Genomic DNA, 70,884 nt, shown 5'->3' on the forward strand with positions numbered 1-70,884 from the left:
CAATGAGTACATGGGTAGAGAAACAGCATGTGTTATGTGGAGGAGGGGGAGGTACTTTTAATCAAGTGGAGAGCACCTTAAAACAACACAAATAAAGTAATAGGTACTGTAGCAACCAAGGAGTATACCATACCTGGGTATGGTATACTAGCTGTCAAAAACATGCCATTTAAAAATGAGCCCAGAACAAAAGACAACAAAAACTACAAACAGAGCTAAACTTCCAGTCCGACTATGTATTATATACACGTTTCAGTCTTACACTAATGCTCTAGGGCCATTGCAGCAAACACCAAGGGTGTCCCACTGAAAGCGAACTTGTAATGGGTCCAGCTCTTCTACATTCGACCACAGTTCCACAGTCATGACTTTATGGCTCATTCCAGGTTCCCTTGACACCAAATTTACAAAGTCCACTGTTGTTTTCTCTCATGTCCATCTGTGTCTGCCCTGCTGAGTGTCCCCTGCTCAGTTTTCCTTTGTTATGTCTGCTGCACTCCATTCCCTCAGTCCTTTTTCCCTCTGCTGTGTGGCTTCCATCGTTTATATAAAGGTGACCAAGCAGGTGTTGCTTATTCCATTGATTGTGTGGTAGAAAGTAAGAAGTTTACAAAAATAAAAGCATGTAACAAATACATTTAAAAAAACATGCTACTATAAAAACAAATAAAAACACAGAACATTAAAATTACTTCCACCACATGACATATGCAATAATGTTCAATTATTTTTATTATTATAACCTTTATTTAACCAGGTTTGTCCCATTGAGATCCTAGATCTCTTTTGCAAGAGAGACCTGGCCAAGAAGGGCAGCACATAAAGTTTCAACACAAAAATTACACAAATATACACAAAGAATAAAAATACAAATAATTGAATTTTCAAAATTAGTTAAAAAGAGTTTGCAAGACTTAATCAAACATTTGCACTCATATTAAAAACGTTTGCACTCTGGAGCCTGTTTGTAATGGAATTTATCATGGATTTGAATACATTCAGTGATACAAGACTTTAAGCTCTGATTGTAAAAAGTTCCTTGTACTTGGAGCAGAAAATCTAAAAGCTTTCTTCCTCATTTCTGTTCCGACCTTAGGAACAGTAAAATTATAAAAGTAATGGAGACTGTATGTCCTATTATTATGTAGGTCCTATGCAGAAAGCAAAACTAAAATCAAGGGAGGCGAGCCACCCAGCAACTGAGCTCTGAGGGTTTTGATAGAGCGCTGGCACAATGGATCCAGGTGCTGCCGGTGTCACTAATTGGAAACTAGCCTCTCTGATCATTTTATCCATTTCTGTTTTAATTCATTTGAGGATGCAGTTCCTAAACTTTCAGTTACGTGACTGAATCAGTGATTTGTTTAAGCTATGTGCTGTAGAACTTTTTTATAAGTAAGCATTTTCTCAAACAGTTTCTACTTTTGCAGAAACTCACTGCAAACAGTAACTGAATGAGGTTTTTTATAACTTTGTATCACTGTGTACACAGACCTGCCAACACTGTTATATCTGTTAAAAGGACAGACACACTCAGCATCATTCATTACATGATCAGGCTCCATGAAATTATTTACTTTGTTTCAGAAATGGACTTACATTTATAAAGTGCTTACCTATGCTTACTGATCACTCAAAGCACTTTAGATTACAACTTGTATTTTAACCATTCATGTTCATACAGCTCTCTATGTGATACTCTCAGTTAGTTTATCTACCTCATGTTGACTTCAGAAGCACCAATTTAACTTCAGTAGAAACCTGGAGGAAACTCATGCAGGCACAGGGAGGACATGTAAACTCCACACAAAAAGGACCTCGCTGGGGTCCAAACCAGGAACGTCCTTGTTGTGCAGTAACAGAGCTTCTCACTCCACCACCATGCTGCTTTCTATCATTTTATTTCTTGCTGTTTATTTATTGCTTGCTGTTATAAATTATGTTAAAAACTGTTTGGTCTGTTATTATATTGTGGAAGTGGCGAGTTAATGACTAATACTAATACTGAAAACATCTCTTTTTAAATTTGTAATAAAGGTGGCAAAATACATTATTGAACAAAATGAATAGTTTTTGTTTAATATAATTGTCAATGTGAATGGGATGTAAAGGGAAATTTATATTTAGCAAAACAAATATAATTTGTTCATATCTAAAAAGTCAAGTTTTGTTTTGATTATTGTCATATTAACAGAGCTTGACTTACAGTAATCAGAATTCTTCTAAAATCCCTTTTCCAAAATTCCCCAAACAGACTTAATTTAATGTAGATCACTATTTCATGCTTGGTGAGGTTACTGTCAGCTTAGTGTTCAGAGGTCTGTGTCAGAGTCTCTTCCTCTTCAGCAGCTGCAGTCAGTTCCTGCTGTAACAGCTCAGTGTCTCTGCAGTCTGACTGAGGGAGGTTTTTGTACAGCTACAAATCACTGTGTGAACACCCAAGCACTGTTTATTTCATGGATACTCTGACAGTAGTAAACTGCAGCATCTTCATTCTGAGCTCCACTGATGGTCATAGAGAAGTCAGAGCTGCTTCCACTACCACTAAATCGAGCAGGTGTTCCTGACTGAAGTGTTGTTGCATATTTTATTAGGAGCTTTGGAGTCTGTCCAGGTTTCTGCTGATACCAGTACATAGCGTCATCACCATCAGAATCTCTGTAAACAGCCTGGTTGGTCCTACAGGTCAGAGTGACAGTGGATCCAGGAGTAAATGTCACTACTGGAGGTTGAGTCACAGTCACCTGACTGCTGCATCCTGCACACAAAAACAAATCATTCATTTATCAGCAAAAATAAATGAGAGGAAAAAGCAGCACATCATGTTTGAAATGTTGCTGACTCAATGGACCTGTGAAACAGCAGCAGGTCAGAGTCCAGATGAGGATGGTGATGAGAGTCATGGTGATTTCTGCTGTGTTGACTGACAGATCTGAGTCCTGCAGAGTTGAACTCACAGGACTATAAACCTTCTCAGTTCACTGGAGGATCAGCTGATGATGCAAAGCCTCCTCTTTATGGAAATGATTTCTCTGCTCTCAGCACACTGAAGGCAACATGGGTCACAAAATCCAAAGAACTATGGTTTGGATTTACACTAAATTAATGGAACTGATGAAAAAGTTAATAATAGATTTGCAGGGGATGATTGAGTTAAAAAAAGTGCTTCAGCTAAAGAAAGAATAAGGAACAAGTTACCCTTTTTCTATTTTTGTGATGAGCATATTTCCACAGCTAATCTTAAACCTGTTAAGCTTTAAAATTATTGCTTTAAAAATATTAATAAAAATAAGCTAAAATCATGAAAACTACAGTCTCTGAAAAATCCCTTCAATTTGAGCTATTTTAATATTAACATTATTAAATATCAGTAAGTTTGATTAGATTATTATTAGATGATTATTAGATAGTAAACAGTTATAAACATTTGTTTCTATCAGTGGATCTAATAACAGATTAGTTCATGAGGAAAATAGCATTTCATGACATTTAAGTTAAATCTGTTTATTTAAAGCTGTAAGTTTCTTCAGTTTTATTTAGATTTATTGTGTTTATGCTTGATGACATAAAAAAAGTGCAGAGAAAACTTCACCAGACATTCCCCTTATTTAAAAAAAAAGTCTCTCACCCTGACTCAGAAAGCCTAACAAAAGAATCACCAACACTGGAAACATCATCCTGATTCAGTTTTCAGTGGAAGTGCAGGAGAGCATGTGTGACAGGAGAACTGAAACTCTGAAGAGCAGTGAAAGTGTGCAAAACACATTTTAGGAGGAAATCACCCACCTCTCCCAATGAAACCAAAAACACAGAGGTCATGCGAGGGGGGCGGGTCATTCAACCTTTTATTTATATTTGTCTCACTAACAGATGCATGGCGCCCCTGCTGGTGAGTGGACCCACATTAATCGGTATCTGCAGACATTATTTGATTTATTTTTATCATTATGACAAACATTTATTTGGGGAAAATTGAACATCTGAATAGTGATTAAAAGAAAGAAATAGTAACCTGAGCTAATATTAGTTTGTTATATACTCTGAAAGCAGTTCAGTCCTGCACAGCCCTCAATGACATATATCTGTAAAAGCCTCTGAAGAAGCCAAACTATACTCCACATTTAAAAAACATACACCAGGTATTTGGTATATTAAACCATTCCCAGGAGAATTGGCTCTTTTCTGTTGAAAATAACTGCATTGTTATACTGAGCACATTAGCATGCTGCTGTTAGCATTAAGCTCAGACCATACAGCCTCACAGAGTTGTCTGTCACCATGGATGTAACTCTTGTGCTGATTATTAATGAAGATTAAAAAAAAAACAAAGCCTCACACTGAGAGCTCCAACATGTTTTGCTTAAACATACAAAATACTAATCTAATAAGCTGTATATATTACTGTGCATCATGATAAGTCAGTTCTCTCTGTCTGTGGCATGAAATTAGTTTAATCAAAAATTAATTTGCATTCTGCATTTTGTGTTACTTCCTGTGTGGAGCCTTTTGATTTTGTGCACAGCCTTTGTTCTGGAGGTAAACTGTAAACTGAACATCTGGAGCTGAAAAATGGAGTAAAAATCTAAATTTCACTTCCCCTTTAATGAACATCAGGAAGTTTCTGTAAGGCAGTGCAACGTTTAAGAGAGCAGTGGTGCATATGAATCTCCCTTAACAGGTAATGACTGCAATCCCTAACCAGTTTAATTTGATGGAGATTTTGGTATAACTATACAGAAGTGCTTTGCTCATACATATATTCTCAGATAGTATTCTGGTAACTTAAAGAATAGTTCACACTATCGGAGGCACAGCAGATATTCAAATTACACCATGGGTCAGTGTAAACCTGCACCTGTGGAGTCTTGGTGGAAATTGGTCAGCTTTATTATGTAATAATGAATTTTGACCTCTTGTGTCAAAATAAGAGAATAAACATTGAATTAAATCAGTTACATCAATCCAGAAAGCAAAATAATTTAAGTACTGTGGTTGAAAGAAAGAAATGTTCCAGTATTTTTTAAGTGTTATTTATTTATAATTTCATGAACATTAAAACAAGTTGTATGAAGAAATCGCATGTGACCACTAAAACAACATTTTAACAAATAACTTCTCTTAGTCTTTTTGGATAAACTGCATTCTGCACACCTAATAGTGATCTAAAGCTGGGTTGTTACACAATGTGGCACTAACAAGGATCATGTGCGGTATGGTAGAGGGCTGAAAGAGACAGAAATGTAGTTAGAATTGTGGAAGGTGAGTTATACTTAGTGCTGTCAGAAGATGAGGTGGATGAGGCCAGACAATAGATCAGGAAGATCAAAGCTCAGAATAGGACATACCAGCTTTCAAGAAGCTTAGGCAGAGGAAAAATTATGAAATCCAAAGTCGATTATTTACTCATTAGCCTGCATTCCTGGCTGTTGAGCAGCAAGTCTGTTCTTTACATCACATGTTGTGAAATTTCATTCTGTTATTACTCAGATCCTGTCATATCGCACTGTGCGGCGGGAGCAGGGAGACCCCAAAATGCAGGACTCACAGGCTGAATTTAACTAAAAAGGTGTTTATTGAGGACAAAGAAAAGGTCAGGGCTATGCTGGGATAGAGGGGTGCCAGAACTAAATGTGTGAAAATAAACACAGGGATACACACAGCAGCAGGAGTCACAGACGACATGACAAAGAACAGAAGAAAACTGAGGGCTTAAATACACATTAGGTAATCAGAGCAAGAGGAAACACCAGGGCACAGCAGGTGAAGCAAATGAAACTAATAACGGAGGAAGCAAAACTAAACACAAAGCATGGGGGACACAAGACTGTCAAAATAAAACAGGAAGTGATTAAACAAGGTACACGCAGACTTGACACAGGGAACTGGCACACACACACTGGACAGAGACGCAGACCTGACACAAGGAAACACAAGGGACTACAAATAAACAGGAATACAAAACAGAACTAATAAACATAAGAGAAATAACTGAAACAGAATCAAGAGAACACAAAACACTGGGCCACCGGCCCAGGACCATACAGATCCAATAATTTGCTTCAGTCTGGGATTCATGTGCTTTAAATCTCAGTGCTTTTCTGACCATTTTGCCTTTGATACTCTCATTTGTGCAATTCACCTCTTTCCCCATCATCACCTCATTCTGGCCATCCAAATCTCCACCTATCTCTATCTATCTCTGCCATGACCAGCATCTAGACTCGGGTCCTGTCTTACTTCCAACCATCGCTGGACTCCATTCTGTTATGAAGCTTTAACAAAGTCTAATAGCTTATTACTCAACTCTACATTTCAATAAATCATGTTCAGTTCCTTCAAATGATGTCTCAGCAATGAGTGTGACATCCAGTATACCCAGTACTAGAACCCTGAGTAGTATACCGGTAAGCCAATAACTGGCCTGTGAATATGCAGAATCTGTAGGCAAGGACAAGATTTCTGGTATGAAAACTGTCCTGGTCCCTGGGTCTTGGACCCAGGGTTTTGAGTTTTGGTGGGTTGAAGATTTCCTTTTGGTTCTGAGAAAGGAATTATATTCAAGCTCTATAGTCTTCTGTTTCCTATAATTACATACTTTGCCCAGTATGTAATTATTTTCTGTCTTCTTTTGTTCTTTGTGCTCTTGCTGTGGCACGCCAAACTGTCTGCTTTGAAAAAATGTATACTTTCTCTCTCACTGTCTGATGTATTTCATGTAGACTGAGAACCCAAATCAAGACTCGAAGGCAGGTTCTGAATGAGAGCAACCTTTTATTTAAGGCAAAACAGAAAACTCCAACAAGAGCAGGAACATGGGGAAAAACACTGGGAACTAGGAAAACTACAGGAGCACTACTAGCTGGGCTGTAAACTAATAGAAACAGGCTGCAGGGTGATGCAACAAAGGGCGAGAGGAGACTCAGACAATTAATATACAAGGTAATAATACAGGTAATAAAACAGGAAATAACTAAACAGAGGAACATCACAGACAGAGACTTGACAATACACGAGGAACACGGGGGAGGCAGGATAAACTGAAAGAAGGAAAATTATAAGCATAATGGTGACTGGAGCAAAAGCACAAAGCAGGAAAAAAAACACAACAACTAAGAAACAAACTGAAGATAACAAATAATCAACAGAACTTAGCAGTCCAAAACTCAAAGCTGTGGGTCAAAGACCCGGGGACCATGATGGAGCCAGAGTGCTGGGTAGAGGTGCTGCTAAAGCCCAAGTCAGGAGCTCAGTGTGGGGGAGCAGGAGGAACATCACTGCTGCGCTGATCGAGAGGAGTTTTAGTGTTTGTGTGTCAGAGAACAACACTGCTGTAAAGTGCTGAGTATCACACTGATTAATCGACCAATGTTGAAAACATCTTTTTAAATTTGTAATAAAAGTGATATAACACATTAGTAAAGAAAATTCAAAGACATTTTTATCATGCTCAACTTTCTGAATGGGAGTTAATGTGAATTTCATGTTTAGAAAAGCAAATATAATTATATAAACACATAACTTTTTATTTGATTACTGCCAGGCAATGTGAACAGAACATGACTTACAGTAATCAGAATTCCTCTAAAATCCTTTTCCAAAATTCCCCCAAAGTGAATTAATGTATCAGTATAATTCTATATTTCGTGCTTGGTGAGGTTACTGTCAGCTCTGTGTTCAGAGGTCTGTGTCAGAGTCTCTTCCTCTTCAGCAGCTGCAGTCAGTTCCTGCTGTAACAGCTCAGTGTCTCTGCAGTCTGACTGAGGGAGGTTTTTGTACAGCTACAAATCACTGTGTGAACACCCAAGCACTGTTTACTTCATGGAGACTCTGACAGTAGTAAATTGCAGCATCTTCAGTCTGAACTCCACTGATGGTCATAGAGAAATCAGAGCTTCTTCCACTGCCACTAAATCGAGCTGGTGTTCCTGACTGAAGTGTTTTTGCATATCTTATTAGGAGCTTTGGAGTCTGACCAGGTTTCTGCTGATACCAGTACATACCCTCATCACCATCACTCCATCTATAAACAGCTTGGCTTGTCCTACAGGTCAGAGTGACAGAGGATCCAGGAGTAAATGTCACTACTGGAGGTTGAGTCACAGTGATCTGACTGCTGCATCCTGCAGATAAAAACAAATCATTCATTTATCAGCAGAAATAAATGAGAGAAAAAGCAGCACATCATGTTTGAAATGTTGCTGAGTCAATGAACCTGTGAAACAGCAGCAGGTCAGAGTCCAGATGAGGATGGTGATGAGAGTCATGGTGGTTTCTGCTGTGTTGACTGACAGATCTGAGTCCTGCAGAGTTGAACTCACAGGACTATAAACCTTCTCAGTTCACTGGAGGATCAGCTGATGATGCAAAGCCTCCTCTCTATGGAAATGATTTCTCTGCTCTCAGAACACTGAAGGCAACATGGGACACAAAGTCAGGAGGAATACGTTTGGATTTATACCATTAATGATTTTCATGGAAGAGAGGAAAATATATGAGAAATATAATTAAGCATATGTAACATCTGGTTTAAAATGGCACTCTGGTTTGTATCAACAAACACATTATACCTTTATTGTTGTTTTTTTAAGTACATTGTCATAGTCTCATAATGATAAAACTTGTGATTTTGGAAGTTTTTTTTTTTGCATTGTTTCAGTGCTTCCAAGTTATATATGTGTGTGTGTATTTATATATGTATATTTATATGTTGCAATATTTTATGTGAAAATCAACTTTTGTTTCAATTTTGTGTTTCAATTCTTAATAGATAAAATAAGATGATGATAATGATTTAAATCAATAAACTGCTTTGAGCCATACTAATTAAATCATCTTCAGCATTTTAACTTGACAAAAAGTTCAATTTCAGTGTTTAGATGCTCGTTCAAGGTGCAGGAGGTTTTTGTACGGCCATGTAATGAGTTTGTATCACTGTGGAGCACTTTTGGTGGAGGAACCAAACTCATCGTTGACTGTAAGTACCAGAAATTTAAACTTTGCACAACTTGTAGCATTTATTCTGCATTTTATAAAATATTTAACAGAACTTTGATCAAGTTTAGTGGTTGTTGATCAGTTTTACTGTTTATCAGACAAAATTGATCTCAGAGAAGAAAGTTCACTGGCATCAATACTCATGTCTGAATTTACTGGGAAAAATATGCAAATTCTTTATTTTTATTTCTCTTAAAAGTAAATTTTTAAGAGAAAAAAATTTACTCTTAAGTAATTGAAGTAATTTTTAAGCTGTAATTCTCAAAGTACAAGATTTGAAGATTCATTTTATTTTTAAATTTCAACTTTGAAAATAACTGTCTATTGAAAACTTTGTTTATGATTTCTGCTAAAATATAAACTGAATTTAGATCAGATCAGCTTTCTGTTCATGGTTAACTGATTTTAAATGTAGTTTAAAGGAAGTGAAAGAAACAGATGCCAAAGTTAAACTGTATTCACGAATGTCTCAGCTCTGTCAGTTTAACTTAAGAAAATCATTCTCAAAGCATAACATTTGTAGATTCTTTTTTTTTTAATTTTGACTTTGAAAATAACTGTTTATTGAAAACTTTGTTGATGGATTGCTGCTAAAAATATTAAAAGAATTTATCACTAAATGCAGATCATTCCTCCCACAGTCAGAGACATGCAGTTACCCGGGTTAGGTTAACTGGTGAATCTAAAGTTGCCCATAGGTGTGAATGTGAATGTGAATGGTTGTCTGTCTCTCTGTGTTGGCCCTGCGACAGGCTGGCAACCTGTATAGGGTGTATCCTGCCCCCCACCCACGACCCTGAACAGGATAAGTGGAAGAGAATGGATGGATGGAACTTTCATGTAATTGTCTTTAGCAGCCGTCATTTCAACTTTTTGTCTTCTCACCTCTCCATCTCTCTTCCCCAGTGGGTGTGGTGCAACCCACCTTGACCGTCCTCCCTCCCTCCAAAGAGGAGGAGAAGCAGAGCAGTGCCACTGTGGTATGCCTGGCCAGTGGGGGCTTCCCCTCAAATTGGAAGCTGGGCTGGAAGGTGGGGGGCACCAGCACATCCTCAGGGGTGTCACAAAGCCTGGAGCTCCAGGGGACAAACGGCCACTACAGCTGGAGCAGCACCCTGAGCCTCTCTGCAGACCAGTGGAGGAAGGCGGGCTCAGTGACCTGTGAGGCCAGTCTGAGTGGACAGAGCCCTGTCACTCAAACACTGAACCCTGACCGTTGCTCAGAGTAGAGCCTCAGCAACACTTCCTGTCTGCAAATTATGTGTTTTATAGTTTGATGAAGCCACACATTTCCTCTGTTCTCATATTCTTGCAAACATTTGACTCTTTTCATGTGCATGCAGATTTCATCAGCTAATCTTTTCCACCTGTGCTTTAAAACCATGCTGTAAAAAAGTCAACATCACAAAATAAAATCACAGCTTATGAAAAATCACTTTTGTTTTATCCTTTTCATACATTTCACAGAAATGTATAATTATTTTTACATATTAAATATATATTTCTGATATTTGATATTCCATTTTTATAGTTTGCATCAAAATTGTATGGTTCATAACATTTTTAATTATTAAATCATTAGAATCTATACCAGTTTATTTTCTTATGCAGGTCAATTTAAAACTATGGAGATGAGTGAATAAATATTTTAATTTCCAGGTCTTAAAATGGACTCAGTCATTGTGTGAACACTGGGCCTTTATATACGCCCATACAGTAGTAATCTCCTGCATCATCAGCCTGGGCTCCACTGATGGTCATAGAGAATCAGAGCTTCTTCCTGAATGTATTATGTTCACATGTCACATGTCTTTGAGACTTTCCAGATACCAGAACATACACTGACCGTCACAACAGTTGGAATATACAACAAGGTTAGTGCTACAGGTCAGGCCAGGAGAAAAGGTCACTACTGGAGGTTGAGTCACAGTCACCTGACTGCTGCATCCTGCACGCAAAAATAAATCATTCATTTATCACCAGAAATAAATGAGAGAAAAAGCAGCACATCATGTTTGAAATGTTGCTGAGTGAATAAATGTATAAAACAGCAGCAGGTCAGCGTCCAGACGATGAGCGTCATGGTGGAAGATGCAAAACTTAATGGCACTTCATTTTGCAGTTTATATTAGAACTGCAGGTGATGATTGGCATAATTTTTTTAGTATTTATGTTAAAAGCATCGTGTACAATTACTACCATTCAGTTAACTGAAAATGAGGGATAAGTTACTTTTTTTATGAGCAGATTTCCACAATTGATCTTGTCCATATTATGCTTTAAAATTATTGCTGTAGATAAATTAAGTCAGCATGCTGATAACTAAATGTGAAACTTTGACTAAACTATTACAAAGCAACCAGTGAAGTTTGTAACCCATTATTAATTGTGCCAATAGCATCATTATCATGGGATGTTTTTATTCTATTATTCATCACAGTCTATATTAGATTATTATTAGATGATTATTTTACAGTAAACAGAAGCATTTGTTTATATCTGTGAATTTATTCTAATAACAAATTGGTTCATGAGGAAAATGTGATGTTTATTTCAGTTAAATCTGTATATGTAAAGCTTTTAGTTTTTTTAGTTTTATTTAGATTCATTCTGCTTGTGCTTGATAACTCTTGTTGTGTTCACCAGACCAGTAACTCTCATCACAGTCTCTTCATCAATGCTCTGCACCTGCAGCCTTCAGCCAAACTGAAGGAGGTTTTTGTACAGCTATGAATCACTGTGTGAACACTCCACCACCATGATCACCCAGACAGTAATAATCTCCAGCGTCTTCAGCCTGAAACCCACTGATGGTTAAAGTGTACTGAGAACCAGATCTACTGCCACTGAATCGAGACGGAGTTCCTGAGAAGCGACTTGAAACTCTGTATATAAGAAGTTTGGTAGGCTGTTCAGGTTTCTGAAGGTACCAACTGAGATCAGCACCAATATTTGAACTCCCCGTGGCGCTGATGGTCACAGTCCCTCTGAGACTGACAGACATGGCTTTATCACTCTGGGTCAGAAAATTGTTGGCAAATGACTCTGAAATAAGAAATAAAGTGAAAAGGTTATGGTATATTTAAAACAACAAAAACAAGCATCAGTGAGACAGTTTAAACTTTCAGACTGAATGTACAAATAAAAAGAGCAGAGAAAACTTCACCAAATATTCTCCTTAAATGGAAGAATTTGTTTACAAAAAAAATTTCTCACCCTGACTCAGAAAGCCTAACAATAGAATCACCAACATTGGAAACATCATCCTGATTCAGTTTTCAGTGGAAGTGCAGGAGAGCATGTGTGACAGGAGAACTTAAACTCTGAGGAGCAGTGATGCATGAAAGTGTGCAAAACACATTTTAGGAGGAAACCACCCACCTCTCCCAATGAAACTGAAAACACAGAGCTCGTGTGTGTGTGTGTGTGTGGGGGGGGGGGGGAATCATTCAACCTTTTATTTATATTTCTCTCACTAACAGATGCATGGTGCCCCTGCTGGTGAGTGGACCCACATTACTCAGTATCTGCAGACATTATTTGATTTATTTTGATCATTATGACAAACTGGATCTACATTATTGGGAAAAAAAAGGAACATGAATAGTGACAACATAGTAAACTGACCTAATATTAGTTTGTTCTATACTCTAAAGCAGTTTAGTCCCACACGGCTACTGATGGCAAATATCTGTAAAAGCCTCTGAAGAAGCCAAACTATACTCCATATTAAAAAGCACACACCAGGTATTTGGTATTTTAAGCCATGTACAGGATATTTTCTAAAATAAAAAATAAATTCCTTTTTGTTTAGATCATTTGTTGTTTGCTCTTTAGCATATTGTTCTGTATGGATTTCAGAAAGTCTGTCTCCTGGATTGCTTTGACAATAGTGTGGAGCAAACATGTAGAGTGCCCTGTTACCTTAAACTTCACTGAGAACACTCCCTTCACTTACAGATGCACTCCTCTGCGTGGTACAGCATGTTTTGCTTCAACATACTAAATACTAATCTAACAAGCTGTATATATTACTGTGCATCATGGTAAAGTCAGTTCTCTGACTGTGGCATGAAATTAGTTTAATCAAAAATGAATCTGCATTCTGCATTTTGTGTTATTTCCTGTTTGGGTCCTATAGATACAAGGTCTTTGTTTTGGAGGTAAATAGTTTGCATAACTGAACATCTGGAGCTGAAAAATTGAGCAAAAATCTGAATTTCACTTCCCCTTTGATGAACATCTGGAGGTTTCTGTAAGGCAGTGCAACATTTAAGAGAGCAGTCATGTATATCAATCTCCTGTAACAGGTCATAACTGCAACACATCAATCCCTAACCAGTTTAACTTGATGGTGATTTGGTATAACTATACTGAAGTGCTTGTGCTCACACATATGTTCCAACATAGTATTCTCCTAGATACTCAGAGCCTGAACTCCAGATATCCTTGTAGACTTTGACAATGGTCACAGCTGCATTAGCTGTCAATCACAGAAAAATGCCATTGTACTGTATAAGGCACCTGAAGGACAAACATTTCAGTGTGGCAAGGATGAAAACCAAACATTACTACTTTGCATGTGAGACCTTAAAAAAAGTTCACATTATCAGATGCACAACAGACATTCAAATTACAACATGGGTCAGTGAGCACACCTGCACCTGTGGGGTTTTGGTGGAATTGCTGTTATATTATAATAAATTTTGCCCTCTTGTGTCAAAATAAGAGAATACACATCAAATTGAATCAGTCACATGGACATCAGGGTAGGACAGAAAACTACAGGATTCATACATAATCCATCCTCTGTCTCTTTCTGGTATTGGATAATTACTTTAGGCTTTTTCCATCATTATTTGTTGCCTATTAGCATCTCTTTATATTGTTTTACATCATTGTGCAGCTTTGGGATTTTTTTTTACGTTTTTCTTTTTGTGGTTATTTCACACCTATTTGGTTATAGTTTTTTTGTAGTCCTCTTTTCCTGCTTCACACCTCATTTTATTGCCTTTGCACTTACGTTGCAAACCATCCTATTGTAGTCATATTACATCTAATAGTCATAACAGAAATTGCCAAAAGTCACTTCAGACGGTAGTTCATTCATGAGTCACATTAACTGAGACTCAAATATTTTAGGACCAACTTTAATTATAATTTACATGAATTTTATTCAATACCAGAAATTGTTCTGTGACAAAAAGACATAATGGAGTACAGTACGGCGTCCTCGGGATTTGTCAACTTGTTACATCAAGCATCTGCTAAAAGCACATTTTCAATGTTTCCAGTGATTGTCTAAACTTTCTGATAAACGAGGTACGAGCCAATCTCATCTGTTACTCCAATCAGGCTAAAACAAAACACTCATTTCCAAATACTGCTTAACCCAAGTCTGAGCATCTCAGGGTCATCAATACATTACATGATTTTTGAGTTCATAATTGCACAGTTCAGGAAACCAATGACAAGTTGGTAAACACGAAAACAATTTGGAGGAAAAAACAACCTTTGAAATGCTCTTCTATCATGTTAGTTACAAGTATAAAACAATGGTGTACATACTAAAAGCTGTTCAAAATACAGGACATTACATAATATACAAAACATGTCAAAACAAATCCTCCAGTTTAACATATTCAAACAACTGCATACAGTATTTATGTTGGACTGATACCAACTTAAAAACAATAAGGCATCCATTAGAAAAGTCAGAGACAAACAGGGAAACACCACTGAGAAAAGGGTGGTTAAGACAGTAAGCTAAAAAGGCATTGTTCCTGCAGTAACAAATGTTGAGATCCAGAGTCAATAGGAGAAACAGCACAGATGTTTTCATGGCATAGATGTATGAATTGCATAAATGTGTGGTTTGCTGCCTGCAACACCCCCCAGCTGCCACCAGAGGGCCAAAACTGGACATTTTAGCTTTCAATTTAAAATAATTACAAATTTTATGCTCAAAAACAGACTACAAACAAAAAATATATAACAAAGATCTGACTTTTTATTGGAATGGTTAGATTTTCACTGAGGTACAGTACACTGGCCTTGCTTTTCTGCTGCATAAAGACTGCATTGTCCCATCCTCTGCCACAGTACAGCACAGTTTAGTACACTATAATTTATACATGTGTAACTACAGCAGAAATAACCACAGAAACCAGCTGCAAAGGCCACATGGCAGGATCACTGGAGAGAATGTTAAACAAGACCAGTGTCATGAAACACCTAAAAAATTACAGTTGTTTCTGCTCAAACTTTAAACTCCTGGCATTTCTTTCCAGCTTAATTAAAACGTGTCACTTTGCTGACAGAGCACTCACACATAAACCAATCAATGTAAAGACGGTGAATTAATTAAGTATAAAAGTCATCTGTTCTGTATCTTTAGACTCTTATTAGAAGTAGCAAGATAAGATTCTTTATGAATATGGCCCTTGGTGTCTAAATTAACAATGGTAATGCCGTGATAATGCATTGCTTATGCACAGGCTACCAGTTTCAACATAAAAACACACAAACACAAAACACATGGTGAAAATATTATGGCTATATGCAACTTTGGAACAAGGCACAAAGGTAAGATAAATATCAGTGTGGAAACACCGGGAAGAGTGGAGCAGCATTTTATGCCCTTTAGAAAAAACATTAACACTAACAGGCTGTGAATAGTCGCCTTTGGACCAGCAGGAGATGCTGGCTGGTTTGGCTTTCACTGGCGTTCACTCTTGGAGTCTTTACAGACCAGGATTTAGCGGTTGCTCTTGATGGCTTCCTTGGCCGCCAGGATGAGCGGGGTCAGGCTGGATAGAGGCTTCGCCAGCTTCAGGAATGGATGCTAAATGGGCATATAAAGAAGCGGACACATGAAGTATTAGGAGTTAAGAGCTGAACTGCATTTTCTAGGATCAACCTCAGGCAACAGTGCACATAATTTACTAACATGTACAAGAGAAACCTAACTGTATTGCATTAAACATTCTCCAGCTTCAACATTCACAGACATCACATTGAATTTGGCAGTATGCGTGTATAAGCCTGTTTTACCTGCAGCAGTTGTCTGCCTGATCCGCGTTTCTCCACATCCATCTCCAGACAGAGGTTAAGGAAGGATTTGAAGACAGGAGACAGTTTCTCTGGGTTCTGCAGCTCAGGAGTCCCATTGGTGGCAATTAAATACAACGCCTAAAACCAGAATAATAGAAATGGTAAGAAAAGCTGGGCCAAATATTATTTAAGCACAAGAGTCTAAACACAAAATTAATTTCTTCACAGCACTAATATTTGTAGATATATGGATTGCATTGGGGCTTTCAAAACACTAGATTTTACTTTCACAAATGTAGTAAAAAAAAAAAAAAAAAAAAAAAATCCAATTCATCCATATCATTGTTTATTATATGTTGCCTTTTATGGAAAATTAATGAAACTCAAACTATACGTGCATAAACATGGCAATATAGTCCATAACTGTACAAAAGTGAACATAAAGAACAATTACAGAGCGGTTTAATTAAAAAAATAAAAAAATCAATAAAATCAATATTTCATTCATACACATCATATCATGACTACATGGTTATCATATTGACAGAAGTCAGACTGAAGCCACGCAGTCATTACAGCCATACTATGAGCTCTGCAATGTTTGTAACATTTGACAAAACCGGAAACAATAAAATGTGGTGTTAAAAAGGTGTAATGTTTCCCATGTTCATCATCATCGTTTAGCAGGGTTTTTTTTTTTTACCATAAATTAAAGTACTGTGCAAACTGAATGTTGCTGCTAGAGGAAATAAAGAGAATCAAAGACATTTTAACATAAACCACAAATGACAACCTCAAGGTGGCGCTATAGGAAAAGTTAGTAATTCCTCAATTAGGAATTATTTAAAAAAAAAAATAGTTCCAGTCCATCCAGCAGATGTGATATTTCTCAGATTGAGTAAATTATCCAACATGCTGGTAGAGAAGAAAAGAACAAAAAGATGATCACAAATGTCATCAGGGTTGAATGTCAAAGCAATGAGATTATATTGTAATTGCTGAGATATTTCAGCCCGGATCAAAGCAGTTGACAGACTGGTATGGATGGAAATGTGCACATTCAGCCATGTGCACATTTCCATCCACAGAGCTGTGACACATGCTTGCCAAAAACGCCAAATGTTTATTCCTTCCATCATCTTAAATGTGAGTATTTTCTCATTTTTTCTGCATTATTTAATACTGAATAAAGCATATTTGGGTTTTGCTTTGTCATCATCCTGGGCTTTAGAAACCAGAGATTTCCATTTTTCATGATTTTCTCTCATTTTCCAGATAAATTATTAACAAAAACAAAAATTTCTCTTGTTGCACCCTTAGTGTAGGTGACTGTACAGTACACACAAACATAAGATCACATCATTGCTCATTCCAGCGCACACTCACCCTGAGAGGGTTTTCATTCAGATATGGAGGCTCTCCCTCCACCATCTCTATGGCCATAATCCCCAGAGACCAAATGTCCACTTTGGGTCCGTAGGCTTTCCTGGTCACCACCTCTGGAGCCATCCAGTAAGGAGTACCCACCATGGTGCTGCGTTTGCTCTGCTCTGGAGTGATCTGAGCACAGAAACCGAAGTCAGCTGCAAAGAGAGGAAAAAAAAATGGTTTAGATTAGAAAAACAAGCAGTGTATTCCTCAGTTGAATTATGAGTCAGTGGATGTGTGCGTGTGCATAATGCATATGCCCCTGCTCACTAAGTTTAACTGATCCGTCCATCCCCAGAAGCACATTGTCACTCTTGATGTCTCTGTGGATGACCTGGTTGGCATGAAGAAACTCTAGAGCCTGAAGGACCTGAATGCATGGAGGTAGGAAGATTAGAATGTCACAAAATTAATGCAATGAGGACGCACAAATTATAGATATTTAAAATAAAATAAAAAAAATTTAAAAAAAGATATAAGGTAATAATCTTAGATAACTCTTAACTGACACAGGTCCAATGACGTTTTTTATCCACAGGTTTCTGTAAGAGCGTACGTAGGCTGCCATGACAGACTGCTATTTCCGCTGTACGGTTTTATACTTCCGGTTACCCAAAGTCAGAGCCAGAATTAATGACAAAATTGGGTTACTTTGTGCTGTGACAGGCGGCTTTATTAGATGGAACATGAGCTTGGGTTCAACTTGTGCTGTTGTCGGTTGTCACTACATCAGTCTGTACATTTTTTCAAAATTATTTTATTCTGTAAATTTGTTCTTTTTCCCCAAAATTATACTACCCAGTTGCACATCCTATTACTGTATTTTTTCCTTATGTTTTAATTTTTCCTTTAATGTACAGCCTCTTATTTTTTTACGTAGTTTTATTTATGGTGTGACACTACAGCATACAGCCTACACAAAGCTTTAACAATGCGTGGCTTCCACATGAAAACACGTCGCAGTTAGCAAGATGACAGCTGCGTGTCTCCCCGATCACAGCCTTCGGCCAGTCCAGTGTTTGTTTCAGTGATCTGAACACTCTGATATCCAGATAAGTGATATACCTTCCACAGAATAGCTGTCGCATCACTACATGATTTCCCTAATCAGGTGATACAGGAACAGCTGACTGTCTCCACCACTCCACTTTCCCTTAGCATGACCCATGCTAGCTGCTTAGCTTGGCCAATTGTCTGGCACGGCTCTACAGCTGCTTTAAGGAAAATAACGTTGCCTTGTTACTTTATTGATTTTATTGCTTTAAAAGGTAATCTGGTGCTCTTATAATTACGTGATTCCTCGCCATCAACACCTTCGGAAAAAACAAGGTAATTGATAAGGTCGATGTAGCTGACTTTGGGCCATAATTTTATCTCATCTACCCAAACAGTGAGAAGTGACGGGTGAGGCACTGTTACTGAATTGTCCTCTCTGCTTTTTAAAACATCCTTGCAATGTATCCACCTCTGATGTGGAACCATTTACACCATGTAAAAGAAACTGCAATGTCAAAATGTTTAAATGAATGGCAAGTGTGTAAGCCCGCAACCATAAACAACAGCGCAAACGGAAGTAAAACACCGGCTTCCGCTATGAATTAGGGGTAATGGTGCGAAGTCAGGAATACTGTGGATTGCTTTCATTAGTTCAGTTCTCTGAGAAAAATCCTACCTCTCTGCAGACGGCAGCAATCTGAGCTTCATCCATGCATGTCTCTGTTACAACATCAGTTAGCGACCCGCCAGCCAGGTATTCCATTACCACGAAAAGCTCTTCTCCAACAAGGAAGCTATAAATACACACACACACACACACACACACACACACACACACACACACACACACACACACACACACACACACACACACACACACACACACACACACACACACAGTGTATTTAAAGAGCAGTTCACTTGCAGTTGGTTTTGTGAAGTGTTTCTTGGATGTTTTTCTGTGCAGTATCTCCTAGCGTTACCTATCTAGGAAGTTGACAATGTTGGGGTTCTTCAGCTCCTTCATGACCAGGATCTCATTGATAATTAGCTCCTTCTTTGGCTGCTTCTGCAAGTTGATCTGTTTGATGGCAACCTGCAGAGCACAACATCCTGTAAATCTGCTTCCAAACAAACACTTGCAAATCTATATGAGCAGTTACAAGGTATAACTCATTAGTTTGCAAAGCTGCTTGTTCATACTATAAGAATACTTCCTGAATTTGTACTGTCAAAACTGGAAGTTGCAAAATAGCTTCGTCAGCATTAACTGCAATAGGAAACTGCACAGTCTTTTGATAAGCACTGAATGCTGGGATTTGAGGTCTTGGTACAAACCTTTTACAGTCATTTGTACTACCACTGGTCCACAGAAACAAATTTAATTTGTGATGACTCAGTTATATCAAGTGTCTCATTTAGCAATGTGACAGCAAACATGCCCGGGACAGCATCAGGACTCTAAGCAGTATAAACCAATATCTGCATGTGCATCTGTGGGCAAGGACAAGATTTGTGATATGAGAAGCTTTCTGGTTTCCATCTGTAGTCTGAGGTCTATGGAGAAACTACATGATTTGAGCTTTAGTTGCAACTTTTTACACCAGAAGCAGATTCAGCAGATTGCCTGAATCCTGAAATTGGTTGCATCATTGCGTTAAAAATTAGTGCATTTCATAATGCAATCATCGACATACCACATGTGGTCATCCTGCTAAGGCGTACCTAAGGCATGCTGTGAAAAATGCATATTTTCACCATCATCTCCTTGGAAAAATACCTGCTGGGTCATGGGAGGCCACACAGCAACATGTGGCAGATTTTCATTTTCTGCAGTTCTATTGGTTAGCGGTTTTTTGACTTGTCAAAATCACTTATACTAAGAGAGTATATGGTGCCAGTGTTTTTTCCTCACCTCAAATAACTAAATGAAGTAAAAAGAACCCCAGAATAAGTTTCATAATATAATAAAACAAATAAACAATAAATAAAATAATAACAACAAAAGGCATGGAAAGAATCACTATAATAGTTAAACTAGAGATAGATTTTTTTCTAGATCCTTCAACACCATCACTTGTGTTCCTTTGTTTTTTGTTTGTTTATTTGTTTTTCACAATTCAGCCCAATCTCATCATGGAAATTGAGCTAATGGTGAATTTTTGTAGTGGTTCAGACACTTACCTCTTGCCCTGTGGCAACATCTATGGCTGTGTAAACTGTGCCAGAAGCGCTGGAAGTGAAAAAGAGAAGAAACTAAAATTTAAAAAAAAAAATTTTCACACACTCTTTTGACATTTACTGCACATAATTTATCGTACTAAACTTTTCCTTTTCAACCAGCAGCTTGCTACACATGTTCTCACAAATGTGTCTTCACAGTGGCCTGAATTCAGACTCACCCCTGGCCGATCTTTTCATAGCGAGTGTATTTCTTCTTAGGATCTCCGATGCTGACAATCGTTCCTGAGAGTAATGGGAAATTTTTTTTTAGCTCCACCAGAGTTAAAAATACATGTCTGTCTGTGATGCATGATTTCCAGAGAGTTGGTGTTTTGCATACTTAGTTTCTCCATGATTTCCTCGTCAGTCATCTTGCCTCCCTTATTCTTCCGTCTGTCAGCTGCCTTAGAGCTGGGATCATCTGGAGCTGGGATTGGGTCAATCACCGACTTCGTGTACACCTGACACAACATGGGAAAGAAAAAAATCCCATAAATACTGAATAAATACTAAACTTTGACTGAGCCTGCCCCTCCTATTTTTAACAGCTTGTAATTTTAACTATCAAATTCTTACAATCATACAGTAAATAAAATAAGTACATTTAGATAGTTACTGTCTAATTTTGGTTGTGAAACAAAACATCAAACTCACTGATTTTGTGTGTTCTGGCCGCGGTGCCACAATTGGTGGTGGTGTATCATCATCGTCATCGTCATCATCCTTGCCTGATGGGGAGGTTGCAGTCCCCTGCTTGCCTGGCTGCAATAGTAAACATATAAAGATAAATTGAGCTTTAGTCATAAATTACTGATTACAACAAAAGCAAACGTGGGAAAAAATGAACAGAGTTACTCACCGATTGTGAGCCTTTATCTGAAAGAAAAAAAATAAATAATACAATGTTCAAGAAAAGAAAATAGAGTCTGCACCAAACAAGACTTATATATCTGCTGAGAAAACTGACCTGCGCCAGAAAAACTGAGGTATTTCTGTTTTCCACTGGTGGAGTCGTAGAACTTGAGAACGTCAAGGACGGCCTGAGGATTTTGTTTCTGTTCCGATTTACTGATGTTGGAAGTTTGAAGGAGACGGGCCCACTGCTCCGGCATGCCCTGGACAAACAAACACACAGATGCCCATTTAATAAAACACATACATTAATCTATTCATAAATCAAAATGGAAGAACAATAATAAAGGGGAACAAAGATGAAACACAGGTCACACTCTTGAGTGGTCTGTGAAGAGTTTGTGCAGCCCGATAGCCACTTTCTTCAGCCAGCAGTTCCTTTGTTCACCTTTAGTTCCTTGTTTTTATGTCAAATAATCTCTTTATTGAAAATAAAATAAAACAACAAAACTTTCATCTGTTTTCTGACTTCCAGTTAAAGCATATACAGTAGTACATTTGCTCACTGCACATAGAGAAGGGCATGAAATATTACATGCCTGACCAACAAATCTTACAGCAGCACAACAGGAAATTCCTGGGACTTTCCATGGCTCGTCACAGTGGAATCACTGGATCAACTTCTCTGGGAGCTCAGCTCCAGCTCTAGTTACACATGAGTGCACCAACCACGAAAAAAAAAAAAAAAAAACTAGAAAATTTCTCAGTGACGCTCTCTGTGCAGGGGTCTTTAAGTCACAAATGCATGGTGCAGCTTTTACTTCTTGGACAGCTGCAATGATCCCTATTGTGGCACAGCAAGCACTGCAGCTGAAACTCTGATGAGTTATCTTATTTACAGCAAGTATTTCCTAAGTGGAGATTTACATGTCACATAGCTGCTCTAAACAAACCAGATCTTACAGAGATTAGCAGGGGTAAATTTTGCATACCACACTGATCCACCGGACAAAGGCTGATAGTGATGATGACAGCTAAGATATATCAAGGGCTGCACCAATCTGATATTTGGTTCAGTTATTGGTGAGATTGTGATTCAAAGAGCTGACTGGTGGCAACAATGTGAATCTATGGTCGATCCATTCAATTCAACTCAGCAGGAGGTCTTATTGCCAGTGGGAGAGCATGGAGGAAGTTTACCGCAAAGCATCTTTTATTTGCATGACTGCAAATGTTTTTAATTGAGCTGCAAATGGCTGTGAAGTCAGTGAACCAAACTGGAAAACTCTAACCAGATGATGCTTTCTCTCTCTCACTGACTTTATGTTGGTGTAGCACTTGTTTGGAAGTAATGCCAACTCCATTAACGCCATTTCACTTAATCCATCTCATTTTTAGCTCCACACGCACCATGTGAGTGCATGTGTGTTAGGAGCAGCAAAGGGAGGTGCACTCAGACAGGAAAGGAGAAAACAATTGTAAATAACAGCAGGATGAAGACTGCTTACACTGCGACACAGGTCCTAAACAAATAGACTACAGTTTATTAATTTAACACTGCAGATAACTAAAGCCAAGGTATCAATTGGATCAGTGCATAGCTTAAAATGTAATTTCCTTCCTCAATATTTAGTGAAGTAATGCATGCCCATTATACAGGATAAGTGAACTTGTAACACTGCTCAATATTAAGGTACTTACAGTGAATTCTCCAGTAACAGCATCAAAACCCACATGGATGGTGTGCTCAAAGTCTGAGGGTGAGGAGATCTCAGGTCTGTCCTTATCCCGGTCCTTCTTCCTCCCTCCTGCAGGCAAATGTCAAGGATATTCATCCAGTGCCACTCATCTGGTCTTTTATTGTTACTGTACAGTATGTTAAATGGCTGTGTCCACTCATGTGTGCATGTGCTTCACATGTCTCACCTTTCTCAGAGGCAAACATGGAGATGATCTTGTTTCTGGGCTTCTTCTCCTCTGGTGCAGACGGAAGTGGCCGAGAGTTGTGATTGGTTGATTGGGCGTCTTTGACTCCTCCTCCTTGGCTGCTCATCCTGACAGGGGGGGCGGGGGGCTTATCCTCACACACTCCGCTGTCACACATCTACACTCACCTCGACCTGCAAATTTAAGAGACATTCGGATAAGAGCCACAAATTTAACAGACATCCGAGAAGTGTACTGCATGCTAAACCTGCAGTTCTCTTCTTCCTGTTTTTTCACGTTTCGCAATACTTCTCAGAGCATCACATTAGTCCAAACTGCTACCGAGAAATGTCTGCTACATCGAATAAAGTTTAGCCTACACTAGACATATAAAAGAAATAGCCTAAACGACAAATTAGAAAAGAAAAAAACTCACACAAGCAAAGCTAATCCATCCATGCTACAGCATGAGAATCGGCTCTGACGGTTGGAGCAAAGGGAACCAGCAGAACGTGAACAGGAAGCAGTGCTGAATGGGCAAAGTGACGTGCTGAGTCTCTTTCAGTTACAAATGAATGAGGAAGGAAAGCAGGCAGAGAGAGAGAGATGCAGAGAATGAGAGTCAGCAAATGAGTGTGATGGCGAACAGTAAAACAAGTGTAGTAAAGGGAAGAAGACCAGCCCCACAAAAGGATGAGAAAAATACCTGAGCAGGGTAGTATGAAACCCCAAAAACATTGTGCAGACTGAAGTTAAGAAGTTTATTTTGAATTTCCTTATTTTCAAGTCAAAAAAAGAAACACTGGTTTTACATCATGAAATATATTCTCAATTATTGCTTTAAAGCCATACATCACATTAATCTCTTAGAATACCTAAATATATTCTGTGATTAGTTTTTGTTTCCATGGTTTTAGTCAATAACTGGATGTTTTTTGTTTTTTTTTAATGAACACAAATTAACTCACTTGTGCGCCTGAATATAACATTTACCACTTTACATTATCATCAGTGCAACCATGACTGACACTGACCAAGGCTGCGCTATTGGAATTCTGACTGGAGAAAGATACTGAGATGAGGTGTTCTAAACTCCCGTATAACTGCCATTCTTTCTGAATGAGGGACATATCCAGACATTTACTGGCCAGCATTTAGTCCTGATATGTCTCCTATTAAGCACGCCTGAGACACGCAAGGTTGATATGTTCATTAGGAGCACCCACAGCCAACAGCCACTGCACAGCTGCAGGCTGCATTCATCCAGGAATGGAGAGAAATAACTTAAAAACAGATCCAGACACTTGATTCACAGATGGGTGTTTGCTAGCATTACATCCAGAAGAGATCATACTTCTTATTAAACATCTTGTATATACATATAATATAGTGTTGGTATATAAAATCTATTGAAAACACAAACTTGTGTTTATTTTTAGACCAGTTTATACACATATACACCGATCAAGCATAGCTGGCTTGGTGAAGTGGATAACACTGATTATCTCTTCATCATAGCACCTGTTAGTGGTGGGATATATTAGGGAGCAAGTGAACAGTTTGCCCTCAAAGTTGATGTGTTAGTAGCAGGAAAAATAGGCAAGCATAAGGATTCAAGTGAGTTTGACAAGGTCAAACTGAGATGCTGGGTCAGTCAGAGCATCTTCTAAACTGCAGCTCTTGTGGGATGTTTCTGGTCTGCAGTGGTCAGTATCTATCAAAAGGTCGAAGGAAGGAACAGTGGTGAACCAGCGACAGGGTCATGGGCAGCAAAGTCTCACTGATGCACATGGGGACTGGTACAACAAACGAGCTAATGAAGCTCAAACTGCTGAAAAAGTTAATCCTGATTCAAACAGAAAGGCATCAGAATACACAGTGCATCACAGTTTGTTGTGTATGGGACTGCATAGCCCAGAAAGCAATGAGGATGGCCATGCTGACCCATCACCCACCAAAAGCACCAACAATGGGCATGTGAGCATCATAACTGGACCACAGAGCAAGGAAGAAGGTGGCGTGGTCTGATAAATCATGTTTTCTTTTACATCACGTGAATGGCTAGGCACATATGTGACCTATGGAACAACTGGCACCGGGATGCACCATGTGAGACAGTGTGATGCTCTGGGCAATGTTCTGCTAGGAAACCTGCCATCCAAGTAGATGTTACTTTGACATGTACCACCTACCTAAGCAGTGTCGCAGACCATGTACACCCTTTTATGGAAACGGTATTCCCTGGTGGCTGCGGCCTCTTTAAGCAGAATAATGCACCCTTTCACAAAGCAGAAATGGTTCAGGAATGGTTTGAGTAGCACAACAACGAGCTTCAGGTGTTGACTTGGCCTCCAAAGTTCCCAGATCTCAAACCAATAGAGCATCTGTGGAATGTGCTGGACAAACAAGTGCGATCCGTGGAGCCCCCACCTCACAACTTAAAAGGACTTAAAGGATCTCTTGCTAACGTCTTGGTGCCAAACACCACACACCTTTAGGGCTCTAGTAGACTCCGTGCCTCGACAGGTCAGGGCTGTTTTGACAGCAAAAGTGGGTCCAACACAATATGAGGCAGATAGTCATAATTTTATGCTTGATCAGTGTATACTGTTGAATATATAGTGTAGTGCTGAATGCTGAAATTAAACAATACAAAGATTCATATATTTAGGTCAGTGCCTGTACAAATGCTCCCTATGATGCAAAAGCTCAAGATTCAGACTACTCTAAGAGACCACTCTACTCTAATGATAGCAAATATACATATACGGTCATCTCAGACATATAGCATACTGCACCAAGGATTAGTATATAATCTTACTGTAACGATTGTAGCGTACATATGTATTTAAAGTATATTGCCAAACATATTCACTTGTCTACCATTCTTAATACATAAAGTTTAATATGATGTCGGCCCACCATTTGCAGCTATAACAGCTTCAACTCTTCTGTGAAGGCTTTCCACAAGGTTTAGAAGTGTGTTTATGGGAATTTTTGACCATTCTTCCAGAAGCGCGTTTGTGAGGTCAGACACTTTACAGCACTGCAGCTGACACACTGCATTGCACTTGGTGATGTAAGGCTAGGACACAGCTGCTTGGCCATGAAAACCCATTCCATGAAGCTCTCTACACGCTGTTCTAGAGCTAATCACATGAAATTTGGAGGTCTGTAGCGATTGACTATGCAGAAAGTTGATGACCTCTGCACACTATGTGCCTCAGCATCCACTGACCTACTCTATGATTTTAAGTCGCCTACCATTTCGTCGTTGAGTTGCTGTCATTTCCAATTCCTACGCAATCCAAGGCACAGTAGTGGCCAGTGAGAAAAATGCTTGGCTGATAAGTCAAAAAGTTAATAAACACTGGCTGCAACATTAAAAATGATTCTTGGTCATCAGTGAATAGTATTAACAACCTAAAATTGTCATATAGAATGAGAAATTTATCATAGGACCAAACGTCTTCAGAAAAAAAGTACTTCAGCACAAAGTAAAAATTTTAAACCATTATTTTGGTTTTAATTTGATTACCTCTTCATCCTCCTCCCCTAGGTAAGTAAGCTTGGGTTTACCCTAATATGGTGAAAACTGAGATTGCAGACAGACAGTCAGGCACGCGCACACACAGAAACCCTGAACCTCAAAAGCACCTCTTAGTCTTGCAGAGCAAGAAGTTCGATCCGCTCTGAGCTGCTTCTTGCATTCTTGATGACATCACAGACAGGAAGCAGGAAGCAAACAGAGGTTTCCTCACTTACTGTGTCTGACCGCAGATGACACAGCTCGTACTAAAAGAGTATAACAAACGTGGCTCAGGTAGGTATGCCTATGACCTCTTCTTTACACAGAAACCCTCCCCTTGCCGTAAAAGCTCTGTAGACTTGACTCAGTTGTGATATAAAATCAAAATACAGAAACTAAATCAAGTATCACTGAATATATTTGAATATAGGTCCAGATTCTTAACACAATAACCAGTACATGCAATATTAAGCCTTTCTGTGTATAAAATCTTTTTACACAAGCAGATTAGTGCTGTGTAATAACCAGGCCCTCAGGCCACAGCAAGAAAACACATTAGCATTTAACCGTGCCAAGGCCACTACTTCCCTGTGTGTGTCTGAATCATCATACTGTGGGTCTGAGGCCTTCTCCTCCTCAGACTGACTCACTGGATGGTCATGTGTTACCTGTAGCAGGTTTTCACACTTTAGGTCAAGCTTTCTAATGCAGTAAGAGTAATACTGTTAAAAATACACAAACCAACGAGCAAGTCCACCCACACAACATGAGGCGCCTCCCTTGTGCTCTTTATGTCCCCAAATCCCTTTAAGCTGGAAGTACTCACCTGTTTTGTGCCTCTTCTGCACCTTAGAGAAGACCAGGTACTCCCAGTCGATCTGTGCACCCCTTTCTCTGGTGCTCATTTATCTGCTTAGCTCTCACCTTTTTCTTTACACTCTCTCTCTACCTTTACACCCTCACAGGGCAGGTCTGAGCAGGCTACCTCATTCCTGAGTGATCTTGGAGGGGACAAGTGTATTCTTGCCCAAGTGGGATAAAGCTAGACTCCATCCAGCTGTAATATACAATTCCACAGAAACTTTGAGTGTGTGTGTGTGTGTGTGTGTGTGTGTGTGTGTGTGTGTGTGTGTGTGTGTGTGTGTGTGTGTGTGTGTGTTGGAATGACTTTTGGGAGCAGGCTGTTCAGGCTGAGACACGTTGTCTCTGTGTAGGAATTCCATGGCCTGCAGGGCTGAACGAAGAGTTGGGTGTGTTCCCTTGTTCATCACATACACACCAGCCTTGTGCATGCCTCACACATATTCCCTGCCCTAATACACACACTCCTCTTGCCAACAGAAACTCAATAGCAAGCATTTGACCGTGTTTCACGTAGCTTTGGGATAAAATTGCAGAGAATAGCGGCAAAGATTTTAGGGAAGCAGGAAGGTGCACACATGAGCCGTGCATGCTGCCGGCTAGTGTTTGTCTAACTACCCACACCCGAGTACTACCAGCACAATTAATGGATTATTTCACTCAGTTCCAAACATAAACTTGCAATCATCCATTAGTCATCAAAATGAAAAGCTCAGCATTTTTGGAAACAAGCTTGCTCACGTTCTTGATGAGAATTAGTTGATAGGTCAATACAATAAATATGTAGGTACAGCTAGCAGCCCATTTGTGTAACTTAGCCTGAAAAATAGCGAAAACCAATGTGGAAAAATGTTAATTATGTACTGCAGAGACTATTTCTTGACAGAATAAAGACTCCACCTGTTTCTTTCCATCTTAGTGTTGAACAACTAACTTTCTGTAACCTGTGCACTGGCCAGAGACAGGCTTTAGAAATGTGACTGCCTGAATGCTTTCTTTATTTTGTATCATTATAATATGATGACATTAAAAAAATAAAATAAATAAGAGCTGTGGTTCTCAACTTCTCAAAGGAGACTACACAATAAATCTAGACAGAAAACTCAGAGGAGTCACAACATAATCAACAGAAGAGAACATAACAGGGTGAAAGTAAAATACTGAAATAGCAATATCATACTTGCGGTACAATAATCAATACCCTGGTGAGAGAGACAGCTACTCTAAACCCAGCAATATGACTTACTAGAGTTACTACTTATTGCTCCTCATGGTGGAGCTCATCAAATGAATGAGAAAGATGAAAAAGTCAAAAGAAGCTGTAGTAAAGAAAAAGAAACTCACAAGGGGGAAAATGCTGGTGGAAAGCAAACCAGCGTGCTAATAACCTGAATAGATACATTAATTAAATGGAATTGTCCTTTGGCTGCTCATCTGCCTCCATCTCACCCAGTTTCTGCCATCTGTATGTCCTCCTTCACTACATCCATGAACCTCCTGTGTGGTTTTACAGTTTTCTTCCTACCTGGCAGCTCCATATTCAACATTCTTTGTTCAATATATCTACTATCCTCTTCTGCACATGTCAAAACCATCTCAGCCTTGCCTCTCTTTTTCTCCAAACTGCTCAACCAGATCTGCCCCTCTGATGTACTATATTTTCTAATCTTATCCTTCCTGGTCACGCCCAATAAAAATCTTATCTTCAGCTCTGCCATCTTCAGTTCCACTTCCTGTCTTTCTGTCAGTGTTACTGACCATGTGTGATAGCAGGTCTCAGTGCCATCTTTTAAACCTTCCCTTTCACTCTTGCTGCTAACCCTCTGTCATAAATCACCCCTAATACTCATCTCCACCCACTCCACCCTGCCTGCACTCTCTTCTTCATCTCTCTTGTGCAGTGCTTCTCAATTATTTTCTGTTACGCCCCCCCCTAGCAAGAAGAAAACTATTCGCGCCCCCCACTCCCCACTGTGACTATCCATCTCTGCATAACATTTTATCCTTATTAACATTAAAGAAAAAAAGAAAGACATATGGTCAAACTTACAAAGAATAACTTTATTAAATCGTGTTTTAAGTCTGCAACAGAAAAGATTTTAAGTGCATCATTGCCTGAAATTAAAAATAAATAAATCCTTGTTTAAACTGTAAACATGTTTGACCAACTAGACACAGCAAACACACCGGTCTTTCCTCTTCTCCAACTGTAGTGACAGTGAAGCCAAGCGCTAAATACGCTTCGTCGTATTTCCTCGTCTTAGCTTTCGGGTGACTTTCTTTTGTCTCATTATCTTTGTCTCTCTCCGCTTTTCTTTTCATCCCTGTTAAAAACTTTTTCATGTTGGGGGTTGTTATGTTGAATAACAGAGGCTATAGGCAGAACGCAGTCGGAGCTTTCTGTTGACTCAACACTGCTAACCAAGGCAAACCTGTTGTCTTGTAAGTCGTAAAATGTTGCACTGTCGCAAACGTGACAGAAGTAACAATGACAGCGCCACTGCCGCCACTTTATACTAGTACGGCCCCCCAAAAAAAAGCCTGTTCCCCAGGGTCACACGCGCCCCCCCAGGTATCGCACCGCGCCCCCTTTGGGGGGCGCGCCCCACTATTTGAGAACCACTGCTCTTGTGCAATATCTTTTGATGGTTGACCCCAGGTATTTAAACTGACCGATCTTCACTACTTCCTACTCCTTGCATCTTCACTGTTACACCTGTTTCCCTCTCATTCACACTCACGTATTCTGTCTTCCTGTCTGACTTTCACTCCTCTTCTCTCCAAGGCATATCTCCACCTCTCCAAACTCTCTTCCACTTGATACTCTCACTACAGATTATAATACTGTCTACGAATAGCAGTCCAGGGAGACTCCTACCTGAGCACATCTGTCAACCTGTTCATCACCAAACAAACAGAAGGGGGTTCAGAGTCGATCTCTCATGTAATCCCCACCTTAAACCCTAATGCACACACCTCACCACTGTCTCGTTGTCATCATACATGTCCTGCACCACCCACATACTTCTCTGCCGCTCCTGACTTCCTCATGCAGTACCACAGTTCCTCTCTTGGCAACCTATCATATGCTTTCTCTAGACACAGTCCAACCCCTGACCTTCTCTATCCTTCTAAAATCAACACTCTTGAAGAAAACAAGAGTGAAGTTGAATAATAATTATAATACAAACCCACTAACACCAAAGCGCAGTAAATAAATATAAATGTATTCTGTTTTACAAGTTAATGGTGAATTAACTGGTAAATGATTTTGTATATCACAGAATCGTTGTATCATAATACCATAGTTATTGTGAGCCACATACTGTGACAGTATGGTGAGTTACTCTGTGAATCTCACTCCTAGCATTACCTGTGTTTAGTTATGTGGATGGCTTTAACCCTGTCAGCACAACTGAGTAGCTGCCATTTGTATTTTCCTCTTAAGTACCAACTGTATTACAAAATAGATAGAGCCTCCTATTCAGGGTCCAGAAACTTGTATGAAGCAGTAACTAATGATGTATACTGTCATGTGAAAAAGAAAGTTTCCACATGACTCTGTGCACATTTGTGAAAAACTAAGTACATCCTTATTGCTTGCACAGAAATTAAGAGGGCAAGTAGCAGACAGATGCTGCTAATCAAATGCACTTGATTAACTGATCGTCAGCAAGTGCGACCACCAGCAGAGGATTTGGCAGTTTGCTGGTCTCAAGCATTTAAGTGTGTGTTAACCCAATGCCACAATCTTCCCAAGAGCGGACATCCAGCAAATTCACCCCAAGGTCAGACTGCAGTTTCTCTGAGCATTGCACAAACAACCCAGGAGCTACTCAGACTCTACAGGCCTCAGTTCATGTGTTAAATATTAAAGTTCATGATAGTACAATTAGAAAAATACTGAACACTTATGGCTTGTTTGGTGAAGCTGCCGGGAGAAAGCCTCTTCTCTCTAAACATGGTAACACAGCTTAAATTTGCAAAGCCACATCTGAACAAACCACAAGATTTCTTGAACAATTCCCATTGAACAGATGAGACCAAAGTGGCGATGTCTGGCCATAATACACAAACACCTCTTACAAATTGTCAAGCACGGTGATGGAGGGGTGATGAATTTCTGCTTGTTATGCAGCTACAGGACCTGGGTACTTTACAGTCATGGTGTTGCAGTGGGCCCAATCAAAACCCAAACCTCAACCTGATTGAAATGCTGTGGCAGAACCTTAGGAGAGCTGTGTATAAATGAATGCCTGCATTCCTCAATGAACTGCAGAAACATTGTAAAGAGGAGTGGGTCAAAATTCATCTACATCAATGGAAGAGACTGATGAAAACAGAAAATTATTATTTGAAATTACTACTGCTAAAGGTGATTCTGCAAACTGCCAAAACACAGGGTGCACTTAGTTTTCACTGGACTGCATAGAGTCCTGTGAAAACTCTCTTTTTGACATGACTATCTATAATATATTCCACAGTTTTAGACAGCAGTCCAGGGCCTGATGATATTGAATTTGCAATTACGTGAAGCTAGAAAGACAAAAGAAAATCCTCACATTTGCGAAGCTGGAACCACCCGTTTACCTTTTACAGGTAAAAAAAAATTAAACAATTATTACAGTTAGTGGTTACCTTTCTGTGAATCAGCTAACTGACTTTCAGCTCTATTGATGTGGATATGCTGGCTTTTCAACCTTCTGTCACTGATCTGTTTATTTTTTTTAATTCAATCCCTCTTGCTCTGCATTCATGGTTGGCAAACATACTGTTTAACAACCAGCTAACCTCTAACTGCATGTTCAGCTTGCTCTTAGCTCATGAACTCTTAACTGTGCCTCCAAGCTTGTAACATGCCTGTGCCTATACCATTTCTATTCCTCATTTTCCACTGTCTCACTGCATCCGACTACTTTCTATTCTCTGTGGTTGGCTGCCATCAAGGGAAGCCCACTTCCTCATCCTGGATCTCCCTGAGCTACAGAGGGTCACAAGATCACACCAGCCAACCAGAAAGCAGCTAACGTGGCTGCCAAGATGTTTACAGGAAGTGGACAACAAGCCTTTTGTATTCAGCTTCTATAAAAGGAAATTCTGTGGAGTACTTCCTGGAAGGAGTAATGAATCTGAGCCACACACACTACTTCCACCTCCTTTTCATTCAGTGACATTAGCATACAGATCTACACAGTCAGGTGAGGAATCACACATTTAAACACACACACACACACACACACTCTTCCTCTTACATTCCCTTCCCTGACGGTAAGTCTGACAGTGAATGAAGCATAAACACACAGCTGCACGCCCACAATGAACACCTTATCCTGTTTTTCAAACAGCTGCCTCACTCCTGTGTCAACATTTTAATGGTGTAAAAATAATCAGCCTGGCAACCTGAAGGCCTCAGGCTTTGGATCACATACAGAACTAACCTCACAACTCAAAGTCACAGTGTTTTAGCTTCTTGGTGTAGTACAAAGGTCACAGTGTGGATGGGGAAATGACAGGCACAAATTTACAGATGTATAGCACTTTTTTGGCACGCCACAACCAGGTCATGCCCACATTGCTCCAGTTTTCCAGGATGAAAGTTGTTTTAGCCAATCAACAGTTGTTTGACCAAAATGGCTAAAACAGATTCTTTATAATGCCTCAGATTCATTTTCAGACGATCAGAATTAATAGTTTGTGCTGGATCTAATTGCTGTTTACAGTGCAATGACTACATGTCTGTTAGAAATCTACAAAATTCTTGGTTGTTCTTTCTAAATTTTAGTTAGAAACCACAGAAATCTCTCTAAAAGGCACAAACACACACTATTAGGTTTAACATGGACTTAATTTCGGTGTAACCACACATTTTAAATTCCTCCTCGGATTCCCAACGAATAACAGAGACATGACCAAATCTCATTGTTAAAGCCCTGCTTGCTGGACTGAGATGGCAAAGGTAATAAATTTAATTTAATTAAAAAAAACATTTTTTTTTTAAAAAAAGGCCATAAGAACAAAAAGTAACTAACTGTTTATAGCCACTGTAACCATACAGGCTCTGACTGCAACTTGTCAGGCTGTGTTTATTTAGAGTCCAGCTAAGTTAAAAAAAAAAAGAGATCACACAGTGAAGTGCAACTTCAACACCCCACTTAATCACAATTATTAAAACAGCTTCTGTTTGATAAACCTGTAGAGACTCATATTTGCAGAACAGATTCCAGTGGTTGTTGCTACAGATGCTTTATATAAAAACTGTCTCTGTAGACTAGCATTACTTAGGCTACTTATTATATTGCTGACAATATGACAGTGTGGCGAAGCCACAAGCCCAGTCCACATTGGGATCTTAATCTTTGCCTCCTGTGCTTTATTTTTATCTGCATAAGAGACAGGAAAAGTGAGTCCTCAGTAATTATGGAAGAAGATGCCAGCTGGTTCGGGTGCTTCCTTTGGTAGAAAATAAGGCAACCAAATCAAAATGTTTAAGACGAGTGTTGGACTGACTACTGAATGAAGAAGTCTTAACTTACCAGTTGCTGGCAACCGCAAAAATCAACCGCACTCCGGCCAGAACTACCGAAACTCCGCCCCGCGTGTTCTTATTTTCAAAGCCCAGATTTGACGCTGAGATTTCACGAGAATCCCCGCGGCTGTGAAAAATGATGTCGTCTTTTATCACACTGGAGATCACCCCCTTCTCACTCCCCCACTGATTTCAACTTGACTCCTCGCTCGGCCCGGGGCGGGGAGGAACCTGACAGGGAGGAAGCGAAACAAACTGAGGAATCGGAACCACGCGGCTTCCGTAGTTGTTGGACAAACTCGAAGGCGCGTAAACGTGTGACGCCAACACCGGAAACAACTTGTCTTTAATTTTCAAAATAATATCTAGAAGGGCCATTATGACAATATATTTTATTTTCATTGATAATAATTATAAAACATGACACAATGGCCAAAAACTGGAACGAGCAAATGTTTTGCAGTTGATTGAATTACAGTACTGTGTAAAAGTCTCGATCCACCCTTTCTTTATATTTTGCTTGGATAATGTAAAATCTCCATCAATTTATTTAAATGTGCAAACACATGTGCAAGCATACATGGAAACAGAGTACATCATTTTTCTTATTTGTACACTTTTAATTAACTTGACCACTTTAGTCTTCAACACAGCCTGAACTCTCTTGAAATTTCTCTAATTTCCAATTTTTAATTGGAGTAGTTCTCTAGGGTTCTTGAAGGACATTTCAAAACTCTTCTGTAGATGTTGGTTGTCATTTGTTCTGTAATCTGTCAAGATGATCCCACACTGCTTCAATAAAGTTGGAGTTCGGCCAATCCATGACTGATAGTGTTCCACTGAACTCTCTCTCTCTCTCTCTCTCTCTCTCTCTCTCTCCTATCCAGGTATGACTTTATTGCACTGACAGTGTGTTTGGGATCATTATCATACTGAAAAATGATGCTGAATTGGATAAGTGGAAGAAAATGAATGGATGGTACTTTTGTGTGATCATAAATCCATAAACACCATCATGATTCCCAACACCACTGATTGAAATGCAGTTGAATAAGGTTATCTCTGTCTTGCAACATTGTGGCATAACCTTTATTGGGGCCAGTTTTCTCTTACAACAGGGAAATGACCCAATTCATTTCAATTCAATTCAATTTTATTGAATAGCACTAAATCACAATTTTATTTGAATAGCACTAAATTACAACAACAGTCACCATAATGTGCTTTAATTTGTAAGGTAAAGACCCTGCAATAATACAGAGGAAACTCCAACTATCGACTGGTCCCCTATGAGCAAGCACTTGGTGACAGTGGGAAGGAAAAACTCCCTTTTAACAGGAAGAACTATCAGAACCAAGCTCATGGAAGGGCAGCCATCTACTGCTACCGGTTGCAGGTGAGGGGAGGGAGACAAAACAAAAATGGAAAGTTTTAGGCCTAAAAGTAGAGGGGGTGTCTCTCTCCCAAATCCAAACTGGGAGCTGGTTCCACAAAAGTGGGGCCTGAAAGCTGAAGGCTCTGCCTTCCATTCTACTATTAAATACCCTTGGAACCACCAGTAAGCCAGCAGTCTGGGGGGAAGTGCTCTATTGGTCTTTAAGATAAGTCAGGGCTTGATTATTCAAGACCTTGCTTCTGAGAAGAAAGAATTTAAATTCAACTCTGAATTTAGCAAGGGGGCAGCATTTTGGATCAACTGAAGGCTTTTCAGGGACTTTTTAGAACAACCTGATAGTAACAAATTACAATAGTACAGCCTACAAGTAATAAATGCATGAACTAGGTTTTCAGCATCTGACATAGGATGTTTTTAATTTTAGAGATATCGCACAAATGCAAGAAAGCAGTACTACATATTTATTTAATATGTGCATTGAAGGACAAGGTAATGCCATCCAGAGTAAGTATCTGGTTAGACACCATGTTTCTAAGATTTTTAGAGCAAAGGACAGCTACATGGTCTATGACACAATTAATGAAGAAGCAGTCACTGAGCTACTGAACTAATCCTGGTGCCCATCAATCCATGAAACTTGCCTCATCATATATACAACTAGATTATCAAAGGTTTGCTTGCTTTTGTTGGAGAATATCGCTGATAAAAGCTAAAATTCCATATTCACTTTGCATCTCATTTGATGAGTAAACATAATAAGAGATTCCATAAAAAAGGGGGGTATTTTCTCAAGCTTTTTAAAGAACCAGAATAATTTATTTTGAAAGTACGACCGGAAGTTACAGAGCAACTGAAACTGTTATGACTCTTTGAATAGGCAGCAGCTGAAAGTGCCTCAAACATCAACAAAATACGTCAGAAACTACAAAACTGCAGTCATCACCGAAGGGAAGACAAACCGTATGAACGATTTGTTTTATGTCCACACACACTCTGCCTTTAACAGTCTGTTATTTGTATGGACACACTACTGGGTAAGATAGCGCAGGCTAACTCATAATAGCGTATAAGTGAGTAAGTATAGGTTGGCAAGCTGACTTTATTATTTATATTACAGTTTAATTCCAGTGTAAAAGTACTATTTTCTGTGTGTCCTCAAAGTTAGTAAGTTTATGTCCCGTTGTTACAATCTGCAGCTTGTGTTACCATGTGAGTTCAGACTGCTTAATACTCTCTTATCAAAACTCATGCTCTGTTATCTCTCTGTGCTGCAGTCATGCAGTTTTCCCGCAGGTGGAGGTTTGGTTGGGGCAGGTTCAGTGAGATAGACCTCTTCACAGATCGCCATGAAAACAATGCAGAGACTCTCAGCCAGGCCATCAGAGCTGCAGCGTCTGAGGAGCCCGATGCAGACGGCAGCGTGCTGTTCGGCCAGCTAAAGGGAACCGTGGTCGGCCTGAGATATTACTCAGGCGTGGTGAGGATCAGTCAGGGTTACTTTTATTCCCCTAGTGTAGGGGTATTCAACTCCAGGCCTCTAGTGGATAGAGGAGGAAGAAGAAAACAAACAAACAAACAAACAACAACAACTGCCACACAGGTCACATACATGTGGAGAAACCTTAAAAACAAAAGGTGTTTTTACTCTCTGGACAGGTGAACCGAGGGGAGATGGTTGGTTTAGTGCGGCAGCCTCAGAATCCATATGACCGCAACGCCGTGATGGTTGCCAACATTTACGGAAATCAAGTGGGACACATCAAGAAGGAGCTGGCAGCAGCAATGGCTTATGTCATGGACAACAACTTAGCTAAAGTAGAAGGGTGAGCTGCTATCTATCTGTCACTATAGCCCCTATAACAGAATAGGACTTTATTACTTAAAACCCTAAAGAAAGGCATTCAGGGGCGCACTGACCACTCAAATTGCTGTTTTTTTACATTATTTTATCAAACTATTTACAACATTTTCTCATATTTTAATTGCTTATAGTGTAGTGTAGAGGATTGAGGCTGAAAAGCTGTGATTTTATATGTGTACTTATACACTTCTCATGGCTTTGTCAGGGTGGTGTACTGTGGGACGAAAAACACCTACACCATGCCAGTGATGCTGTCCTTCTGGGGAAAAGAAGAGAATAAAAATTCTGTACTGGAACATATGACACGGCGAGGATACAAGCTGAATACAGAGGGAAGCATCCTGAAAGGTACGCCCCACATGCTGGACTCTCCGATTTTTATCCAGTTTTTCTATTGAAATTATTATTTTTCAGTCATTGCCCTTAACTCAGTCGACTTTATTTGTGTGTGTGTGTGTGTGTGTGTGTGTGTGTGTGTGTGTGTGTGTGTGTGTGTGTGTGTGTGTGTGTGTGTGTGTGTGTGTGCGCTTCTTTGTGTGCCTGCATTTGTTTGATTTCAGGCGCAAATCAGCAGTGGTCTACTAGTCAAGCTGCTTATGCATTTTCATCTAAAAAAGGTGTGACCATCCCACTAAGTGCAGAGGAGGTAAATACATAACATTAAATATTTTCAGATCAGTTTATAAGGCTGAATAATTTGTACAACATGCAATGCATTATTTGGCATTAACTATTTTGGTCTGCTGAGTCAAAGATAAGTGTTTATGGGTTATTATTCACTGGACAGATTGAATTATGTGGTTGGTAATGTTAATGTTGTTCCATTGAATCGGTAGAGGTACCATCAAAATTTTATGTAATTAATAACTAGCAGGTAGTCATTACTATACTGTATTTATATGCCATTATTATTGAAGGACATTGTAAGTTAAGACTTTCAAGTACATAATCCTTGTGCTAAAATAATGAGTAGTGTTACTGTAATTTCCAGCTGTGTTGAAAATACTGTGAAATACAGTTTTTTTTACTCATATTATTTTCCTTTCAGCTAAAGAATGCATTTGATAACCTGTTTGAAGGGTTGATGGAGAGTAGGGATGGAGAGAAAGAAGCTGTTGAGGTAGGCATTTGATCTGTATTTTATTACCTGCTATTAGCAATATGTATTGACTTGACTTTTTTTGTGCAGCAGTTAAGGAAAAGGATTTGTATTTCTCTCCAAGTTGTCACCAACTGGAGTGCAGCTTTAATGTGAACCGTCTCTTTTTCCAGGCTGTGGCTACTCCCCTCCTGCTCCATCAGAAGCAGGCGCTGTCCTGGATGTGCGCTCGAGAAAACAAAGCTGCTCTTCCACCATTCTGGGAGAAGAGAGGCGAGCTCTACTACAACACCCTCACGTGTTTTTCTGCCAAAGAGATACCGGAGAGGGTTCGTGGAGGGATACTGGCAGATGACATGGGGCTGGTGGGTGACACACAGATGCACACATTTACCTGCACAAATATATGCCTTAGTTTAACATAATGGCTTAAGACATATTATAGAAAACACTGTTTATACACTGTTTATAACTTGGGTTGGCAATTGTGTGATGATACTCTAACAGCATTCACAGTCTGCAAATATCAAGCTGTTTCCATTTTTTTTTTTTTTTTTTTTCAGGGTAAAACTCTCACAGTAATTGCACTGATTCTCACCAACTTTCACAAAGGAAAGCCACTGCCTGTGGAGAAATGTGTAAGCAGGACTGTGTTGTATTCTTTTCAAAAAATATGCTGCATGAGTGACTTGTGTTGACCCATTACAAAGTGTGCGATTACATGTGTGCAGGAGGGGCAGACTTCACCCATTAAAGCTAAAACTGTACCACAAATGGCCCTCAAACTGGAAGGTACTAGAAACTTTTAATACATTTAATGGGTGTGTAGAAATATGCAAATAAATAAATAAATAATGTGGCACATTTGCTTCAGGAAGCAGCGTGGCAGGTGGAGCTGGAGTGAGTGGTGCATCAGGGGGTTCTAACCTGTGAGTGTATTTTTGATGTACTTTGTTTCTCTAATTATATTTTCAGCATTGTGTTGTATTTCATGACCCAATTCCAGTGCGCAGATTATTTACGTTTCTCCTGCTGTAAACTGATATGCTCCTGTGTGAATCAGTACCCAGGGAGAGGTGATCTGTGTTGATACACTAGTGGAGGCAGCAGATAAGGCAGAGAAAAGTAAAAATTTATTGTCATCTCCACACATTTATTTTAAAACAGTTCGTGCTGTTTTTGCTGCATTTTTAACCTGACTCCCCTAATTAACAGGCAAGAGCAAAGAGAAGATGAAAGCCACCAAGAGAAAACCAAGTAAGGGTACAAGCCCAGTAAACTGCATTTGTGCACTGTTATAGATGCATGCGTGCTCTGAATTGATTTGCTTCTAAACACTCATAATCACTATTCCCCATGACTGAAATCATATAATAATGCATTAGTCTTATATAGCGCTTTTCTAGACACCCAAAGACGCTTTACAATTTATGTGCTCCATGCAGAGGCCTCGGTGTTGTTCGAGGATCTGGACTTTGCTGCAGCGCTGAGTGGCTCAACATCTGACACAAGCTCAAAGAAGAAAAAAACAGACAAAAAGTCCAATCTCATGCAGAGTGAGTTCTAACAGTGTATACATATGTATAGATTTCTGTTTAGTGAAAGAGAAGGTGGACAGTGCAGTAATATTTGAGACTTGCTTTTTGGATTTGTAGGCGTAGGTGCTGAATCCTCCACCGCTGAGAGCACAGATGACTTATCAGCAAGAACAACTCTCATCATCTGCCCGCTCTCTGTGCTCAGCAACTGGCTGGTAGGAATACGCATAGAGCAAACTCAGAAAGAACTGCATTCATGGATGCCATTGCAATGAGTTACAGTTAAAATTAAATAATGCATAGGTGTCATTTTCCTCTCTTCTTGCTTGCAGGACCAATTTGAGCAGCATGTGGACCCTACCGTGAAGTTAAATGTGTATTTGTATTATGGTTCCGAGCGCAACAGGAGTAAAAAGTTTCTGTCCTCTCAAGATGTGGTGATCACCACGTACAATGTCCTCTCTTCTGATTTTGTGGTGAGTGGATATATATAGTGTTGCAATGTGGACTGAAATATTCGCACAAAACAAAAATAGAAGATAAACTAGTCATCAGTTAAATCATTTTTTATCATTCAAAAGCAAATAAATGTCTGTGCTGCTGGACTGTAAGTTTCTCTTAGGTGATGTTCAATGTGCCACAATGATTTCCTTTCAGAATAAGAGTCCCCTCCATGAAATCAGCTGGCTGAGGATTGTGCTGGATGAGGGACACATCATAAGAAACCCAAATGCACAGATGAGTAAGGCTGTACTTGGCCTGAAAGCTCAGAGACGTTGGATTCTTTCAGGTATCCTAATGTTTTAATATACACACAAAGGCACACACAGATTACAGTGGATGACTGTGATGGTATGGCAGGGTTTCTGCTGCTCATATAAATATCTGAAATTAAACTGAAGGAAACCATATGTTTCTTGATTATATTATATTTCCTATAAATTTAATTGTTTCAGACTTAATAATTAATTTGTTAAATCAGTTTTTAAATTTAAATAATTTTCAGATCACTCACTTAATGTTTTTGTCCCTTTCAGACATATTTATTTTGTAGTTATGTGGACTGTGAACTGAATATCACAATCTGTCTCTTCTGCTGTCCCATTTGCATCTTCACGGTAGCCTCTAGAAGGATTAAAAGGTTTGCTTGTTGGTTTGGAAGTGGGAAGGCGTGAAAAGTTTGCAGCTTCTAGCATGAGGTTAATGTATACGATGCAACCACTTCAGTCACATTCACTTACAAAGATGAATGATTGTTTGTTCAATCGTATTTTCTATTTACTGAGGTCTTAAAAAGGTTTTGCAATTATTTGTTTTGATTTTTAAAGTGTTGCCGAGACCCAGAAACCAAAGACCAAGTGTTGTCTCACAACGCTTGGTCTTTGGTTTCTGTCCAGTTATGAAAAGTTCTAACAGATTTATTTGTAGAATTTGCAGTGTTGTTGGGATAAATTATGGTATTATGTTTATTCAGTATTTAAGGGGCACGGTTAGTTAAACAGTTACATTCATTCCCCTCACCCCCTCTCTCTTTAGGTACTCCTATCCAGAACAGTGTGAAGGATCTGTGGATGCAGGTGGCTTTCCTGCGTCTGAAGCCCTTTGATGTGAGAGAGTGGTGGAACCGAGTGATCCAGAGACCTGTTACATATGGAGACAGGGCCGGCCTGCAGTGAGTGCTCAGAGATGCTTTTAACTTTTAGACTGTTTCAGCATAGCAGCAATACTCCAGGGGGTGCCATTTACTAGAGAATAGGAGTAACCTTTTATTTTGCTTTTCTTCTCTTTGCTTTAATTTTAAGATTGTTAATTTTTCCCTACTCATTACATATGATATTGCATTTATTGACCCTGAAAGTTTTTTTTTTTCTGTTTAAAAAAAAAAAAAAAAAAAAAAGGCTTACACTCTTTCCCCCATAAAGATGGCATTTCACAACCTTCCCTGCACTCTTAATGACGAGTTTTGACACCTACCTATATATCAATAAAGACATGGATTGATGACCATTAGAATAGGTTCTGGATTTTTCCAAGTGTAGCGTTAGTAAGCTGTATAGGCAGAGCTGACCCTCAATAACCTCCAATGCACATCCAGTCATTTTGTTCTGGAAGCAGGCCTGAAATACGACAGAAGTCATTTAGTTCAGAAAAGAGAAACAAAGGTTACCCCTAGCAGGCATCCAAGCTCCAGGGTGTAATTTCTTCTAAAGAGCCCTTTGTCCTAGTTTTTGTTTTTTTGTTTTTAAAATCAGAACTACTTTAACATGACACTATACCAGCATTTTCAGTTAAGGTATGATAAAAGTTTGTGGATTTTTTCTTTTAAAGAATTATTATTATATTATATTATAAATAATCAGAAACCTGACGTTTTTAGACTGTGAAACTTGTTACTGTGTGCAGGAGCCTTCAGACACTAGTGAAATGCATCACCCTGAGACGGACCAAGAACAGTGAGGTGAACGGGCGCCCTCTGGTGTCACTGCCTGAGAAGACAGTCTACATGGAGCAAGTTGAGCTCAGCCCGCCAGAGAGGGAGGAGTACGAGCTGGCACGCACTGAAGGAAGAAAGACAATTGGCAGGTATGTGTTGATGGTATGTGTAAATGTACTTGTGTAAGCATGTTTGGGGGTGATGAGTACGTGATTTTGCAGTTTACAAAGACAAAATGTAACTGTGTGAGACTATTTGACACGTGGCTGTTGATTCATTCGTGTTAAATGTTTAATAAAAATATTAAACTGTTTTATACAATTGTATGTGCATTTTTGTAGATATGTTGCTGAAGGGACAGTCTTGAGGAATTATGCTGATGTGCTTGCCATTCTGATGAGGCTCCGACAACACTGCTGCCACCCTGACCTGCTGGCAAAGACCTCTTCAGATTTAGGTAAAATCTGAAGTCTGTAAATGAAAACGAGTAAAGATTTTGTACACAGTTGATAATCAATGTTATCAGTGAGGAAACTCTTTAGCTAGGATTTTTTGTTTGCTTTTGTGTAGGATGTTTTTCCTTTGCTCTGAGCGCTAACACCCTACCTTTAAAAAATACCTGTATTGATACAAAAATCTGGCCATAGGGGGTGCAGCAACACCAGCAGAGCTGCGGGAGCGTCTTATAGAAAAGCTGCGGTTGGTGCTGGCCAGCGGCTCTGATGAGGAGTGCTCTGTGTGTCTGAATTCGGTCCAGCTGCCCGTCATTACACACTGTGCCCACGTATACTGCCGGCCATGCATCGCCCAGGTCATCAGCACTTCAGGAGAGGTATATGTGTAGCAGACATTTGTAAATTAACTGTAATTCTACATGAAACAAATATATATTCAATTTAATTTGAATGCTTATTAATATTTTCATCTTTTCTCTTGTTCCATATGTTTCCACAGGAGATGGCGCGCTGTCCCCTGTGCCGAGGTGACATCAAGACCAGTGAACTGGTGGAGTTTCCACAAGAAGAAATGGAAGAAGACAATAGTACAAACTCTGAGAGGTGGAGGACAAGCTCAAAGGTACTCACATTCTGAGGCTGTAAAATTAACTAGGAGTTAAAAATAGTAAAAGCACAGCTGACATTACAACAGCAGCAGGACAGTTTAGCTTAATTTCCATCATTTGGTACGGCCCAGCCAACCTTCACAGTAGAGGTGGTACCAAAAACTTTGACAGTTACCATCCACAATAAAGCTACTTTGAGCTGCTCCCTTATTCACAAGTGAGGGATGCAGCGGGAATGAGGCTTCAGGCTTTAAACCTTTAAAGAAAATCTTTGATAGCATCTTTCACTTTGTTAGTCTGAATCTTTTAAAATGTTTGCATCTCAGCATCTTTAAGAACACATTGTTTACAAAACATATTGGGTCTTAGGTTATATATTATAGAAATTAACTTTTTTAATTATTTAATGTTCTATAGTGTGCAGCCATTAATATCATGAGGTATATTGAAATGACAATCAGGTAGTTTCAGCTCTTTTTTTTTTTGGCCCCCAAGTAATTTCAGATGTGTTCTTTAGCATTGTGTGTAAAATGGGCTTTTACCATGTGACAGCTGTTTTTTTCCTTTCTTTGAAATCTCTGCAGGTGCAAGCACTCATGGGAAACCTGCTCAGGCTGCGATGTGAAGACAGCAGCATTAAGTGTTTGGTTGTTTCTCAGTTTACACGTTTCCTCACCATCTTAGAGACTCCACTCAGGTAACACACACACACACACACACACACACACACACACACACACTAAAAGTATAGATTCAGGATTTGCAGTGAGTGCTGTGGCTTTGATGGAGCACACGTATGAGGAGTGCAAGACAGTGGTGAGGTGTGTGGTAGGAGTGACAAATGGGTTCAAGGTGGGGGTGGGATTACATCAGAGATTGGCTCTAAGACCCTTCTTGTTTGTTATGGTGATGGACAGGTTGACAGATGAGGTCAGGCAGGAGCCCCCATGGATTATGATATTTGCAGACAACATTATGATCGGTATTGAGAGTAGGGAGCAGGTGGAAGAGAGCCTGGAGAGGTGGAGGTATGCAGCGGAGAGAAGAGGAATAAAAGTTAGTCAAAGCAAGAAAGAAAACGTGTCAGTGAGAGGGAAATGGGTGTAACAGTGAAGATGCAAGGAGCAGGATGTAGTGAAGACAAATGAGTCTAAATACCTGGGGTCAATCATCCAAAGACAGTGCACAAAAGAGGTGAAGAAGAGAACGCAGGGAGGGTGGAATAGGTGGAGACGAGTGACAGAAGGATAACAGAGTGATAGGAAAGGTTTACAAGATGATAGTGAGACCTGGTATTGTCAGGGTACAAGCTGTGTGGTTGGCGGGACTCAGGAGACACAAAGTAAACTCAAAGTTCAGCTTTAATACTGATCATTCGCAGGAATAACAAAAGACCAAAACCTCTGCAGTGGAGGAACTAGGAAGAGGTATCTAAGGAGAACAGAGAGCAGGGAGACACAACGCTAGGAGGGAGGACATGACAAAGAACAAAGGGAGACTCAGACAATAAATACACACCAGGTAATTAGGATGATGGGAAACACCAGGGAACAGAGCTGTAACTAAACAATGTAAAACTAAATATCAAACAAAGACCAAGGATGCCAAAATAAAACAGAAAATAACTAAACAGCTGGATGTCACAGACTAAGACATGATGATACAGAGTACAGCAGGGACGTAGGGTAAACTGAAAGGAGGAATATCAAATACATAACAGTAAGTGAAACAAAAGCACAAAGTAGAAAAACACAGCAACTAAGAAGCAACTTTAAGACAACTGAACAATTCTTATAAGTTGCTGTGGCGACCCCTAAAGGGAGCAGCTGAAAGAAGCAGCGGCAGCTGTTTCTTTGATGACCAGGGAAAAAAATACAGTGCAACTAAGTTCAATAAATATTGATGGAGGCTACATAAACAAGAGTCTCCTGATGCTGTAAAGCTGGCTTTTATCTCTGCAAAATTCAGCTTAGATCATTTTCTGTATTAGCTGCTTCCTCTATTATTGATTGTGTGGAATTATCTACTACAAGACAGACACTAACCTTGAAAACATACAGATTGTGTTATTTTCCAAATTTAGTTGATCTAATTAAAGATATCATTTGATTAGTCATTATGGAACTCCTTTCTCCACAGAGAGCATGGCTTCAGTTTTGTGCGTTTGGATGGCACAATGAACCAGAAGAAAAGGACCCATGTCATCCAGGAATTTCAGAGCTCTGCGACCGGCAGCCCTGCCATCATGCTCCTGTCACTCAAAGCTGGAGGAGTGGGGCTTAACTTGACCGCTGCCTCTCATGTTTTCCTCATGGACCCTGTAAGTACATAACCTGGTGGAAATGGACATTCAACCACAGCCTACTTTATGTATCAGTTTGTGCATGCTAGATGGATATATGCATGAGACTGGTGGTCAAAGAGAATGACAGCATTTAAGTATCTGTTATTTGTTCTCATGTTATCAATGATTAAGATTTTCTTTAGTGTTTGTAGTGGAGGTGGGCTAAATAAATTAGAAAAGGGCCAGCTCTGCCATCATTAAAGGTCGCACACCTATTTAACCATTAAAAAAAAAAAAAACATAATGAAAAGGGGAAAAATAAAGCAGCACAGATGACATACATGAGTATGTGGCTAGGTCAGGACTTAGGCTGTTATCTAATAACTAAACTGATAGAACTGGTATGCATCAGGATCTGGCTGGTTTTCCTATCTCAAATAAAGCTGTTTATGGTTGAAATAAAGGTCATTGTGCAGATGTCAGCACTGTGCCACAATCATCTATACTCACACTTGAGGCATGCTTGACTCGCTGCGGTCTATTAATGATCAGTGCCGTTGCTTAAAATATAAAATATATCAAACATATCCCCAGTTAACTGAAACAAAGTGATGGTAGATTTTTTTTTTCAGCTGTAGGGAATCCCTCGGCATCTGCATTAATGTTTCATAGACTGACCTTCCTGCACATTTGTGCCTCCAGCATAGCCATGCTAGCTGCATTGCATCCATCAAATTACAAAGCTTGGGGAATGCATGACAAGTCAAAACGGGACCAAAGTGCACCACTAGTCAGCAGCCATTAACATCAATTTGGATGTGCACAAGGATGACAAAGACTATCTAAAAGTGAAACCTGTAGCTCTCTTATCATAGAAGGTTTAATAAATATTTCAAGTGTGTGTGTGTGTGTGTGTGTGTCTGTCTGTCTTAGGCATGGAACCCAGCTACTGAAGAGCAGTGTATTGACCGCTGCCACCGTTTGGGCCAGAAGCGGAAAGTTGTTGTCACTAAGGTAAGAAACTTGTCTCTCACCATTTATTGTACTCCAGCATTTTATCATTGCTGGAAGGACATTGTACCATCCATACCATAGGGTATGCTGATGTGACTAGTGAATTTTTTTGTTTTTATTTAAAAAAAAAAAAAATGCATCCCCTACTTTATTACTAGAGAACCTGACTTTGTTTTGTTTTTTTTTTCCTGCAGTTCATTGTGAAGGATTCCGTAGAGGAGAAAATGGTGAAGATCCAGAGGAAGAAGCAGGACCTGATAGAGAAGGCATTCGGTTCCACAAACACCGACAGGAAGACGACTCGCATCGATGACATCCTAGCTCTGATGGAACTGTAGCCGTGCGACGCTGAACTTGAACTGATGTCAACACGAGTTACAAACAGTGATTTGCATTTGAACTGTAACCATCCATTTTTCTGTATGTTTTTTAGGGCCAGGCAGAATTTTTGTTGATGCTAAATATGCTCGCATTTTTTTAAGTCAGCATTTTGAGACTAATTTGCAGGGTGTACCACTTGGCAACCATTCATATTATTCAGCTGAGATGTTTAGCAACTGCTAGTCTCGATTTACATGTTTTTACAAGTCAATGACGTGCTGATAAGTGGAAGTGGCTGATAAAGAGAGTAAGGTTAACAGTTAACTGAGGCGAAAGTTGGACCAATTACCTACCTTGTAGCAGTTTAACTTTTTGAGTTTTCACCATGCAAAATTTAACAGCCATGAAGATGTTCTGGATGTTTTGAGTTTTTCTACAACTCTGAATTAAAGAACAGCACAACACTGATGTGGTACATACAGCTTTCAGATATTAAATAAAAAATTTAAAAGAAAAAAAAGGATCTGTTGATGATGTGCATTTGATTAGTCTGTAGACCTTTTCCACAACTGACCTTTTGAGTTGTCACACTGTGTAAAGGAAAGGTAGAATAAATGATGGCAGCATTTCAGTAAACATGTCAGCAATCTATCCACCCACTAAAATGTATCTATTAGTTTTCCAAAAGAAAATAATTATAGTATTAATAGTAACTTTAAATACAGTTCCCAAATCTCTTAGGCAACATAAAACCAGACATTTTGGGCTGTTTACACCTGCCATTTTCCACAACCTTGATTTTGACAGAAATCATATATAGTTGCAGCCCTACAGCCAGCCACAAGTATATTAAAATTAAACAACAGAAGAAGTGGATAAAAGGTGTTTTTTTATTTGCTCTTTCAGAGGGATGTACAGCTAACAGCTGGGAAACAGGACAGATGTGCATTAACTGATGTAACTATAATTATGACCTACTTTCACACTCAAAAGCTACGTATGGACGTTTCTATCAACCTTGCCAGCTTTAAGGAGTATTTTACTTAACAGCTGTGGGTAACAGTTTTGAGGGCACTCGGCTGGAGTGAAGCAAAGAGGGTATTGGCAACAGCAAAGGACAGAGTCAACGTTCAATCCGTTGTGCCACTAGCAGCAGTTACAGTAAGTGAGGTTTTGTAAACAGTGAACAGCAATAAGGCAGCTGGTTACACTACAGAAAGGAAGTAACGAATTGAAACCCAGTTAATGGCACAGACGCACTGAAGACAGTGGCATACATGCAGGGGACGGACAAATGGTAACAGATGCCCGGGGAGTGCGCTATTGCTCAATCCCACAAGAATACAAGAAAAACCTGACTGTTAATCAAGGATGTGGACGGAAGCACTTCCATTACTGATCCATGTTTTAACTCTGCGCCATGCAAATACAACACAACAGGCCTAGCCCTAATACAATACCAGACAACACAAAGCTGAAGTCACAGGAAGCTGGTGAGTGTCAGAGGCACAGACGGGAACTCTCATCTGTGCACTCCGATGAGGTGGACACTGTCATATTAAAGCGGGATTGTAACAACTGGCTGAAAACAGCATGAGAGAAGCCAGTGGCTGCATATCTGCTTCAGAGTGATTTAAACAGAGAGGATTATTGCAGGTAGGATAGATGGAAACATCCTGAAGCAACTGCATTTCAGTTAAGCTGCTCAGATTTTCCAAAGGAAGACTCAGGACTGCGAGTCCATTTCCAACAGGTGCACAAGAACACTTAAAAGGAACAGACATTTTAGGAAGTAGCTACAAGTTTCTGCCTTTCTTGTTAAGAGTTTGGTGAGAGGATTTGCTCCACACAGCTGGCTAACCTGACTTAGCATGAAGATTTGAGATGGACAAACAGCCAAAGCAGAACTGACCAACCAGCACCTGGAAATTCATCGATTACAAAGCTACAGCTCATTTATTCAGCATAAAATTGATCTGTGCACACTAAAAATCACTGTTTATGTGTTAGGCTATTCCCTTGGCCTACAGTTCTTGGCCAAAAAAAAAACAAAACATTAGTACATTAGTGCTTATAAAATATATAACTGCCTTTTTTAGAGCTTTTGTAGAGTTGCTAATAGCCAGTCTTTGCCAACTTTGGACACAGACTAGTAGTTTCTACATTACTTGGCGATTGGGTAACATATCCTTGCACAAGAAAATAGGAGGGGGAAAAAATGTAATTTACTTAAAATTCATTTTATTTTCTTCATTTCAGAAGTAAAAAGCATCTCCAATGATAGTTTTACAATTGAATACATGTGTCTACCCAGAATTTTGAACTGTTTCTATGGGAAGAAGCTAACATTTTAAATTTAGTTCTATTGCAACCTGTCTTCCACTGCTAGTGTAAGGGATCAGTGGAAATCCTGCATTTAACCTTCTTTTTTTCATTTGGGTAAATACTCCATTAATCAGGCAGACAATAAACATCTCTGGCATTTATTAACATATCTCAAAATATATTTTCTGTGCCCATAGCTATGCAACTACATCTCAGAATAGCATCCACAGCACTGAGGTGAGGCATGAGGCTGGCCATTTGCAGTGTCTGTGCTAAGGGAGTTAGTTGGTCAGCTGCTGCTATAGTTTCACACTTGCCATAAAAAACACGTGAATCTTCTCCTCTAACTCTCAGCAAGAAAGTAAGTTATGCTAAAATGTCTAACTTTTCCTTTAGGAGGAAAAAAAGTGGAAGGTGGAGTGCATGGGAATTTTTGTCAAACTTAACCCTCTGCACAGGATGCAGAGAGGGAGACTGAATTTTGCTTAGAAGCATTCATCCAGTCACCTGCCAATCAAGCCCCTGTGATTCACTGAGCGGTGGTTTACCCAAACACCCACCCACCCAACCACACAGTGCTTCAACCGGTGTCCGTCACACTCCCTCGGTCGCCCACTACTTCAGGAAGGAGTTAAGTTTTTGCTCGATGTTGGCAAACGAGTCGTCGCCCATGTAGTCGATCTGGCCCGCTTCCCAACGCTGCTTCCGCGCATCTGATGAAATCTTCTGAGGAAGAGGAGGAGGAGAGGATGCCGGCTGCTCTCTTACATCCTCGTGAAGCTTACCCTGCATGACATGTGGAGAGAATGAATGAATCATTAAGTGAAACTACAGCAATACTTTATAAGGACTGCTTTCCCCAAGCCTGGCCATGCTGAGCTGGAATTACCTCACAGAGGAATTTGCTCTATTCTACCCTTGAGACACATTCAGTGTGTGCAGGCATTTCTTAAGGACAGTACAAAAATAAACTAGACATTTTGCAGCAGATCAGAGTAGTGCTATTTTTGGTGATGATATAAGCTGTTTATCTTAACAGTTTTAGATTATGGATGGACACTTAATAAGTTGTAGCCAGTGCAAGTGAACTAGAATTTATAGTTTAATAAACAAATAGTTTAATTCCAGAAGTTTGTCTGTTGGATAGAAGGCGTCTCCTAATTCACAGCAGTGTCTACTCTGATTACAGTAATGCTGATGACTTTACCCACCCGGATCACAATAAAGCCTGTACATACACATCTTAAACCTGAAGAGAAAATTCTTCAGCAGAGGGATATGAAACACCTTCGAGTATCAAACTGTAAATATGCATTATTCTGCACAGTGAAGGTCAAATATCCAAGGGAAGGTTTTGTGCTGTTAACAGGTTTGTTAGTTCCTCAGTAACCCAATTTCCAATCAATTTCAGTAAGATTTCTTAATAACACTGTCCTTAATTCAGCTGGATCAAGATCTGTGCTTAATTTCTACCCATCATTTTCAGCCTTCTGTAAAAATGTCAAATAAGCAGATCTGAGTCTAGATCTAAAGAACTAGAGCATTATATGTTTTAAAAAGTTAGCTAAAGCAAATGGAAAATTCCCCTATCCTCTTGCTTGCCTGTATAAACATGTCAGTGTGACACAATATGGCACAGTTTCAGGCTGTTGGGCAAAGCCGCAGAATTTTGGCAGCCTTCCTTTGTGACAAAGCTATTACACTACAGCGCTGTGACTTACAGACCGCATGGCAACTTCCTGCTATTCTGTGTTAAACAGTTGCCGAAGGTTCTGCACAGCTCACTGATGACAGTAAGCTATTCATGCAGTTGTGGCACTGCTGAGAGGAATGACAAAGTCAGCAGCAACAGACGTGGTCTGGTGCTGGGGAATGTGGAACCAGTCAACTCTTACTTGTTACTATTAGGACTAAACCTCACATTTTAAAAGCAGCTTAAGAAGAAATGGGAAAAAAATGTGATGGAACTACACACTTATATGTGCAATAGAAAGGAGCGTCTCCGTGCAATTAGCGGTTTTGACACACTCAGGACGTGCTGATTATGCAACATGCTACAACACCTGAAATCACATATATTCACAGTCATTAATGTTTCATCACATTCCCACCAGCCACACCCGAGACCCACAAACTCTTAACATACCTCGTCGCTCTGCTCTACAAAGCCACTGTGGAAGGGAGTATCTCCGTAGGCCTTCTGTAGTAAAGGCAGCACAGATTTGGCGTACACCTGCCACCACATCAGCAGATAGTCAGGGTGCAGCCCGCAGGGGTCAGGTGACAAGGCTTGACCTTTGACCTCTCCTCTCTGAGCATCATAGGAGTAATTCCATGGCTTTACCTTGCCCAGGAAGTGCACCACCTTTGCGCCTTGGCCGTACCTGTGCAAATAAGCAGGAGACCATGAGAAAGGAAAAGGAGTGTGAGAGAAATATGCAGGGGGAGGGCTCTAAACTCATTCCTGTGGTCTCTAAAACACTGTTACTGTTAGCTACAAAAGTTTTGGAGTTAACAGTGTTGAGGCAACATAATGGCTGGAGAATATAATGAGGCTATCAATGGATAACTCTCTATCAGTCAGAATGCAACTGCAATCACCAAAATAGTGCTGAAATCCAGAGGTCAGTTGCACCAAATTTACAACACACAAGCAGCATGAGATTATTTTCTGTCCATTCCGGTCACTCTCAGAATGGACAGGAAATTAGTATAAATGAGTAGAATGAGTAGAAATGGGTATATCAGAGGGGCAGTTCAGGTTGAGTGGTTTCAAAACAAAGTTAGAGAGGTGAGGCTGAGATCATTTGGACATGTGCAGAGGAGGGATAGTGAATATATCAGGCAGAAGATGTTGAATATGGAGCTGCCAGGCAGGAGAAAAAGCAGGAGGACATGCAGAGGGCCCCAAAATCCAAAAATAATTATACTTTCCAACTAACAGAAGTACAACAACAAATTAGTGATTGACATTTACAACAACATAATGCATACCAGTCCTTGTCAGCCTCCATTTTTTTCTATTTGGACAAGAACACAATTTTGCTTCTATATTTCACAACAATGGTTTCGAAATGAAGCAACCAAGAAGTGATTTAAGTGTAGTCACTCTTTCATCTTAAATTTAATAGAAAAAGCCCCAATTCGTCTTAACAGGCTCCAAAGTCATTGAGCAACAGACTGACAGTTAGCTGTTGAGGGAAACTCTCAACAGGGCATCCAAAAAGTGAAGAAGACTTCACTGTGATGAGGGAAAAAAGCAAACAGACCCACTGGGGTGATATTGGAAACTTTAGGAGAGGAGAAAAATCAACAGTTTGGTGTATTCTTTAAAAAAATGACATAGGAGACAACAGACAGAAAAAAAATCTTCGCACTATCGAGACAAGACAACAAATGCCTCCACAAATGAGGGTTTACCTCAAGATCCAAACCAACATGATGGAGTTATGTTGTGTTATGGCATGAGCATCTGTGGCTGCTAATGGAACAGGATGTTTATTGATAATGTGACTGGTAATCATGACCAATGAATTCTGAAGCATATATTAACTTAAAAAGCTGCATGACCCACTCCCTGCTTCAGTTTCTTGCCTTTCCTAAAGGTCAGCAATGACATCTGTGAGTATGAAGATATTCATGACGACACACCACAGCCACCAGTCTCCTCCAAAAGGCCACACGGGGTTCAGATTTAAATAAAACAAAGGATACAGCTGCTGCAGTTCCTCTTATTTGAGGCAGGTTTTGGTAGAATGTGTGTTCTGTTTGCTTCAGGTTTCAGTGACTTCTTGTCATTTAATACCCACCCACTCACACACGCACAAATATGCAACCTTTGAACTGACCTTGAGCAAGTTTTATGCCTCTCTCTTTCTCTCTCTCATACTCACTCACACACACACACACACACACACACACACACACACACACACACACACACACACACACACACACACACACACACACACACACACACACACACACACACACACACACAGTATTTCCCCACATGCTCAAATTCGGTAGTTTCCGTAGCTTTCAAAGGGAGACTGTGTGTATGTGCGTGTACGTGAATACTAACTGTTTGAAAGCTGGCAAGTAGGAGTAGATGGCGATGCTGCTGAGGTTGTAAATAAAGGGGAGGTGTTTGGAAATATCTGCTGTCGCCCAGGTGTTAAAGAAACTGTTGAGAACTCCCTGATCCCCACCTGAAGACAGAGACAAATAGATGGATTATTAAATGCACTTTGACATAATAGAGCACAATGACGGAGAGCCAAAAGCTGTGATTTGTACACATTAAAATACACAATTTCATATACAGGATAATAACTTCATATGTGTGACAGCGGATAAATGACTTGAAAAGAGCCTTCAACACTTGTAATTTAGTGTCTTTCTTATAAAGTATCAGTGTTCTTCAACTCCAGGCGTTTTCACCTTATCCGACTGCTCTTCTCTGACTGTTGTACAGTAATGCAGACACACTTTAGTGGATACAAGAATACTCAACACCACCATCACATTCTGTACATTCCCACAGTCTGTGTGCTATCTCACATGTAAAAATAGAAGCTCAAAGGGAATGGTGCGAATGCTGTGACAAGACACATTAAGTGACAACATATGGCAAAAACTCTATTAAACAGTGTGAAGAGGATAGCTTTGCCTGAACAGAGAAGGTCAGGCCAATTTGGTAGAGGATTTTCAATAATTTTTTTTTTACTTACTGAGCTACCGACACAATTTTGATTATTATTTTGATTAGTTTTGATCTTTCTTGCACTTGATTTTTTTTATTGATCTGTGAATTGCTATTGCTGCTTCCTTGGCCTAATCATTGAATTTAATGTCAAAGAAACCCTCAGAGTCATTCTGCCCAAAGTTAAGTAGTAGTCTGAGTTCCTGTAACTTTCAAGAGGCGAGACTCTTTGGTGGTCACAGTAAATACCACCAGCCATCCACACAAAAGGCTGCCTACAAGAACACTAAGTATAAATTTGGAAAACACAACTTCTTACTGAAAAATACTAATATTTTTACATCATGGCTTCTAGAACAGCAATTTCAACTACCTAAGTTGTTAACAGTCACTTGATGTATTGCTGTAATGCTTTCAGCAGACGTTTGTGATTCCCAGAGAGTTGATTCATCAAATGTTTTTGGTTTATGAGCAAATACCTGCAAGGTTACTGATGTTCCTTTAGTGTGCCACAATTTGCTGATTACCAGGTTAAATAATGTAAACATGAAATCCCTCCAGAAACCTGCATTAGGGGCACCATAGGCTAGATGTTTTCATTCAACTCTATATTAAGTTATGCAAGAGCTGCATCGTCATTGCAGACTGCATTTTATTTGGAATTATTTCCTTGGGTTCCTTAAGATTGGGATGGGAGCCTTAAAAAGAGAGAAAGAACAAAAACACTTGCCATCAAAGCTGCCATTTTCACCACAAAATGCGATGAGCTTCTCGTGGGTCTCATTGGATGGTCTGAAGACAAAAACCCCAGAGTTGAAACAGTCTGGCCAACCAGGATCTGGAGCTGCAGATAACTCCTCTCTCTCAAAGAGTTCATCTATGTTGGATAGTACCTGAATATATAAATATAGACGTATTAAGAATAATTTATGATAAAGGGGGAAGTTTGAGAAGAAAAAGCATTGTGTGTGTTGCCAAGTGAGTCAGTGCAGCCTGTTTTGAAAAAAAAAAAGCAAAAATAATGAAAAAAAAAAAAGAAGAAGTGTTAATTGGACAGAGAAAACATTCATGATATTTAATCAATGTTGTGTGGATTTTGTGCTGTTACCAGAGTTCTTTCTCACCAGTGTGTCTGCATCCATGAACACACACTTGCTATAGTGTGTGAGCGTCCAGCAGTGCAGTTTGGTGAACGTCACTCCCAGGTCCGGACGCTTCATCAGGGCCAGATGAGCCGAATCGCCTGAATCCATCACATCCACCACGCGCACCTCATCAAAAATGGAGTGCAGCACATCTCTACAAAACAGGCAGTATGATTTATATCAGTGTGTATGTCATCTCTTTCAATCTACACACAGTTGATGCTGTTACCTGCACTGTTCTGCAACATGAGGTCCCACGAGAGCGACCAGCTTCCTGGTTGTGTTGTGGTTTCGTAACGACTGGCCGAGGACCATCGCTGCCTTTGCATAGCTGTCATTTGTGGCCAGTGTCACAAAAGCTTGGTCTGTTTGAGGAAACACACACATACACACACTCAGACAAATGAATAACGTGTTATCACATTACTGTCATAACGTCATGTGTCTTTCAGCCACAGGATAAAAAGTTTGAGTGTCTTAAACATCATCTTTTTCAAAAAAACCAGGGTTGCGGTTTTTTTTTTATAAATAATGGAAGCAAAATTCCTAATTCTGAGTCAAACCAATAAAACTAATGCATGCTCTTCTACTTTTCCTCCATAACAGACAGGAATTAAATCCGCATGATCCCATTCTGCAATTACTGTAATCCCTTGTATCGGTACAATTCATTTATCCAATTGTCATTTTTAGACTAGCTGTGCAAAGGTCAGTGTTTGATGAGTCTCCAGAGCATAAATCAGCAACTGAGAGGGGGCAAGCAATGTTGACTGAAAGCAGGCCCAGAGCCAGCTGAGAGCATTCATCAAGCTGAATGCACAAGCTGTCGGGGGGCATCTGGGAAACCTGACCCACGTGGCTGTGGTGTACAGTTGCTAAGATCTGATTCATGGAACTCTAAGCGGACTGAGCGTACAAGTAAGCCTTCTCTCACCTACAGGGCAATACAGGAAGCATGTGTTGCATTCCCACAGGGTTAACTGTGGCTACATGAAGCCTTATGATCTCTGGGTATGATGTGAAGAATGATATACTATGGTAACCCAGTTTAAAATGCGTAGCCTGTTCAAAGCCTGCTTTGTTTACAAAAATCACATTTGCATTTATATAATAGAAATTAATCACAAGTGTTATAAATGATGTGTAATGATTATATTAGATGAGAACAAATGCACCTTTCTTTTAAAAACAAGCGATCTCAGACTTTTGAGTCACAGCGCTTATTTCATGAGTAACCCATACTGGAAGCAGACACCTCCATACTTACTTCAGTGTTAGTGTTACAGTGTTGTGCACACACTATATTAGTAATTATATAACCACATTTTCGATATCTAATTGTTAACCACGTTAGGACTTAGTAATAATAGTAATACACAGAGCAGCACCGGAGGCCTTTTAGTGTACTGACAGGAAGGGGGAGGAGGCAGTTTCAAGGCTACATACAGCAGAGCACGTACACATTGAGAAACTAAGTGAAGTTAATGAAATAAAAAAACAGGACGTTAATGATGTATTTTTAAAAAAATAAAAGCACACATAAGAGGGGTAATAAAATTTAGAAAAAACTAGTTAACATGCTTTAGTGGGGGGGGGGGGGGGGGGGGGGGGGTGAGCCATAAAGCAATCAAAACAAAGTTTACATGAGTTTAATTTCTAACTCAACTTTTAGTTTATCAAACAGACTTAATCAAAACCACTTCAGACTGATCACATGATCAGTACATGGGTTCAGCTCCAAGGTTCCTCTACAAGCAGGAGTTGTTCGAACTTTTGGTGAAAAAAAGAAAGCAAAAGCACTCACATTTGTGTGCTGTAAATGTGACACTATAGCCAGCAGCTGGTTTCAGGGTGTGCTAATCTCCAATCCAACTGACTACAGTTTGCATGATGAAATCATCAATGCTGGTAAGGTAACACAAGGAATTCCCAAATGCACGTTGTGAAATCCAGATGTGTACACTTACAGTATTAGCTATGTATTAGCTATGTGCACACTTATCAGAATTAAACATTAATGCTGGACTAAAAATGTCAGCTGACACGGAGAAACTACAGTATTGAATTGGTAAAAATAATTTAGTTAAAAAATCAGAGAGTAGGAGTAAATTTTAAACTGTATTTTGGTCTTTAAGCACCTAAAAACTGAGAATTTAATGTTCTTCTGCTGCTGTTGTTGTTGTACATAGAAAGTGAATATATGATTGAGGTCTAAAGAAGGAATACTTTATATTATTTTCCGGTATTTTACAGCCAAATCATAAAGAATTGGGAAGAATTACCCCCAGAATTTAACATGAAAAATCACTAAAATAATAAAAAATAATTGTGTGTTAGATCACTTATTTATTGTGTCTGTTCAACCCAATGCTTCTTAAAATTCCTGACATTTTTAATTGCTTAAAACTCCTCTGACTTTGAAGTTTGCGACCGGATGCGACCGCTTTTCACAATTGCCAACTTTACTTTGGTCCAAACCGCTGCAGAAACTCATCAAATCAATGCAATGACTGCACAAGCATTTAAACAAATCGCAACTTCTCTGCTCCACATGAAACTAGCAGCGAGGGATGCAGCAGGTATGCAGCGTTTGATAAAAACGCGGTGACATTTCGGAGGATGCAGGCAGCTCGCGCAGCCCTGCTCCGGTCCGGTTCGGGGTGACTGCGTTCCGGTATCGTTGTGTCGCCCGCGAGAGTCGGCCGGTGTCTTACCCGACATGGTGTGTTTAGGAGGGTCCGCCCAAGGGTCGGAGGTCGTGATGGGGCAGACGAAAGGCTTGCACTGCGAAGGGCAAAAGCGTAGTAGCTGGGAGCAGTTCAACGCAGGAATTAAGCCCCACATTTTCCGGGTCATGTGACCACTGACAGCTGACACGCCCCCTGCGTTCGTCTCTTTCTATAAAACTTTATTTGTGAAAATCTTCAATTGCAGACAAGAGTAATCTTTTTAATTATTTATTTATTTTCAGAGTTACGTACGTAAGGCTAAAGTACTGTAAAAGTGCAGAAGTATCAGCGTCATAACGATACCAGATGCATATAGAATAGTCAATTTTGGAGCACAGTATGTTTTTGGTTGGTATTATCAGTGCATTAATACTTAACAGTGCAGCTAATTTTGATTACTTCCCACTGTTCACTTGTTCAGATTATTTTTTTTAATAAAAAATAATCTCACAGTTATCCAGTTATTCACAACTGAATAACTGTGAGATGTATTTTGTTGGGGGAAAAGTATGAACTATGAACATAATAAAACCGAAATACTTTAACTAATGCACGAACACAGTATGCGGATTTTTTCCTGATGTTTAGATAATTTTAAAACATGTTTAAAATATCAGTCCCAGTTGCAAAAGTGCACAGTTGTTTCATTTCACTAGAAATTCTCGAGGACAAAACTGATTTTGACATGATGAAGTTGCATGATTCACAGTATCTTTCTTCTGCTGCCTATGGATTTAAACATGCATCAATTTTATCTACAGGTTATCTGTTAAAAATGGACATGAATAACTCATGCTGATGTAGGTGTTGCTTTCTAGAGATCCCATATTGGGGGCAGCTGTAACAGAATTTGCTCACATCTTGTTTGCTTGTACTGATGACTGCTGAAAATTGATATATTTCTGTATTAAAATTAAAAATGAAAAATTGCATGGTGCATTTTATATGTGTTAAAACATTATAAGCCTACATATGCATTATGACATACAAATAAATATACATTTTGCTTCTGCTGCTTTTAAATAAATATATAAATATATTCGCCACAAAATCTTTTTTTTCTGCATTAGTCATTATAAAAGCTGGTAATATCTTAACAATATGTGTTCCTATATTAATGTAAGTTAGGTTAGCAACTGTTGAATCATCAGACCATGAATGTATTTGAGTAAATGTACTTTTAACTCAAAGAATTAAAATTTAGTTGCAACTAGAATAGTTGCCAAGTCTCTGGAAAAATAGAGCTTTTTGCCTTGAATGCATAGCCTATGATACACAACATCTACACAAATGTGAAAGTGTACAGACTAAACATTTTTTAAGTTAGATGTTAGATTCAACTCATTGTCATTGCACAAGGCACACAACGAAATGATCGTTCCAGATCACTCATCTAGAGACGAGCATCTGTGGTCATGCAGCCAGAGACCGGCGCTACCGTTAGGCAATGTGGTTTAAGTGTCTTGCCCAAGGACGCAACGCAGCGCAGGGACAGGGGCTCAAACCTGCAACCTTCCAGCTGCAAGGCAAGCACCTACCCACTGCGCCACTCCCACAGAAACATTACATTATCATTTACTTTTACAGTAATGCAATTACTTTAAAGTTTGCTTCTGTTTGATACATAGAGGGTTAATATGTTGTATTTTGCAATGGAAGAAGATGGCCTGGTCTGATGAATCATGTTTTCCTTTACATCACGTGGATGGCTGGGTGTGTGGGTGTCACTTACCTGGAGAACACCTGGCACCAGGATGCACTATGGGAAGAAGGCAAGTGGAGGCAGTGGGAAGCTCTCTGCAATGTTGTGCTGGGAAACCTTGGGTCCTGCCATCCATGTGGATGTTACTTTGATACATACCTAAGCATTGTTACAGACCATGTACACCCTTTCATGGAAATAGTATTACCCTAATGGTTGTGGCCTCTTTCAGCAGGATAATGTGCCCTGCCACAAAGCAAAAATGGTGTGTGTGTGTGTGTGTGTGTGTGTGTGTGTGTGTGTGTGTATATATATATATATATGTTCCTTTTATTTAAAAATGAGCAGAATATTTCAAATAGTTTGTGAATAAATAAAGGAAAAGGTGAAAAATGTTGCAATTGCCCCTTCTGTCCCCCAGTATACCAAAGTATACAGAGATTTAATTACCATATACAATGTACAATATTGCTAATCTTACAATGCTCCTCCACAGCACTGGATAAAAGCATGGATGTAACTGAGTACATTTTACTCAAGTTCTTTACTGATATAGATTATACTTTTAATATGATACTACTTTATTTACATAGTTCTATTTTACGCCACTTTCTACTTCAATTACACTGTATTTTGGATTGTCTATTATTTTTATGTTAACACTTTAATTACTTACTGTTTTGTCCATTTTAAAATACAAATCACTGAATTACATGACTTTAAGAACAAATGTCTTAATACTGTAATAGTAAAACAAACCATTACTTAAAAGAAAATAAGTGGACCTCTGCAAGACTTCAAGACTGCAGACTTCTGCTTCTTCTACAGTGAAAATCACGGTGGCTTCTTCTCTCTCCTCAAACTGTACAATGTCCAGATGTATTTAAAAAGCTGTGGTGTCTTTCAGAGGAAATCACTGTACTCCTTACCCTGTTACTTTGCAGAGCTGTTGTTACTTTGCAGAAATTCTATACTGCAGATACACATTTGAAGTACAGGTATTCCACTCTTTATTTCAGACAAGGATACAAGGTAGTAACACATCCTAACATAGGCTATGCTATAACTTCCCTTACAGTTTATATCTGACTACAATCCACATTTTATTCTGGGCCTAATAAGCCCTCTTTTGTCAGAAATGACCTTCATTACACTTGCCTACCTTTCCAACAAAAACAGGGAGCTCCTCTGTACTTCACCTGCTGAGCAGCTGAGTGTCAGATGTCAGATCACAGTGAAATTGAAGCAGCACTGCCTCACAGTGGCAACATATCCTCATTACAACTGAATAAGGTGTCAAAGGCTCAAACATACACCTTAAATCCAGTTACTACTGTATAATAAACAAAGTAAGATTAATATTTGTGTCTGTCTTCATGCAATACAGGTTTTGAGTGTGGTTCAAAATTCCCAGTCAGGTATTCTTGAGTGCTTGAAAAGAAGGCAATTTTTTTATTGGTTAAGACATTCCACCTCTCATCCAAGAACCTTTTTCAGTTCTAAAAACAGCTGAAGGAGAGTCCGAGGTATTTAACTCTTAGTGGGGTTGTCCCCTTGGAAGTGGTCCTGAGGGTCATTTACCTGTAATTAACCATTTGGGTTGTCACACGAGCCAATGTATAAAACAAAGTCTGGGTCAACAACCCTCAGGACATACTCCCAGGCAGAATAGAGTCCAATAAAACTGATACAAGGCTCAGAAGATTTGTTCAAGCATGAAGTTCCCTTTGTGCTTTAGCAGATCCTGTTTCCATGCTGGGCTGAAGCTGAAGATTCAATAGAAGTAAACAGGCTATTTGGATAATAGCCACTGAATTTGACTATTTCAGATTGTCAAAGGCACAGATTTGCTTTGACCACTCTGTGCTTTTGTCCCCAGTCAACTTTGCTAAATATTTTGTCTGTGCACAAGAGACAGCTAAGGGAAAATGGTTGTTCTGACATGTCATGTAGCAGTAGCATGAGTCAGTAAACTTATTCATTAGGGTTACTTACAAAGTAATACAAAAAGTTTGCTTACATTAGTTATTATGCCCTACTGGTGTCATCATTTAAGACTGCACACGTGCATTCAGCTTTTCAAACAGTGCCTCATTTTAAGCTATAGGCAGCTATTTCTTTACAGCCCTTATGAACAGACAGAAAAATTAAAGCAATTTCCTTCAATGTGATTATTGAAGGGATATTTTCATTGTTTGACTAAAGAGACTGATTTGAGCACCTAACTTGTTTTTATATACACATGGGTATGAGTCTGGCAACAGTTTAAAAACTAAATGGATGGCAAGGGTTAGAAGAAGTCTGCAAAAAGTGAGATTTGACTCTTCTAGCATTCTTGATTCGTGAAAATTTGGATTTTTATTGGATGTTGTCAATGCTCAAATGAAACCTAACCTTGATAGTTTGAGGCCTTGAAATCTAACAGTAATACACATGTAACTATTATTATCATTAGTCAGAGCAAAGGAATAACAGCAGCAGAAGTAAGAGCAAAAATTTGAAATTACAAACACTTCTTCACCCGTGTGCCTGTAGTAGAATTGTATTATATATTGTCTTGTCCATAGTGGTCATGTATATGATTATGGTTGCCTGCTTTTCTATAAAGTCAAAGCCATTTCATTAAACATGTAAAATTACTCCTGTAGTAATTTTTACAATTTTACAACAATACAAATAATTTTGAATGTATCCTGTATATGAATCCAAGCCATTTGAATCTGTTTTTTCACTTTTGTATATCTATGTGACTTTTACTTAGTTTACCTTTCTGTGTATGTGCTTTTAGATAAAGTGAATAATGCAGAAGGCCTGTGAGAAAGTGTTTGGATGGCTGTTACAGTTTTAGACTAACAGCTGAATGGAAACTGTAGCTCATGCAGCTGAAGGTGGAGTGCTTACCTGAGAGTAACTGGAGAGCACCTCAAAGTCACAGAGTGAAAATAGGCTGATCGGGTGTCAGAGGAAGAAAAGACCCAAAAGGGAGATGAGACGATGGAGTCGTTGGTCTGTGTGGGCACAGAGAGCAGATTTAGCTACTGCATGATATCTTAATGATCTGGGGTAAAAATGCATTTAGTTCATTTTAGTCTAGAAGGAGTTCTGCCTGATTATGACACCTCATCAGTCTTTATGAGCAGTGGGAGACATGAGAAAAGGACATTCTGAGAGGTAAACACAGAGAAAAGGAGGGAAGGAAAACAAAAAAAGTCTGCAAGGACAGAAGAAAGGGTTAATAAAAACAGAAAGGTGGGGGGGAAAAGGGTCTGGAAAGGAAAACGAGGAAGAAAGGAGTACAGAACTGGGGCCTCAGCAAGCTGATTTTCAACACTGGACTGGCCCTGCTCTGGAGTTTAAGCCCTTCAGCTCCTGGGACTGGAGGTAAGCTCATTATTGCTGTTCTTTTCTTGCATTTTAATTTTGCAGAGCTATTCTCAAGTACAAGTGAACTTAATGTAGAAAGTGCAATTATCCACAACAGTAGGCTCATTTTTAAATGTGAATTGAGAAACACATTTTTTAGAAAAGTTGTAACTAACTGTAAGTATCAAGGCTGAAAACCAATGCTGCACGCACAGCACTGCATTTAAAGAGATCACTGCAGGGGGCTCAGAACCCTTTGTAAGTGAAGACAGTTCAAAGCTAAATTAATAAATGCAAATTAAAACTCTATTGTGCAAGATAAAAATAGAAGCCCTTCCTTAGCTTAGCAAGAGCCCCAGCTCTTACTAAGCTGAGAGGCCCAGTTCTCTGCTCCTTATTCATGTGGTACGCTAAGAAAAATAGCAAAAAAGAAGCCCAGATGAAATCATACAGCAAGTAACAGTGGAAAACAATTGACTTTCAGAATTACAGCAAATGGCCTGCTCAGTTTCCAAACATTTACAGTGTTGTTAAAGGAATAGATAACACAATAAGCATCTTAATTTTACACAGTGTTCTAGCTTTTTAGGAAACGGGACTGAAAAAAATATTGACCGACCTATAACAGGTCAAATCTTACAAATTTAGCAAAAATTTTCATCACATTTTATAAAAATAAAAAAGCAAAGAACTGCAGAGATATATAAAGTTGGAATAAGGAGCAAGTGGCAGTGTTGTTGTGATGCAGGGCATTTTAATCTAGGTGATGCAGTTGGCTTTATGCCTCAGGTTACAAGGCATTGTGTGGCAATGAAGCATGCTGTGCAAGCCTCATGTTTTAAACATGTCTGACATAAATGCAACACGTGATCATTGCTGCTTAAGAATAACAGCTGCATTCTGAAAAATACAGCCAAATCAACAACACTATGAGTTTGGCAAATGTCAACTATCACACTGATACTGACTAAAATGACAATTTAGTACACTATTTGTCTTCTACAGTCCACTGTGGTCTGGTTTGAATGGCGGCTAATGTAAAATATCCATGCTTAGTAACACATATTCTGTCTTATGTTGAAATACAACTAAATGAAATGTAATGTAACCAAAAATATAAAATTTTCCTGTCCTGTCACAGAAAAAGTTAAATAGTGTTTGTTTTTAGTGATGCGAGTCATGAGTAAAGATTCATGTTCAAATTATATTCAGTTAATTTAAGAGTGATTATATCTGTCTTTAAGCAAACATCAGTTCCACCAGGGCAGAAGTGGTAAAAAATGGTCCATATTTCTATTGTCAAATTTTAAACTGTACATTTGGAAAGCATGCATTTACACATAAATTTTGTGTTGTTTTGTTTTAATTAACTTTGCAACTTTTATCTTTCATTGCTGCCTGCTGTCCCCACATGTATGACTTTGATACCAATTTCAGTGTTTTCTTTTCAGCTCTCTCCATTCTGGGATGCACTGTAAGGCAGGTGTGCCTTGACTGCAAACCAATGGCCCAGAAGGGATAAACAGTTGAGCCACTACTATAGAGAATAACAGGATGAGGTGTTAAATGTTAACAGTGAGAAAACGCTTGCTTCAGGGTCCAGGCGGGCCAAAGGTCCATCGTGTGCCTCCACCCAGTAACTCCTCCTAAAAGGCATAATCAGCTCTCCAGTGTCTCCATGATCCAGCTTCCTCTCTGCTCCAGACTGAAGCCTTGCAGAGCTCTGGAAGACTAGAGACACTTAATGCTCAAGACAGGACTGAGAGGGAAAACACAGGTAATGTGAAGGTAATTGTCTTTGTCTTGGTCTCACTTTGTCTTTTTTCTTTAAGCAAAGAACCATTGTAATGTTTTATTTTAAAATGCTTTGGACTCCCAGGTTGATGAAGTATGTATGTGCATGCTGATACAGGTGTAGTTTGTGCAAAAAGAAACTCTGTTAGAGTTGTTGCTGGAGATGTTTCAACTCCCTTGTTAAGTAATCAGGTTGTGTGTGTGTGTGTGTGTGTGTGTGTGTGTGTGTGTGTGTGTGTGTGTGTGTGTGTGTGTGTGTGTGTGTGTGTGTGTGTGTGTGTGTGGTGGGTTGTACATTTCAGGTACGCTAAGCTGAATCTACTATGGAGAACCATGTTATACAGATTTCCAGAGAGGACTTGGAAGATCTAAGAGAAGCTTTTAATAAAATTGGTCAGTTCCACATACAGCCATCCACATGCATGCACACACACACACACATGCAGGTGCACGCACACATGCACACCCTAACATGGCCCCATAAAGGTATTGACAGGAATTCTGAATAAAGTAAGAGTTTTACTGCTGTCATAAAATAAAAGATTCTTATGTAAGTGAGTTTTACTGCACATGTTCTTCAGTTGATGTACTTGTTTCAAGAGACATTTTCAGATGTAATAATGAAACATTGCCAAATTTTATCAGTTGCGATAAAATTTGTGAGTGTGTAATTACAAACATGCTGGTATAACAAAACAGATTATATCTTCCTTTTCTGTCCAATAAAAGAGTACCAAGTACAAAGGATAAAGACATCAAGGGCACAAAACAGTGATATGGTGTAAATTAAAAATTTATTTTAAACACTGTTTCACTGGTTAAAGTTAAAGTAATATGCTACAAAAGAATGGCATATTATATTAAGGATTAATACACACTAATTTGAAGTAAAATGGATTCAGGAGCACACTTTAAATCAATTCATTCAGTTCTTCAGATTAATACTTGTGAAGGAAATGAATGGCTTTGTTTGTGTCTCTGTGCGTCTGTGTCCAGATATTGATAACAGTGGCTATGTGAGTGAATGGGAGCTTCAGGAGCTGTTCAGAGAGGCAAGCTTCTCCCTGCCAGGATACAAGGTGCGAGAGATCATTGAGACCTTCATCGCTGGAGATACAAACAAAGATGAGAAGATCAGCTTTGAGGAATTTGTCTCTGTAAGTTTTGCTACAGCTTAGGAATAAAAACACTAATTTACTCATCCAATTACAATCATGCAATAATGCAGCCTGTTTGCTGTCAGATCTATCAAGAGCTGAAGAGTAAGCAGATCAGTGAGACGTTTAGGAAAACTGTCTCAAGGAGGGATGGGATTCGTTCCTTTGGAGGAACATCAGGAATCTCCAGTGAAGGAACTCAGCACTCCTACTCTGGTGCGGGACTCTGTGTGCATGGAAAATAAAATAACTTTTAAATATTTTTCGCCATGAACTCATGGTTTAGGGCTGCTCGGGCAATTATTTAAATCCACTTATTAGAAGTCCTTAAGCAGTAAGAATTTAATGAACAGTATAAAACACATAATATATTTATTATCACCATCTATAAGGTTTTATTAACGTCAGCAACTGCACCTCCTCCAATTTTGTTTGACAGAGATGATGCATTTTAATACATTTCCAACACAGATTATGAAATTCACGTTATTGCTTATCTCCAACCCTTGGCCCTAGTTAAGCTTTTAAGTTAAACACAATTTTTGTATAAGTGCATGTTAAAAGAAAGGCAGATGTAATTAAATTAAACATGAATTCACAGAAGAAGTTAGTGTTGTTAACAGTACTGTATATTATTGTTATTAATGTATTAATGTATTATTGTATGTATGCATTATTATAATGGTTCCTGTGAGGCCTGTTGAGTGAATGAACTGTATTTATAATCAAACAGTTTAGTTTAATAACAGAAATTATCATAAAAATATAATAACTGCTAATCAACTTGGCAGCTAATTGTTTAAGCTCCTTCATTTCTTAATGCACAGATGTGTGTGTGCACGTGTGTGTGTTTAGATGAGGAAAAAGTGGCTTTTGTCAACTGGATCAACAAAGCTTTGGCAAAAGATCCAGACTGCCGACATCTGCTGCCCATGAACCCTGACGATGAGAGCCTCTTCACCTCTGTCCGTGATGGCATCCTCTTATGGTATTAACACATGTTCACGCACATGAGCAAACGAGTATAAGTGCCTCTATAAATATTTTCATTTCACACTGAAGCAACTGTAACATTAGATACCCTTTAATGTGAACCCCTGGCTGACAATTTTAGCCTTTTATGTTGCCAGAAAGGTTAAAGCAGGAATGGTGTGATCCTTTTTTACTGTGCTTTTATAGTGGCTCACACCTCTTCCCCGCTCACATTAATTCAATGTGTTTCGATTTATTTTGGAATTGCAATCTTTCAGAGAGGAAAATTTACACTTTTTTGTGGACTTTATCAGACGGCAGAGACACACAGGAAATGTTGGATATAAAAAGCGGGGAATGATAGATGCAGGCTCAGGAATCGAATCGAACTGCTCAGGTTCCTAACCTGACCCCAAGTTACACACTTCTCAAACCAGATTCAGAATCAATTCCCTCTTGCCTACACTTGCTTGTTTGTTTGTTTGTTGTTTTGTTTTTTACACTGACTACAGTCTTTGTTCTCTTCCAGCAAGATGATCAACCTGTCTCAGCCGGACACGATTGATGAAAGAGTCATCAACACTAAGAAACTTACCACCTTCAAAATGACAGTGAGTAGCACTTCTGAAACTCCATATCACCCATCCATACTATTTGTAAAGAAGGAACTAGCTAGGCAAGTCATCTACTAGTGAATTTATGGATCTCTGAGACAGTGATAGGCAGTAAATGTGATATTCTGAATAAACTTGTTCTCCAGGAATGCTGGACTTTGCACAAAAAAAAAGGAACAAATTAACTTTTTACTGTATAGTCCTCTTTTTTCTTTTTTTTTTCTGTGTTATATCTCATGAGCATAGTCTTCCATATTTCTCCTTGGATGGTATTTGTCCAGTAACAGGTCCATAGCTGGATTTCTACTTAGTTACTTATTATTGGCAGGATTCAGTCTGCAGTCTATATTTTTGCTGAGCTGTTAAAACAACAGAAACATTACTGTATGACAATGTTTCAGGCTTTGATTTAAAATACTGAAAATGATGTCATGTCTGTTTGTAGGAGAATCTGGTCTTGGCCCTGAATTCAGCCTCAGCCATTGGATGCACAGTGGTGAGCATAGACGCCCATGATCTGATGGCTGGGAAACCCCACCTGGTCCTGGGACTGCTCTGGCAGGTTATTAAGGTCGGCCTCTTTGCTGATATAGAAATCAGCAGGAACGAAGGTCAGAATGCACACCTGCACACACACACACACACACACACACACACACACACACACACACACTGCAACAGAAGGGAAATTAACACGTGTCTTAGTGGGTGATAAATTCCTGCACAACGTGATGACAGTAAAATGATGCAACTTTTTTTTATTAGTTTTGCTTTCATCCATTTTACATGATCAGTTTTGTTCCTTAATTGTTGAAACTCTGGAAGAATGTATGCGAAACAAAAATCAGCATAAAGCAAGCCTACTTGTATCTTATTATGGAGTTGTTCATTTAGTGAAATTAAATGGCAAAAAAAAAAAAATCATTACAAAGTTTCAGAAATTCAGGAGCAAATTAAAGATTCAGTAATTAAATGGACAAAATAAATAAATAGTCCTTTAAGGGTTGTGCGAGAAAGCTGCCTGCCGCGGTGACCTCTTGTGAATAAGGGAGCACCAGAGCATGAATAAAGGGCAAAAAGTGAGAGGAAAAACATTACAGAGAGATTTAAACCACAAAAAGGAAGGAATATAACAATCAGGAGCATTTTTCCCCCCTTTGGAAGCATTCATGACTACTTTCAGTGATGTTTCCTTTCTGTAAGCCGAACATGTATTTGGTGTATTTTTTATATAGATATATATATTTCCTAATCAGTTTAATATAGTTCTAATCTGTAATCATTCTTTGAGCAGAAAAATATGTTAGAAAGTTTTGAAAAATGCACAATCACAAGGCCTCTGGTAATCTTTGCATTGGCTCTTTTCTCTGTCTATGCAATCATCAATGTTCACTCCAGCTGTCTAACAAACAGGTTTTTATCCAAAGTTTCTCCCCAAAATATTAAACTGTATTATTTTTAATTGAGAGTTTCTTGCTACTTCAAGGCATAAATACAGCTTTTGGTTCATTTCCTCCCTCTTGCTTTAACAGTTGATTAACTGCTGTTATGTGTTTTCAGGTCTGATTGCCCTTCTGGCAGATGGAGAATCACTGGAGCACCTGATTTCTCTCTCCCCTGAGGAGCTGCTGCTCCGCTGGGTCAACTATCATCTACGCAACGCAGGAACTGAAACAATCAGCAACTTCAGCGAAGACATCAAGGTTTCACGCAGAACAAATAAACACACATATCTGCACATGTGAATATACAAAGGCATGAGTGTAACCCTATCTTGTACTCTGCCACTGAAGGACTCCCGGGCCTACTTCTACCTGATGGACCAAATCTCTTCCATTGAGGAGGATGAATTCCAAATGAAGATAAAAATTGACATGAGCGGCCTTAATGTGAGCCACTTTTCTAAAGTGAAATTTTCATATTGCAGTAAGAAGTAATACAGTGAGAAACTAATGCATGCATGTCTGCGTGTGTGTGTGTGTGTAATGTGAAGGAGTATGATTTGGAAAAAAGGGCTGAGCTGATGCTGCAGCAGGCAGCCAGACTGGACTGCAGGCAGTTTGTTACTCCTCGTGATGTCATATCTGGAAACAGCAAACTGAACATGGCCTTTGTGGCCAACCTGTTCAACATGCACCCTGGTCTGCAGGCGCTTCGGATGAATGGAAGCGAGATGGAGCACATAGAGAGTGAGATATATTCACCACTATAGTTTGGCCTTGGAATTACATGACAGAGTGAGAAAATGCTGAAATGTACAGTGCACAGTCACATTAACCATAAAATGAACACACAGTAACTAGATGTAATGCTATGCTAGTTACACATGTGACAGACCAATAAAAAGCCAGAGACCACGAGTGTTTCATGTTTTGGCAGACTGTGGCAAACGTCCAGGCTATAGGTGAACTCGTCTGTCTGATTACATTTATGATGTCTTCATGTCATTACAGGGGAGACCAGAGAAGAAAAAACATTTCGAAACTGGATGAACTCTCTGGGCGTCTCTCCATATGTCAACCATCTTTACCAGTATGTGAACAGTTATAAATAACTGACCTTATCAGTTATTTAGGGTAGCTGTAAATGAAGGTTACAACAATAATGGGGCAAATTGGAACTTAGCTCATTAGCATCATATAAGACTCTACTAAAGACTTCACAAGACTGACCCTGGCCTCAATATTACTATTATATTTTAACTCTTTCCTCATGCTGACAGGATTGAAAATATAGTTTAAAAAGAATGAATCCTGTATTCATTGGCTTTAAAGCAAAGTAAAGCACAAAAATGCAAGCTCCCTCTCAGAAAATTGCAGCAAAAATGGAGAGTGCATGCTCAAGGTGTTCTCACTGGTGGTGTTTATTTTTTCTTCTTCTTCTGTTGAGATCCATTATCAGTGTCACTGTCTTCTTCCAGTGACCTGTGTGATGCCTTGGTGATTCTGCAGCTTTATGATAAGGTCAATGTGTTTGTGAA

General features: G+C 39.3%; 4 protein-coding genes and 3 gene segments (V, D, J or C); 3 read left to right on the forward strand and 4 right to left on the reverse strand.

Moving 5' to 3' along the window:
• Positions 1-2,423: 2,423 nt before the first annotated feature.
• LOC115772602 (Ig kappa chain V-III region PC 2154-like) lies at positions 2,424-2,925 on the reverse strand. The segment is given in 2 exon segments: positions 2,424-2,758; positions 2,852-2,925. Coding segments are annotated over 2 exon segments (387 nt in total).
• Positions 2,926-8,418: 5,493 nt separating this feature from the next.
• Positions 8,419-10,416, forward strand: LOC115772753 (Ig lambda chain C region-like). The segment is given in 3 exon segments: positions 8,419-8,430; positions 8,890-8,974; positions 9,901-10,416. Coding segments are annotated over 3 exon segments (420 nt in total).
• Positions 10,417-11,728: 1,312 nt separating this feature from the next.
• Positions 11,729-12,276, reverse strand: LOC115801350 (Ig kappa chain V region 3381-like). The segment is given in 2 exon segments: positions 11,729-12,039; positions 12,211-12,276. Coding segments are annotated over 2 exon segments (360 nt in total).
• A 1,865-nt stretch (positions 12,277-14,141) lies between these two features.
• LOC115772808 (serine/threonine-protein kinase PAK 2-like) lies at positions 14,142-34,654 on the reverse strand. 3 transcript variants are annotated; one of them, XM_030719197.1, is made up of 15 exons: positions 34,396-34,654; positions 23,473-23,666; positions 23,248-23,354; positions 21,662-21,809; positions 21,554-21,570; positions 21,349-21,456; positions 21,035-21,155; positions 20,874-20,937; positions 20,656-20,704; positions 19,455-19,567; positions 19,148-19,265; positions 17,746-17,845; positions 17,434-17,630; positions 16,048-16,185; positions 14,142-15,838 (listed from the first exon to the last, which is right to left on the reverse strand). In XM_030719197.1, exons 2-15 carry the CDS (start codon positions 23,648-23,650, stop codon positions 15,752-15,754), a joined length of 1,545 nt encoding a protein of 514 aa, XP_030575057.1. In that variant the 5' UTR covers positions 23,651-23,666; positions 34,396-34,654; the 3' UTR covers positions 14,142-15,751. The 3 variants fall into 3 exon arrangements, with proteins under 3 accessions (XP_030575057.1, XP_030575056.1, XP_030575058.1); XM_030719196.1 differs by lacking the exon at positions 34,396-34,654 and adding an exon at positions 27,828-27,933; XM_030719198.1 differs by lacking the exon at positions 34,396-34,654 and adding an exon at positions 23,909-24,033.
• A 1,961-nt stretch (positions 34,655-36,615) lies between these two features.
• On the forward strand, positions 36,616-47,883 carry hltf (helicase-like transcription factor). 2 transcript variants are annotated; one of them, XM_030718666.1, is made up of 25 exons: positions 36,616-36,744; positions 37,059-37,261; positions 37,441-37,607; positions 37,851-37,993; positions 38,206-38,291; positions 38,694-38,765; positions 38,918-39,109; positions 39,308-39,382; positions 39,476-39,536; positions 39,619-39,673; positions 39,808-39,869; positions 39,960-40,001; positions 40,190-40,300; positions 40,400-40,497; positions 40,615-40,758; positions 40,940-41,072; positions 41,819-41,954; positions 42,686-42,865; positions 43,058-43,173; positions 43,364-43,548; positions 43,671-43,793; positions 44,364-44,476; positions 45,919-46,099; positions 46,997-47,077; positions 47,272-47,883. In XM_030718666.1, exons 2-25 carry the CDS (start codon positions 37,061-37,063, stop codon positions 47,413-47,415), a joined length of 2,901 nt encoding a protein of 966 aa, XP_030574526.1. In that variant the 5' UTR covers positions 36,616-36,744; positions 37,059-37,060; the 3' UTR covers positions 47,416-47,883. The 2 variants fall into 2 exon arrangements, with proteins under 2 accessions (XP_030574526.1, XP_030574525.1); XM_030718665.1 differs by having other exon boundaries at positions 36,704-36,818.
• A 391-nt stretch (positions 47,884-48,274) lies between these two features.
• gyg1a (glycogenin 1a) lies at positions 48,275-58,429 on the reverse strand. Its single transcript, XM_030718905.1, has 7 exons — positions 58,288-58,429; positions 55,803-55,938; positions 55,553-55,727; positions 55,159-55,321; positions 53,808-53,934; positions 51,870-52,107; positions 48,275-50,509 (listed from the first exon to the last, which is right to left on the reverse strand). The coding sequence occupies exons 1-7, from the start codon at positions 58,427-58,429 to the stop codon at positions 50,339-50,341; spliced, it is 1,152 nt and encodes a 383-aa protein (XP_030574765.1). The 3' UTR covers positions 48,275-50,338.
• A 4,868-nt stretch (positions 58,430-63,297) lies between these two features.
• pls1 (plastin 1 (I isoform)) overlaps positions 63,298-70,884 on the forward strand; it is an 8,844-nt gene continuing 1,257 nt past the window's right edge. The window contains exons 1-13 of the mRNA XM_030718977.1: positions 63,298-63,385; positions 64,819-65,144; positions 65,464-65,554; positions 66,158-66,318; positions 66,405-66,534; positions 67,174-67,306; positions 67,820-67,901; positions 68,350-68,515; positions 69,465-69,607; positions 69,698-69,793; positions 69,898-70,093; positions 70,358-70,436; positions 70,825-70,884. The exon at positions 70,825-70,884 is cut by the window's right edge and continues 55 nt beyond it. Of these exons, the coding sequence (XP_030574837.1) occupies positions 65,485-65,554; positions 66,158-66,318; positions 66,405-66,534; positions 67,174-67,306; positions 67,820-67,901; positions 68,350-68,515; positions 69,465-69,607; positions 69,698-69,793; positions 69,898-70,093; positions 70,358-70,436; positions 70,825-70,884 (1,316 nt within the window). The 5' untranslated portion in view covers positions 63,298-63,385; positions 64,819-65,144; positions 65,464-65,484. The remainder of the gene's footprint in view (positions 63,386-64,818; positions 65,145-65,463; positions 65,555-66,157; positions 66,319-66,404; positions 66,535-67,173; positions 67,307-67,819; positions 67,902-68,349; positions 68,516-69,464; positions 69,608-69,697; positions 69,794-69,897; positions 70,094-70,357; positions 70,437-70,824) is intronic.

The sequence above is a fragment of the Archocentrus centrarchus genome, chromosome 22 (genome assembly GCF_007364275.1).
Source record: "Archocentrus centrarchus isolate MPI-CPG fArcCen1 chromosome 22, fArcCen1, whole genome shotgun sequence".
In the NCBI taxonomy this organism is placed as follows: Eukaryota; Metazoa; Chordata; class Actinopteri; order Cichliformes; family Cichlidae; genus Archocentrus; species Archocentrus centrarchus.

Excerpts from the sequence above, each read along its gene's own strand:
- LOC115772808 (XM_030719197.1), bottom strand. The coding sequence starts at position 23,650 with ATGTGTGACAGCGGAGTGTGTGAGGATAAGCCCCCCGCCCCCCCTGTC. Across the intron at positions 17,631-17,745 it reads GGACGGATCAGTTAAACTTA|CTGACTTCGGTTTCTGTGCT; the intron begins GTGAGCAGGGGC and ends CTCTCTTTGCAG. Across the intron at positions 16,186-17,433 it reads TGAATGAAAACCCTCTCAGG|GCGTTGTATTTAATTGCCAC; the intron begins GTGAGTGTGCGC and ends TTCTGGTTTTAG.
- hltf (XM_030718665.1), top strand. Across the intron at positions 40,002-40,189 it reads AGCCACCAAGAGAAAACCAA|AGGCCTCGGTGTTGTTCGAG; the intron begins GTAAGGGTACAA and ends TGCTCCATGCAG. Across the intron at positions 46,100-46,996 it reads ATGTTTTCCTCATGGACCCT|GCATGGAACCCAGCTACTGA; the intron begins GTAAGTACATAA and ends TGTCTGTCTTAG.
- gyg1a (XM_030718905.1), bottom strand. The coding sequence starts at position 58,429 with ATGACCCGGAAAATGTGGGGCTTAATTCCTGCGTTGAACTGCTCCCAG. Across the intron at positions 55,728-55,802 it reads CATGTTGCAGAACAGTGCAG|AGATGTGCTGCACTCCATTT; the intron begins GTAACAGCATCA and ends CCTGTTTTGTAG. Across the intron at positions 55,322-55,552 it reads TCATGGATGCAGACACACTG|GTACTATCCAACATAGATGA; the intron begins GTGAGAAAGAAC and ends TTATATATTCAG.